Source organism: Rhipicephalus microplus, unplaced genomic scaffold (genome assembly GCF_043290135.1).
Source record: "Rhipicephalus microplus isolate Deutch F79 unplaced genomic scaffold, USDA_Rmic scaffold_138, whole genome shotgun sequence".
NCBI lineage: Eukaryota > Metazoa > Arthropoda > Arachnida > Ixodida > Ixodidae > Rhipicephalus > Rhipicephalus microplus.
The window spans coordinates 239,786-311,874 of NW_027464710.1; the positions used below are offsets into that span (position 1 = coordinate 239,786).

At 46.5% G+C, this 72,089-nt stretch overlaps 2 non-coding genes across 2 annotated transcripts; both read right to left on the reverse strand.

Moving 5' to 3' along the window:
* Positions 1 to 14,896: 14,896 nt before the first annotated feature.
* Positions 14,897 to 14,970, reverse strand: TRNAN-GUU (transfer RNA asparagine (anticodon GUU)). The gene has a single exon. It is a non-coding gene; the product is annotated as a tRNA-Asn (tRNA).
* Positions 14,971 to 19,024: 4,054 nt separating this feature from the next.
* On the reverse strand, positions 19,025 to 19,098 carry TRNAN-GUU (transfer RNA asparagine (anticodon GUU)). The gene has a single exon. It is a non-coding gene; the product is annotated as a tRNA-Asn (tRNA).
* Between the last annotated feature and the right edge of the window lie 52,991 nt (positions 19,099 to 72,089).

Consider the following 72,089-nt stretch of genomic DNA (forward strand, 5'->3'; position numbering starts at 1 on the left):
TCGCCCTAGCCAATTGCACCACGGAGATAGTCGTGCTCCACTCTCACCACCGTCAGAACATTTCTTCAGAGCTATCAGCCCAAAGAAAAAGAAAGCGCCGCTCCACCACCAGGTGGGCTCGAACCTCCAACCTTTCGGTTAACAGCCCATCGCGCTAGCCAATTGCGCCATGGAGACAGTCGTGCGCCACTCTCACCACCATCAGAACATATCTTCAAAGCTATCAGCGCAAAGAAAAAAGCAACACACCACTCCCGGGAGGGCTCAAACCTCCAATGTTTTGGTTAACAGCCGAACGTGCTAGCCAATTGCGCCACGGAGACAGTCGTGCTTCGCTCTCACCACCATCAGAACATTTCTCCAAAGCTATCAGCACAAAGAAAAGAGCATCACACCACTCCCGGGAGGGCTCGGAACTCCAACCTTTTGGTTAACAGCCGATCGCGCTAGCCAATTGCGCAGCGGAGACAGTCATGCGCAACTCTCACCACCGTGAAGACATTTCTCCAAAGCTATCAGCGCAAAGATAAAAAAAGTGACACACTGCTTCCGGGAGGGCTCGAACTTCCAAACTTTCGGTTAACAGCCGAACGCGCTAGCCAAATGCGCCACGGAGACAGTCGTGCTCCATTCTCACCACCATCAGAACATGTCTTCAAATCTATGAGCCCAAAGAAAAAAAAGCGCCGCACCACCACCGGGTGGGCTCGAACCTCCAACCTTTTGGTTAACAGCTGATCGTGCTAGCCAATTGCGCCACGGAGACAGTCCTGCTCCACACTCACCACCCTGAGAACATATCTTCAAAGCTATCAGCCCAAAGGAAAAAGCAACAAACCACTCCCGGGAGGGCTCGAACCTCCAACCTTTCAGTTAACAGCCGATCGCGCAAGCCAATTGCGCCACAGAAACAGTCGTGCTCCACTCTCAACACCATCAGAACATTTCTTCAGAGCTATCAGGCCAAAAGAAAAAAAGCGCCGCACCACCACCGGGTGGGCTCCAACCTCAAACCTTTCGGTTAACAGCCCATCGCGCTAGCCAATAGCGCCACGGAGACAGTCGTGCTCCTCTCTCACCACCGTCAGAACATTTCTTCAGACTATCAGCCCAAAGAAAACAAAGCGCCGCACCACCACCGGGTGGGCGCGAACCTCCAACCTTTCGGTTAACAGCCGTTCACGCTAACCGATTGCGCCACGGAGACAGTCGTGCTCCACTCTCACCACCACCAGAACATATCTTCAAAGCTATCAGCGCAAAGAAAGAGCAACACACCACTCCCGGGAGGGCTCGAACCTCCAAATTTTCGGTTAACAGCCGAACGTGCTAGCCAATTACGCCACGGAGACAGTCGTGCTCCAATCTCAACAACGTCAGAACATTTCTCCAAACCTATCAGCACAAAGAAAAGAGCATCACAGCACTCCCGGGAGGGCTCGAACCTCCAACCTTTCAGTTAACAGCCGATCGCGCTAGCCAATCGCGCCACGGAGACAGTCGTGCTTCACTCTCACCACCATCAGAACATACCTTCAATGCCATCAGCGCAAAGCAAAAAAAAGCGACACACCGTCCACAGGTGGGCTCGAAACTCCATTCTTTCGGTTAACAACCGATCGCGCTAGCCAATTGCGCCACGGAGACAGTCCTGATCCACTCTCACCACCATCAGAACATTTCTTCAGAGCTATCAGCCCAAAGAAAAAGAAAGCGCCGCTCCACCACCAGGTGGGCTCGAACCTCCAACCTTTCGGTTAACAGCCCATCGCGCTAGCCAATTGCGCCATGGAGACAGTCGTGCGCCACTCTCACCACCATCAGAAAATATCTTCAAAGCTATCAGCCCAAAGAAAAAAAGCAACAAACCACTCCCGGGAGGGCTCGAACCTCCAACCTTTCAGTTAACAGCCGATCGCGCAAGCCAATTGCACCACGGAGATAGTCGTGCTCCACTCTCACCACCGTCAGAACATTTCTTCATAGCCATCAGCCCAAAGAAGAAAAAGCGCCGCACCACCGCCAGCTGGGCTCGAACCTCCAACCGTTCAGCTAACAGCCAATCGCGCTAGCCAATTGGGCCACGGAGGCAGTCGTGCTCCACTCTCACCACTGTCAGAACATTTCTTCAGAGCTATCAGCCCAAAGAAAAAGAAACGCCGCACCACCACCGGGTGGGCTCGAACCTCCAACCTCTCGGTTAACAGCCAGTCGCGCTAGCCAATGGCGCCACGGAGACCGTCGTGCTGCGCTCTCACCACCGTCAGAACATTTCTTCAGAGCTATCAGCCCAAAGAAAAAAAAGTGCCACACCACCACCGTGTGGGCTCGAACCTCCAGCCTTTCGGTTAACGGCCGAACGCGCTAGCCAATTGCGCCACGGAGACAGTCGTGCGCCACTCTCACCACCGTCAGAACATATCTTCAAAGCTATCAGCGCAAAGAAAAAAGCAACACACCACTCCCGGGAGGGCTCGAAATTCCAACCTTTCGGTTAACAGCCGATCGCGCTAGCCAATTGCGCCACGGAGACAGTCGTGCTTCACTCTCACCACCATCAGAACATACCTTCAATGCCATCAGCGCAAAGCAAAAAAAAGCGACACACCGTCCACAGGTGGGCTCGAAACTCCATTCTTTCGGTTAACAACCGATCGCGCTAGCCAATTGCGCCACGGAGACAGTCCTGCTCCACTCTCACCACCATGAGAACATATCTTCAAAGCTATCAGCCCAAAGAAAAAGAAGCGCCGCACCACCACAAGGTTGGCTCGAACCTCCAACCTTTCGGTTAACAGCCGATCGCGCTAGCCAATTGCGCCCCGGAGACAGTCCTGCTCCACTCTCACCACCATCAGAACATTTCTTCAGAGCTATCAGCCCAAAGAAAAAGAAAGCGCCGCTCCACCACCAGGTGAGCTCGAACCTCCAGCCTTTCGGTTAACGGCCGAACGCGCTAGCCAATTGCGCCACGGAGACAGTCGTGCGCCACTCTCACCACCGTCAGAATATATCTTCAAAGCTATCAGCGCAAAGAAAAAAGCAACACACCACTCCCGGGAGGGCTCGAAATTCCAACCTTTCGGTTAACAGCCGATCGCGCTAGCCAATTGCGCCACGGAGACAGTCGTGCTTCACTCTCACCACCATCAGAACATACCTTCAATGCCATCAGCGCAAAGCAAAAAAAGCGACACACCGTCCACAGGTGGGCTCGAAACTCCATTCTTTCGGTTAACAACCGATCGCGCTAGCCAATTGCGCCATGGAGACAGTCGTGCGCCACTCTCACCACCATCAGAACATATCTTCAAAGCTATCAGCGCAAAGAAAAAAGCAACACACCACTCCCGGGAGGGCTCAAAGCTCCAATGTTTTGGTTAACAGCCGAACGTGCTAGCCAATTGCGCCACGGAGACAGTCGTGCTCCGCTCTCACCACCATCAGAATATATCTTCAAAGCTATCAGCGCAAAGAAAAAAGCAACGCACCACCACCGGGTGGGCTCGAACCTCCAGCCTTTCGGGTAACGGCCGAACGCGCTAGCCAATTGCGCCACGGAGACAGTCGTGCTTCACTCTCACCACCATCAGAACATATCTTCAAAGCTATCAGCGCAAAGAAAAAAGCAACACACCACTCCCGGGAGGGCTCGAAATTCCAACCTTTCGGTTAACAGCCGATCGCGCTAGGCGATTAGGCCACGGAGACAGTATAGTGCAGCACTCCCACCTCCGTCAGAACATTTCTTCAGAGCTATCAGCCCAAAGAAAAAAAAGCGCCGCACCTCCTCCGGGTGGGCTCGAACCTCCAGCCTTTCGGTTAACAGCCGATCGCGCTAGCCAATTGCGCCACGGAGACAGTCGTGCTCCACTCTTACCAAAATCAGAACATATCTCCAAAGCTATCAGCGCAAAGAAAAGAGCAACACACCACCCCGGGAAGGCTCGAAACTACACGCTTTCGGTTAACAGCCGATCGCGCTAGCCAATTGCGCCACGGAGACAGTAGTGCAGCACTCCCACCTCCGTCAGGATATTTCTTCAGAGCTATCAGCCCAAAGAAAAAAAAGCGCCGCACCACCACCGGGTGGGCTCGAACCTCCAAACTTTCGGTTAACAGCCGGATGCGCTAGGCCATTGCGCCACGGAGACAGTCGTGCTCCACTCTCACCGCCATGAGAACATATCTTCAAAGCTATCAGCGCAAAGAAAATGAAGCGCCGCACCACCACCGGGTGGGCTCGAACCTCCAACCTTTCGGTTAACAGCCGATCGCGCTAGCCAATTGCGCCCCGGAGACAGTCCTGCTCCACTCTCACCACCATCACAACATATCTTCAGAGCTATGAGCCCAAAGAAAAAAAAGCGCCGAACCACCACCGGGTGGGCTCGAACCTCCAACCTTTTGGTTAACAGCTGATCGCGCAAGCCAATTGCGCCACGGAGACAGTCCTGCTCCACTCTCACCACCTTCAGAACTTATCTTCAAAGCTTTCAGCCCATAGAAAAAAAAAGCAACAAACCACTCCCGGGAGGGCTCGAACCGCCAACCTTTCAGTTAACAGCCGATCGCGCTAGCCAATTGCACCACGGAGATAGTCGTGCTCCACTCTCACCACCGTCATAACATTTCTTCAGAGCTATCAGCCCAAAGAAAAAAAGCGCCGCTCCACCACCAGGTGGGCGCGAACCTCCAACCTTTCGGTTAACAGCCCATCGCGCTATCCAATTGCGCCACGGAGACAGTCGTGCGCCACTCTCACCACCATCAGAACATATCTTCAAAGCTATCAGCGCAAAGAAAAAAGCAACACACCACCACCGGGTGGGCTCGAACCTCCAGCCTTTCGGTTAACGGCCGAACGCGCTAGCCAATTGCGCCACGGAGACAGTCGTGCTTCACTCTCACCACCATCAGAACATATCTTCAAAGCTATCAGCGCAAAGAAAAAAGCAACACACCACTCCCGGGAGGGCTCGAAATTCCAACCTTCCGGTTAACAGCCGATCGCGCTTTGCGATTAGGCCACGGAGACAGTATAGTGCAGCACTCCCACCTCCGTCAGAACATTTCTTCAGAGTTATAAGCCCAAAGAAAAAAAAAGCGCCGCACCTCCTCCGGGTGGGCTCGAACCTCCAGCCTTTCGGTTAACAGCCGATCGCGCTAGCCAATTGCGCCACGGAGACAGTCGTGCTCCACTCTTACCACCATCAGAACATATCTCCAAAGCTATCAGCGCAAAGGGAAGAACAACACACCACTCCCGGGAAGGCTCAAAACTACAACCTTTCGGTTAACAGCCGATCGCGCTAGCCAATTGTGCCACAGAGACAGTAGTGCAGCACTCCCACCTCCGTCAGGATATTTCTTCAGAGCTATCAGCCCAAAGAAAAAAAAGCGCCGCACCACCACCGGGTGGGCACAAACCTCCAAACTTTCGGTTAACGGCCGGATGCGCTAGGCCATTGCGCCACGGAGACAGTCGTGCTCCACTCTCACCACCATGAGAACATAACTTCAAAGCTATCAGCCCAAAGAAAAAGAAGCGCCGCACCACCAGCGGGTGGGCTCGAACCTCCAACCTTTCGGTTAACAGCCGATCGCGCTAGCCAATTGCGCCCCGGAGACAGTCCTGCTCCACTCTCACCACCATCAGAACATATGTTCAGAGCTATGAGCCCAAAGAAAAAAAAGCGCCGAACCACCACCGGGTGGGCTCGAACCTCCAACCTTTTGGTTAACAGCTGATCGCGCTAGCCAATTGCGCCACGGAGACAGTCGTGCTTCACTCTCACCACCATCAGAACATATCTTCAAAGCTATCAGCGCAAAGAAAAAAGCAACACACCACTCTCGGGAGGGCTCGAAATTCCAACTATTCGGTTAACAGCCGATCGCGCTAGGCGATTAGGCCACGGAGACAGTATAGTGCAGCACTCCCACCTCCGTCAGAACATTTCTTCAGAGCTATCAGCCCAAAGAAAAAAAAGCGCCGCACCACCAACGGGTGGGCTCGAACCTCCAAACTTTCGGTTAACAGCCGGATGCGCTAGGCCATTGCGCCACGGAGACAGTCGTGCTACACTCTCACCACCGTCAGAACATTTCTTCGGAGCTGTCAGGCCAAAGGATAAAAAGCGCCGCACCACCACCGGGCGAGCTCGAACCTCCAACCTTTCGGTTAACAGCCGATTGCGCTAGCCAATAGCGCCACGGAGAGAGTCATGCTCCAATATCCCCACCATCAGAACATATCTTCAAAGCTATCAGCGCAAAGAAAAAAGCAACACACCACTCCCGGAAGGGATCGAACCTCCAACTTTTCGGTTAACAGCCGATCGCGCTAGCCAGTTGCGCCACGGAGACAGTCGTGCTCCACTCTCACCACCGTCAGAACATTTCCTCAGAGCTATCAGCCCAAAGGAAAAAAAGCGCCGCACCTCCACCGAGTGGGCTCGAACCTCCAACCTTTCGGTTAACAGCCCATCGCGCTACCCAATTGCGCCACGGAGACAATCGTGCTCCACTCTCACCACCGTCAGAACATTTCTTCAGACTATCAGCCCAAAGAAAAAATAGCGCCACACATCCACCTGGTGGGCTCGAACCTCCAACCTTTAGGTTAACAGCCGAACGCGCTAGCCAATTGCGCCTCGGAGACAGTCGTGCTCCACTCTCACCACCGTCAGAACATTTCTTCAGAGCTATCAGCTCAAAGAAGAAAAAGCGCCGCACTACCACCGGGTGGGCTCGAACCTCCAACCTTTCGGTTAACAGCCGATCGCGCTAGCCAATTGGGCCACGGAGGCAGTCGTGCTCCACTCTCACCACTGTCAGAACATTTCTTCAGAGCTATCAGCCCAAAGAAAAAAGCAACAAACCACTCGCGGGAGGGCTCGAACCTCCAACCTTTCAGTTAACACCCGATCGCGCTAGCCAATTGCGCCACGGAGACAGTCGTGCTCCACTCTCAACACCGTCAGAACATTTCTTCAGAGCTATTAGCCCAAAGGAAAAAAAGCGCCGCACCACCACCGGGTGCACTCGAACCTCCAACCTTAGGGTTAACAGCCCATCGCGCTAGCCAATGGCGCAACGGAGATAGTCGTGCTCCACTTTCACCACCGTCATAACATTTCTCCAAAGCTTTCAGCGCCAAGAAGAAAAAAGCGACACACCGCTCCTGGGAGGGCTCGAACCTCCAGTCTTTCGGTTAACAGTCGAACGCGCAAGCCAAATGTGCCACGAAGACAGTAGTGCAGCGCTCGCACCACCGTCTGTACATTTCTCCAAAGCTATCAGCGCAATAAAAAAAGCGACACACTGCTCTCGGAAGGGCTGGAACCTCCAACCTTTCGATTACCATACGAACGCGCTAGCCAATTGCGCCACGGAGACAGTCGTGCTCCACTCTCACCACCGTCAGAACATTTCTTGAAAGCTATCAGCGCAACGAAAAAAAAAGCGACACACCACTCCCGGGAGGGCTCGAACCTCCAACGTTTCGATTAACAGCCGATCGCGCTAGAATATTGCGCCACGGAGACTTTTTTTTTCTTAAATGAATGAAATTATCAACAGTAATGTACAAAGAGCATACTTCACCACAAGTCCGGAAAACACGCAAAAGCGTCAAGAACGAGAAGTGACTCCGGAACAGGGTCAAAAGTGTCGACAACACTGCGCACTTGAGCAGCTGCTTCTCGGAAGACAGATCTAGTCGACAATGGTGGCTCGGCATGTCCATCAATCATGCGACTTTTCCATAATGAATACAGTCCAACATAAACAAGTCGTAAGGAGTATTATCAGTCAGACTCTTTTTGAACGGAAGGAACCTAATAACATTACCTGTGATTGGAAGTTCGTGCTGCACTCTCACCACCATCAGAACATTTCTCCAAAGCCATCAGCGCAAAAAAAGCAACACACATCTACCGGGAGGGCTCGAATCTCCAAACTTTCGGTTAACAGCCGAACGCGCTAGCCAATTGCTTCACGGAGACATTTTTGCTGCACTCTCACCCCCGTTAGAACATTTCTTCAAAGCTATCAGCGCAAAGAAGAAAAAAGCGCCGCACCACCACCGGGTGGGCTCGAACCTCCAACCTTTCGGTTAACAGCCGATCGCGCTAGCCAATTGCGCCACGGAGAAAGTCGTGCTCTACTCTCACCACCGTCAGAACATTTCTTGAGAGCTATCAGCCCAAAGAAACAAAAGTGCCGCACCACCACCGGGTGGGCTCGAACCTCCAGTTTTTCTGTTAACGGCCGAATGCTCTAGGCAATAGCGCCACGGAGACTGTCGTTCTCCCCTCTCACCACCATTAGAAAATATCTTCAAAGCTATCAGCGCAAAGAAAAAAGCGACACACCGTCCCCTGGTGGGCTCAAACCTCCAACCTTTCGGTTAACAGCCAATCGCGCTAGCCAGTTGCGCAACAGAGACATTCCTGCACCACTCTCACCACCATCAAACATATCTTCAAAGCTATAAGCCCAAAGAAAAAAAAGCGCCGCACCACCCCCGGGTGGGCTCTAACCTCCAACCTTTCTGTTAACAGCCGATCGCGCTAGCCAATTGCACCACGGAGACAGTCATACTTCACTCTTACCACCATCAGAACATATCTTCAAATCTATGAGCCCAAAGAAAAGAAAGCGCCGCACCACCACCGGGTGGGCTCGAACCTCCAACCTTTCGGTTAACAGCCGAACGCGCTAGCCAATTGCTTCACGGAGACATTTTTGCAGCACTCTCACCCCTGTCAGAACATTTCTTCAAAGCTATCAGCGCAAAGAAGAAAAAGGCGCCGCACCACCACCGGGTGGGCTCGAACCTCCAACCTTTCGGTTAACAGCCGATCGCGCTAGCCAATTGCGCCACGGAGAAAGTCGTGCTCTACTCTCACCACCGTCAGAACATTTCTTCAGAGCTATCAGCCCAAAGAAACAAAAGCGCCGCACCACCACCGGGTGGGCTCGAACCTCCAGCTTTTCGGTTAACGGCCGAACGCGCTAGGCAATAGCGCCACGGAGACTGTCGTTCTCCCCTCTCACCACCATTAGAACATATCTTGAAAGCTATCAGCGCAAAGATAAAAGCGACACACCGTCCCCTGGTGGGCTCAAACCTCCAACCTTTGGATTAACAGCCAATCGCGCTAGCCAATTGCGCTTCGGAGACATTCCTGCACCACTCTCACCACCATCAAACATATCTTCAAAGCTATAAGCACAAAGAAAAAAAAAGCGCCGCACCACCCCCGGGTGGGCTCTTACCTCCAACCTTTCTGTTAACAGCCGATCGCGCTAGCCAATTGCACCACGGAGACAGTCATGCTTCACTCTTACCACCGTCAGAACATGTTTTCAAATCTATGAGCCCAAAGAAAAAAAAGCGCCGCACCACCACCGGGTGGGCTCGAACCTCCAACCTTTTGGTTAACAGCTGATCGCGCTAGCCAATTGCGCCACGGAGACAATCCTGCTCCACTCTCACCACCATGAGAACATATCTTCAAAGCTATCAGCCCAAAGAAAAAAGCAACAAACCACTCCCGGGAGGGCTCGAACCTCCAACCTTTCAGTTAACAGCCGATTGCGCTAGCCAATTGCGCCACAGAGACAGTCGTGCTCCACTCTCACCACCGTCAGAACATTTCTTCAGAGCTATCAGGCCAAAGGAAAAAAAGCGCCGCACCACCACCGTGTGGGCTCGAACCTCCAACCTTTCGGTTAAAAGCCCATCGCGCTAGCCAATGGCGCCACGGAGACAGTCTTTTCCACTCTCACCACCATGAGAACAGATCTTCAAAGCTATCAGGGCAAAGGAAAAAGCAACACACCACTCCCGGGAGGGCTCGAACTTCCAACCTCTCGGTCAACAGCCGATCGCGCTAGCCAATTGCGACAGCAACGGAGACAGTCGTTCTCCCCTCTCACCACCATCAAAACATATCTTCAAAGCTATGAGCGCAAAGAAAAAAAAGCGCCGCACCACCACCGGGTGGGCACGAACCTCCAATCTTTTGGTTAACAGCGGATCGCGCGAGTCAATTGCACCTCGGAGACAGTCCTGCTCCACTCTCACCACCATCAGAACATAGCTTCAAAGCTATCAGCCCAAACAAAAAAGCAACAAACCACTCCCGGGAGGGCTCGAACCTCCAACATTTCGGTTAACAGCCGTTCACGCTAGCCGATTGCACCACGGAGACAGTCGTGCTCCACTCTCAACACCGTCAGAACATTTCATCAGAGCTATTATTAGCCCAAAGGAAAAAAAGCGCCGCACCACCACCGGGTGGGCTCGAACCTCCAACCTTACGGTTAACAGCCCATCGCGCTAGCCAATGGCGCAACGGAGATAGTCGTGCTCCACTTTCACCACCGTCAGAACATTTCTCCAAAGCTTTCAGCGCCAAGAAGAAAAAAGCGACACACCGCTCCTGGGAGGGCTCGAACCTCCAGTCTTTCGGTTAACAGTCGAACGCGCTAGCCAAATGTGCCACGAAGACAGTAGTGCAGTGCTCTCACCACCGTCTGTACATTTCTCCAAAGCTACACACACAAGCGCAGACTAGCAACTGACAGTTTATTGAAAGAAAACACTTATATACCTAACGTTTCGTTGCTGAACGGGTGCCTGAAGGTGAAAGGGGAAGGTGCGTGGCCGAAGGAGCTGGTGTGGTGACTACGCTCAGTGGAAGCACTGGAAGGAAGTGCAAGTTGAATTCCTTGGTGGATTACATGGGTTCAAGCAGCATCAGGCCATTGGTTGCTGACAAGGAAGGGAGTTTCGTCCTCATGTATGAGAGGACTTTTTCTGAGAAGGGCATGCAAGCTGTTCACAAGAACCTCAAGCGGGTTGAAGAAAAACCAAAGGAGGTGAAGAAAAAGGCCGTCGCCTTACTGGAACAACTGAGGCTTGAAGGGTTGGCTGCGGCGGTGCGAGGTGCGAAAGGCAATTTGCTGAACCTTTTCTTCACCGTCAAAACACACAAGGATGGCCATCCCTTTAGGGTGGTTGTTTCAGAACGCGGAACTTGGCAATGTTTGGTATCAGCTTTTCTGCAAAAGCACCTATCATCTCTAAAGGTGCAGGATCCTTTTCGGGTGAAGAATTCCGAGGAAGTCGTTCAGTTCCTGAGGACGGTACCCCCCGGGCCTATGTCAGTGTTTAGCATAGATGTAGAGGACCTTTTTTACTCGTTGGAGCATGAAACCTTGATGAAAAGTGTGAGAGACTGCATACAGGACCACAACGACGCCCTACAGTTCCAAAATGAGTGCGGAGTTTCTGTTGCGTCCTTCCTGGAACTGTTGTCGATGTATCTTCGCTCGACTTTGGTAGAATGGAAAGGTGGTGTGTATAGGCAGAAATCGGGTGTGTGCATAGGTTCCCGGGTTGCCCCTAAACTGAGTGAGGTATACTTGGGGAGGATAGATCGAGACCTTGAGGGAGGCTTAGAAAGTTTAGCGCTTAAGACAATGAGATACGTTGATGACTATCTGGTGTTTGTTGAAATGGACAACTGTGTCAGGTCCAGGGTCGATGTGCTGAAAATGTTTAATGAGAAAGGACGGGGTTTGAAATTTACCTTTGAGGTCCCGAAAGATGGCTGCATTCAGTTTCTTGATTTGAAAATTAGGATTGGGCAGGAGCACACGTGCTGGCGGTATTCGCCGAGGTCGATTAAGCCCATTCTTGATTTTCATTCCTGTAACTCAAAGCTGGTCAAGAATGGTGTCGCCACTTCGTGTCTCGAATCTGCTTTGTGCAAATCGTGCCCGCATCAGATGTCGGAGGCTTTTCATGACCAGCTTACTAGGCTTAGGTTATCGAACTTCCCAGAAGGAAGGCTGGGTCTTCTAAGTGAAAGATTATTGGAGAAACTAAAACGGGAAGGTAATGACAGAGCGGGCATAGATAAACGTTTGCCTTACACGTGCATTCCTTATCTTCATGCCTTCTCCCACCGCATGAAAAAGGTGGGACATAGATTCGGTGTTAATGTCGTTTTTTCGTCCAGGAATAAGTTGGGCCGAGTGTGCGCAATGGTGGATAGGAAAGCTGAAGGAAAAGAAAAAAAGTGGTATGTTTGTGTGGTCAAACACCGGGAAACGTTTGTAGAGTGTGGAATTGGTGCGGTGTATCTTATCCCCTTATCATGTGGTAGGTGCTATATTGGGCAAACTGGAAGATGTTTGAACAACCGACTAATGGATCACAGGGCATCGCTGAAGGCCCACCCTTCGTCGAATCTGTGCCTACATTGCAGGGATTGCAAGTGTTCCCCTTTATTTCACGAAACAAGGGTGTTGTCACGGCACAGGGATAGGACAGCGAGAGAAGTTGCGGAGGCTTTTTATATACACAAGTATGGCGACACGTGTGTTGCGAGGCCTTCGGTGACTTTGCACCAACTAGAGATTGATTATCTCACTGCCAACTTCTAATCTTTCACGTCATAGTTTTTCTTTAGGTATATAAGTGTTTTCTTTCAATAAACTGTCAGTTGCTAGTCTGCGCTTGTGTGTGTGCCTTCTCTGTTTCTTGTCGATTTTTCGCGCAGTTTTGTAGTGATGATTTACCAACTCGCCCAGCGTTCAGTACTCTCCAAAGCTACCAGCGCAATAAAAAAAGCGACACACTGCTCCCGGAAGGGCTGGAACCTCCAACCTTTCGATTACCATACGAACGCGCTTGCCAATTGCGCCACGGAGACAGTCGTGCTCCACTCTCACCACCGTCAGAACATTTCTTGAAAGCTATCAGCGCAAAGAAAAAAAAAGCGACACACCACTCCCGGGAGGGCTCGAACCTCCAACGTTTCGATTAACAGCTGATCGCGCTAGAATATTGCGCCACGGAGACTTTTTTTTTCTTAAATGAATGAAATTATCAACAGTAATGTACAAAGAGCATACTTCACCAGAAGTCCGGAAAACACGCAAAAGCGTCAAGAACGAGAAGTGACTCCGGAACAGGGTCAAAAGTGTCGACAACACTGCGCACTTGAGCAGCTGCTTCTCGGAAGACAGATCTAGTCGACAATGGTGGCTCGGCATGTCCATCAATCACGCGACTTTTCCATAATGAATACAGTCCCAACAACATAAACAAGTCGTAAGGAGTATTATCAGTCAGACTCTTTTTGAACGGAAGGAACCTGATAACATTACCTGTGATTGGAAGTTCGTGCTGCACTCTCACCACCATCAGAACATTTCTCCAAAGCCATCAGCGCAAAAAAAAGCAACACACATCTACCGGGAGGGCTCGAATCTCCAAACTTTCGGTTAACAGCCGAACGCGCTAGCCAATTGCTTCACGGAGACATTTTTGCTGCACTCTCACCCCCGTCAGAACATTTCTTCAAAGCTATCAGCGCAAAGAAGAAAAAAGCGCCGCACCACCACCGGGTGGGCTCGAACCTCCAACATTTCGGTTAACAGCCGATCGCGCTAGCCGATTGCGCCACGGAGAAAGTCGTGCTCTACTCTCACCACCGTCAGAACATTTCTTCAGAGCTATCAGCCCAAAGAAACAAAAGTGCCGCACCACCACCGGGTGGGCTCGAACCTCCAGTTTTTCGGTTAACGGCCGAACGCGCTAGGCAATAGCGCCACGGAGGCTGTCGTTCTCCCCTCTCACCACCATTAGAAAATATCTTCAAAGCTATCAGCGCAAAGAAAAAAGCGACACACCGTCCCCTGGTGGGCTCAAACCTCCAAACTTTCAGTTAACAGCCAATCGCGCTAGCCAATTGCGCAACAGAGACATTCCTGCACCACTCTCACCACCATCAAACATATCTTCAAAGCTATAAGCCCAAAGAAAAAAAAGCGCCGCACCACCCCCGGGTGGGCTCTAACCTCCAACCTTTCTGTTAACAGCCGATCGCGCTAGCCAATTGCACCACGGAGACAGTCGTGCTCCATTCTTACCACCATCAGAACATATCTTGAAATCTATGAGCCCAAAGAAAAAAAAGCGCTGCACCACCACCGGGTGGGCTCGAACCTCCAACCTTTTGGTTAACAGCTGATCGCGCTAGCCAATTGCGCCACGGAGACAGTCCTGCTCCACTCTCACCACCATCAGAACATATCTTCAACGCCATCAGCACAAAGCAAAAAAAGCGACACACCGTCCATGGGTGGACTCGAAACTCCAACCTTTCGGTTAACAGCCGATCGCGCTAGCCAATTGCGCCACGGAGACAGTCGTGCTTCACTCTCACCACCATCAGAACATATTTTCAACGCCATCAGCGCAAAGCAAAAAAAGCGATACACCGTCCACGGGTGGGCTCTAACCTCCAACCTTTCGGTTAACAGCCCATCGCGCTAGCCAATAGCGCCACGGAGACAGTCCTTTTCCACTCTCACCACCATGAGAACATAACTTCAAAGCTATCAGCCCACAGAAAAAAAAAGCGCCGCAGCACCACCGGGTGGGCTCGAACCTCCAACCTTTCGGTTAACAGCCGATCACGCTAGCCGATTGCGCCACGGAGACAGTCGTGCTCCACTCTCACCACCATCAGAACATATCTTCAAAGCTATCAGTGCATAGAAAAAGCAACACACCACTCCCGGGAGGGCTCGAACCTCCAAATTTTCGGTTAAAAGCCGAACGTGGTAGCCAATTGCGCCACGGAGACAGTCGTGCTCCAATCTCACTAACGTCAGAACATTTCTCCAAAGCTATCAGCACAAAGAAAAGAGCATCACACCACTCCCGGGAGGGCTCGGAACTCCAACCTTTTGGTTAACAGCCGATCGCGCTAGCCAATTGCGCAGCGGAGACAGTCATGCGCAACTCTCACCACCGTGAAAACGTTTCTCCAAAGTTATCAGCGCAAATATAAAAAAAGTGACACACTGCTTCCGAGAGGGCTCGAACCTCCAAACTTTCGGTTAACAGCCGAACGCGCTAGCCAATTGCGCCACGGAGACAGTCGTGCTTCACTCTCACCACCATCAGAACATATCTTCAACGCCATCAGCGCAAAGCAAAAAAAGCGACACACCGTCCACGGGTGGACTCGAAACTCCAACCTTTCGGTTAACAGCCGATCGCGCTAGCCAATTGCGCCACGGAGACAGTCGTGCTTCACTCTCACCACCATCAGAACATATCTTCAACGCCATCAGCGCAAAGCAAAAAAAGCGACACACCGTCCACGGGTGGGCTCGAACCTCCAACCTTTCGGTTAACAGCCCATCGCGCTAGCCAATAGCGCCACGAAGACAGTCCTTTTCCACTCTTCCCACCATGAGAACATACTTCAAAGCTATCAGCCCACAGAAAAAAAAGCGCCGCAGCACCACCGGGTGGGCTCGAACCTCCAACCTTTCGGTTAACAGCCGATCACGCTAGCCGATTGCGCCACAGAGACAGTCGTGCTCCACTCTCACCACCATCAGAACATATCTTCAAAGCTATCAGCGCAAAGAAAAAGCAACACACCACTCCCGGGAGGGCTCGAACCTCCAACCTTTCGGTTAACAGCCGATTGCGCTAGCGAATTGCGCCACGGAGACAGTCCTTTTCCACTCTCACCACCATGAGAACATAACTTCAAAGCTATCAGCCCAAAGAAAAAAAAGCGCCGCAGCACGACCGGGTGGGCTCGAACCTCTAACCTTTCGGTTAACAGCCGGTCGCGCTAGCCAGTTGCGCCATGGAGACAGTCCTGCTCTACTCTCACCACCATCAGAACATATCTTCAAAGCTATCAGCCCAAAGAAAAAAGAGCAACACACCACTCTCGGGAGGGCTCGAACCTCCAACCTTTCGGTTAAAAGCCGATCGCGCTAGCCAATTGCGACACGGAGACAGTCGCGCTACACTTTCACCACCGTCAGAACATTTCCTCAGAGCTATCAGCCCAAAGGAATAAAAGCGCAGCACCACAACCGGGTGGGCGCGAACCTCCAACCTTTCGGTTAACAGCCCAACGCGCTAGCCAATTGCGACAGCCACGGAGACAGTCGTTCTCCGCTCTCACCACCATCAGAACATATCTTCAAAGCTATCAGCGCAAAGAAAAAAGCGACACACCGTCCCCTGGTGGGCTCAAACCTCCAACCTTTTGGTTAACAGCCAATCGCGCTAGCCAATTGCGCTACGGAGACAGTCCTGCACCACTCTCACCACCATCAAACATATCTTCAAAGCTATCAGCCCAAAGAAAAAAAAAGCGCCGCACCACCCCCGGGTGGGCTCGAACCTCCAAACTTTCGGTTAACAGCCGATCGCACTAGCCAATTGCGCTACGGAGACAGTCGTGCTTCACTCTCACCACCATCAGAACATATCTTCAACGCCATCAGCGCAAAGCAAAAAAAGCGACACACCGTCCACGGGTGGACTCGAAACTCCAACCTTTCGGTTAACAGCCGATCGCGCTAGCCAATTGCGCCCCGGAGACAGTCGTGCTTCACTCTCACCACCATCAGAACATATTTTCAACGCCATCAGCGCAAAGCAAAAAAAGCGATACACCGTCCACGGGTGGGCTGTAACCTCCAACCTTTCGGTTAACAGCCCATCGCGCTAGCCAATAGCGCCACGGAGACAGTCCTTTTCCTCTCTCACCACCATGAGAACATAACTTCAAAGCTATCAGCCCACAGAAAAAAAAAGCGCCGCAGCACCACCGGGTGGGCTCGAAACTCCAACCTTTCGGTTAAAAGCCGATCACGCTAGCCGATTGCGCCACGGAGACAGTCGTGCTCCACTCTCACCACCATCAGAACATATCTTCAAAGCTATCAGTGCAAAGAAAAAGCAACACACCACTCCCGGGAGGGCTCGAACCTCCAAATTTTCGGTTAACAGCCGAACGTGGAAGCCAATTGCGCCACGGAGACAGTCGTGCTCCAATCTCACCAACGTCAGAACATTTCTCCAAAGCTATCAGCACAAAGAAAAGAGCATCACACCACTCCCGGGAGGGCTCGGAACTCCAACCTTTTGGTTAACAGCCGATCGCGCTAGCCAATTGCGCAGCGGAGACAGTCATGCGCAACTCTCACCACCGTGAAAACATTTCTCCAAAGCTATCAGCGCAAAGATAAAAAAAGTGACACACTGCTTCCGAGAGGGCTCGAACCTCCAAACCTTCGGTTAATAGCCGAACGCGCTAGCCAATTGCGATACGGAGACAGTCGTGCTTCACTCTCACCACCATCAGAACATATCTTCAACGACATCAGCGCAAAGCAAAAAAAAGCGACACACCGTCCACGGGTGGACTCGAAACTCCAACCTTTCGGTTAACAGCCGATCGCGCTAGCCAATTGCGCCACGGAGACAGTCGTGCTTCACTCTCACCACCATCAGAACATATCTTCAACGCCATCAGCGCAAAGCAAAAAAAGCGACACACCGTCCACGGGTGGGCTCGAACCTCCAACCTTTCGGTTAACAGCCCATCGCGCTAGCCAATAGCGCCACGAAGACAGTCCTTTTCCACTCTCCCCACCATGAGAACATAACTTCAAAGCTATCAGCCCACAGAAAAAAAAGCGCCGCAGCTCCACCGGGTGGGCTCGAACCTCCAACCTTTAGGTTAACAGCCGATCACGCTAGCCGATTGCGCCACGGAGACAGTCGTGCTCCACTCTCACCACCATCAGAACATATCTTCAAAGCTATCAGTGCAAAGAAAAAGCAACACACCACTCCCGGGAGGGCTCGAAACTCCAATTTTTCGGTTAACAGCCGAACGTGGTAGCCAATTGCGCCATGGAGACAGTCGTGCTCCAATCTCACCAACGTCAGAACATTTCTCCAAAGCTATCAGCAAAAAAAAAAGAGCATCACACCACTCCCGGGAGGGCTCGGAACTCCAACCTTTTGGTTAACAGCCGATCACGCTATCCAATTGCGCAGCGGAGACAGTCATGCGCAACTCTCACCACCGTGAAAACCTTTCTCCAAAGCTATCAGCGCAAAGATAAAAAAAAGTGACACACTGCTTCCGGGAGGGCTCGAAGCTCCAAACTTTCGGGTAACAGCCGAACGCGCTAGCCAAATGCGCCACGGAGACAGTCGTGCTCCATTCTCACCACCATCAGAACATATCTTCAAATCTATGAGCCCAAAGACAAAGAAGCGCCGCACCACCATCGGGTGGGCTCGAACCTCCAACCTTTTAGTTAACAGCTGATCGCGCTAGCCAATTGCGCTACGGAGACAGCCCTGCTCCACTCTCACCACCCTGAGAACATATCTTCAAAGCTATCAGCCCAAAGAAAAAAAGCAACAAACCACTCCCGGGAGGGCTCGAACCTCCAACCTTTCAGTTAACAGCCGATCGCGCTAGCCAACTGCGCCACAGAGACAGTCGTGCTCCACTCTCAACACCATCAGAACATTTCTTCAGAGATATCAGGCCAAAAGAAAAAAAGCGCCGCACCACCACCGGGTGGGCTCGAAACTCCAACCTTTCGGTTAACAGCCCATCGCGCTAGCCAATAGCGCCACGGAGACAGTCGTGCTCCTCTCTCACCACCGTCAGAACATATTTCAGACTATCAGCCCAAAGAAAAAAAAGCGCCGCACCACCACCGGGTGGGCGCGAACCTCCAACCTTTCGGTTAACAGCCGTTCACGCTAGCCGATTGCGCCACGGAGACAGTCGTGCTCATCTCTCCACCATCAGAACATATCTTCAAAGCTATCAGCGCAAAGAAAGAGCAACACACCACTCCCGGGAGGGCTCGAACCTCCAAAGTTTCGGTTAACAACCGAACGTGCTAGCCAATTGCGCCACGGAGACAGTCGTGCTCCAATCTCACCAACGTTAGAACATTTCTCCAAATCTATCAGCACAAAGAAAAGAGCATCACACCACTCCCGGGAGGGCTCGGAACTCCAACCTTTTGGTTAACAGCCGATCGCGCTAGCCAATTGCGCAGCGGAGACAGTCATGCGCAACTCTCACCACCGTGAAAACATTTCTCCAAAGCTATCAGCGCAAAGATAAAAAAACTGACACACTGCTTCCGGGAGGGCTCGAACCTCCAAACTTTCGGTTAACAGCCGAACGCGCTAGCCAAATGCGCCACGGAGACAGTCGTGCTCCATTCTCACCACTGTCAGAACATTACTTTAAAGCTATCAGCGCAAAGAAAAAAGCAACACACCACTTCCGGGAGGGCACGAACCTCCAACCTTTCGGTTAACAGCCGATTGCGCTAACCAATTGCGCCACGGAGACAGTCCTTTTCCACTCTCACCACCATGAGAACATAACTTCAAAGCTATCAGCCCACAGAAAAAAAAGCGCCGCAGCACCACCGGGTGGGCTCGAACCTCCAACCTTTCGGTTAACAGCCGGTCGCGCTAGCCAGATGCGCCACGGAGACAGTCCTGCTATACTCTCACCACCATCAGAACATATCTTCAAAGCTATCAGCCCAAAGAAAAAAGAGCAACACACCACTCTCGGGAGGGCTCGAACCTCCAACCTTTCAGTTAAAAGCCGATCGCGCTAGCCAATTGCGACACGGAGACAGTCGCGCTACACTTTCACCACCGTCAGAACATTTCCTCAGAGCTATCAGCCCAAAGGAAAAAAAGCGCAGCACCACAACCGGGTGGGCTCGAACCTCCAACCTTTCGGTTAACAGCCCAACGCGCTAGCCAATTGCGCCGCGGAGACAGTCGTGGTCCACTCTCACCACCATCAGAACATATCTTCAAAGCTATCAGCGCAAAGAGAAAAGCAACACACCACTCCCGGGAAGGCTCGAACCTCCAACCTCTCGGTCAACAGCCGAACGCGCTAGCCAATTGCGACAGCCACGGAGACAGTCGTTCTCCGCTCTCACCACCATCAGAACATATCTTCAAAGCTATCAGCGCAAAGAAAAAAGCGACACACCGTCCGCTGGTGGGCTCAAACCTCCAACCTTTTGGTTAACAGCCAATTGCGCTAGCCAATTGCGCTACGGAGACAGTCCTGCACCACTCTCACCACCATCAAACATATCTTCAAAGCTATCAGCCCAAAGAAAAAAAAGCGCCGCACCATCCCCGGGTGGGCTCGAACCTCCAAACTTTTGGTTAACAGCCGATCGCGCTAGCCAATTGCGCCACGAAGACAGTCGTGCTTCACTCTCACCACCATCAGAACATATTTTCAACGCCATCAGCGCAAAGCAAAAAAAGCGACACACCATCCACGGGTGGGCTCGAAACTCCAACCTTTCGGTTAACAGCCGATCGCGCTAGCCAATTGCGCCACGGAGACAGTCGTGCTTCACTCTCACCACCATCAGAACATATCTTCAACGCCATCAGCGCAAAGCAAAAAAAGCGACACACCGTCCACGGGTGGGCACGAAACTCCAACCTTTCGGTTAACAGCCCATCGCGCTAGCCAATGGCGCAACGGAGATAGTCGTGCTCCACTTTCACCGCCGTCAGAACATTTCTCCAAAGCTATCAGCGCAATAAAAAAAGCGACACACTGCTCCCGGAAGGGCTGGAACCTCCAACCTTTCGATTACCATACGAACGCGCTAGCCAATTGCGCTACGGAGACAGTCGTGCTCCACTCTCACCACCGTCAGAACATTTCTTGAAAGCTATCAGCGCAAAGAAAAAAAAAGCGACACACCACTCCCGGGAGGGCTCGAACCTCCAACGTTTCGATTAACAGCCGATCGCGCTAGAATATTGCGCCACGGAGACTTTTTTTTCTTGAATGAATGAAATTATCAACAGTAATGTACACAGAGCATACTTCACCAGAAGTCCGGAAAACACGCAAAATCGTCAAGAAGGAGAAGTGACTCCGGAACAGGGTCAAAAGTGTCGGCAACACTGCGCACTTGAGCAGCTGCTTCTCGGAAGACAGATATAGTCGACCATGGTTGCTCGGCATGTCTATCAATCGTGCGACTTTTCCATAATGAATACAGTCCCAACAACATAAACAAGTCGTAAGGAGTATTATCAGTCAGACTCTTTTTGAACAGAAGGAACCTAATAACATTACCTGTGATTGGAAGTTCGTGCTGCACTCTCACCGCCATCTGAACATTTCTCCAAAGCCATCAGCGCAAAGAAAAAAAGCAACACACATCTACCGGGAGTGCTCGAATCTCCAAACTTTCGGTTAACAGCCGAACGCGCTAGCCAATTGCTTCACGGAGACATTTTTGCTGCACTCTCACCACCGTCAGAACATTTCTTCAAAGCTATCAGCGCAAAGAAGAAAAAAGCGCCGCACCACCACCGGGTGGGCTCCAACCTCCAACCTTTCGGTTTACAGCCCATCGCGCTAGCCAATTGCGCCACAGAGAAAGTCGTGCTCTACTCTCACCACCGTCAGAACATTTCTTCAAAGCTATCAGCCCAAAGAAACAAAAGCGCCGCACCACCACCGAGTGGGCTCGAACCTCCAGCCTTTCGTTTAACGGCCGAACGCGCTAGGCAATAGCGCCACGGAGACTGTCGTGCTCCACTCTCACCACCGTCAGAACATTTCTTCAGAGCTATCAGCCTAAAGAAAAAGAAACGCCGCACCACCACCGGGTGGGCTCGAACTTCCAACCTTTTGGTTAACAGCCGATCGCGCTAGCCAATTCCGACACGGAGACAGTCGTGCTCCACTCTCACGACCGTCAGAACATTTCTTCAGAGCTATCAGCCCAAAGAAAAAGAAACGCCGCACCACCACCGGGTGGGCTTGAACTTCCAACCTTTTGGTTAACAGCCGATCGCGCTAGCCAATGGCGCCACGGAGACAGTCGTGCTCCGCTCTCACCACCGTCAGAACATTTCTTCATAGCTATCAGCCCAAAGAAAAAAAAGCGCCACACCACCACCGGGTGGGCTCGAACCTCCAGCCTTTCGGTTAACGGCCGAACGCGCTAGCCAATTGCGCCACGGAGACAGTCATGCTCCACTCTCACCATCATCAGAACATGTCTTCAAAGCTATCAGCGCAAAGAAAAAGGCAACACACCACTCCCGGGAGGGCTCGAAATTCCAACCTTTCGGTTAACAGCCTATTGCGCTAGGAATTTGCGCCACGGAGACAGTACCCTATCGAAAAAAAACGTATGGTGGGCATGGTGGAAACAACCACCCACCATTATAGTGGATTAATGTAGTGGGTGAATGGTGGAAAACGCCCACCATGGTGCATGGTGCGTATGGTGGGTGCTGCAGTGCCGTCAACGCTTCAGCGCGAAATGACGTCAGAATCACCGTGACGAGCTGCCACAAAAAATAAAAAAGAATTCCATAGAAACGGTATAAAAAACACCTGTCCTGTAAAAAAAAAACAAGGCGCCCAGGGAGATCGAACGTGCAACCTGCGGATTTTGATTCGAAGACACTAACGACTGCGCCACACCAACATGACGTTGATGGTGTGCTGAATACTTAGTTGGCATACTAACGTACGGTTCAACTTATGTTTGTCGAGTACACAACATAGACAAGATATACACCTGCTACTAAAAATTGCACATTTAATAGACACAGGCAACTGCGGCCTGTAACGATTGCCATTGTGTTAATGGCACTAGTGCTATTTTTTTACAATTCACAACTTCAAGAAAAAAAACAAGTGGACTGGGGAGCAGCAACAGTTTACCGGCGGGGTCTGCCAAGTTTATTATCCGTTTCGCGCTCGTTCTAAAGGGCGACATCTGCTCACGCTTTATGACGCTTCTAGGCTCATTCCATAGATTCGCCCGCCTAGTTTATTTGATTGAGTATTGGGATGTTTTTCGCGCAATGTAGAGGGCGGTCGTGCCAGCGCAATGCTGTAGCTCTTTCGCTAAAGCAACAACTACATAACAGCTTGGCCAAAACGAATTCAGTGTGCCGGAAACATTACGCTATCATATTGGTTCACCAAGCATACGAATTGCCACTTCTGAGTTCCCGTACAAAAGCTAGAGAAGTGCCGGCGAGCGCGACCGGTGGCTTTCGGTGAGAAGACACTGACGTTCTCTGGGAGTGCTTTAATCGCGTCGCATCGATGTTTGTTGCTTCTTGAGCGGACACCATACACAATGAAAAATGCTTCATTTAGGTTAATTGATGCCATGGCTGCGCTGTATTGTCATACTTAATCGTCGAAATCGTGTATTCTGAAACCCGGAAGCACGGATAACACAATTGTACGGGCTCGGTCGGTAGGCCTAACATTTGGTGGAAATCATGGTGGTAGAACATGTAGTGTACAGATCCCAGCTTGGTACACTATATAAATTGCCCGCCATTATAAGCCCACCCATCATCTGCTTACTGCTTCCCAGCATTATCGCGATGGTGGGCAGAGCTTCTCAGCTTGGTACACCATGTAGCCCACCATAATAAGCACCACCCAACATATACTTAGGGCTTCCCAGCATTATCGCAATGGTGGGCCGAGTGTCCCATTATTGCCCACTATCTAGCCTCTGCTTTCCACCATCATTTCCACTTTACCCATCATCTGTACACCATACCACCCAGTATGTCCCGGCATATCCACCATATTTTCCACTACGTCTCACCATATCCATCATAATTTCCACCATGCCCACTATTATTTCCACTACGCCCACCATGTTTTCCAGTATCCACCATGGCAATTTTTCTGGTAGGGTAGTGCAGCACTCCCACCTCCGTCAGAACATTTCTTCAGAGCTATCAGCCCAAAGAAAAAAAAGCGCCGCACCTCCACCGGGTGGGCTCGAACCTCCAGCCTTTCGGTTAACAGCCGATCGTGCTACCCAATCGCGCCACGGAGACAGTCGTGCTCCACTCTCACCACCATCAGATCATATCTCCAAAGCTATCAGCGCAAAGAAAAGAGCAACACACCACTCCCGGGAAGGCTCAAAACTACAAACTTTCTGTTAACAGCCGATCGCGCTAGCCAATTGCGCCACAGAGACAGTAGTGCAGCACTCCCACCTCCGTCAGGACATTTCTTCAGAGCTATCAGCCCAAAGAAAAAAAGCGCCGCTACACCACCGGGTGGGCTCGAACCTCCAACCTTTCGGTTAACAGCCCATCGCGCTAGCTAATAGCGCCACGGAGACAGTCGTGCTCCACTCTCACCACCATCAGAACATATCTTCAAAGCTATCAGCGCAAAGAAAAAAGCAACACACCACTCCCGGGAGGGCTGAAACCTCCAATTTTTGGTTAACAGCCGAACGTGCTAGCCAGTAGCGCCACGGAGACAGTCGTGCTCCACTCTCACCACCATCAGAACATATCTTCAAAGCTATCAGCGCAAAGAAAAAAGAGCGCCGCACCACTCCCGGGAGGGCTCGAACCTCCAACCTTTCGGTTAACAGCCTATCGCGCTAGGCAATTGCGCCACGGAGACAGTCGTGCTACCCTCTCACCACCAGCAGAACATATCTTCTAAGCTATCAGCCCAAAGAAAAAAAAAGCGCCCCACCACCACCGGGTGGGCTCGAACCTCCAACCATTCGGTTAACAGCCGATCGCGCTAGCCAATTGGGACACGGAGGCAGTCGTGGTCCACTCTCATCACTGTCAGAACATTTCTTCAGAGCTTTCAGCCCAAAGAAAAAGAAACGCCGCACCACCCCCGGGTGGGCTCGAACCTCCAACTTCTCGGTCAACAGCCGATCGCGCTAGCCAATTGCGCCAGCCACGGAGACAGTCGTTCTCCCCTCTCACCACCATCAGAACATATCTTCAAAGCTATCAGCGCAAAGAAAAAAGCGACACACCGTCCCTTGGTGAGCTCGAACCTCCAACTTTTCGGTTAACAGCCAATCGCGCTAGCCAACTGCGCCACGGAGACAGTCCTGCACCACTCTCACCACCATCAAACATATCTTCAAAGCTATCAGCCCAAAGAAAAAAAAAGCGCCGCACCACCCCCGGGTGGGCTCGAACCTCCAACCTTTCGGTTAACAGCCGATCGCTCTAGCCAATTGCGCCACGGAGACAGTCGTGCTTCACTCTCACCACCATGAGAACATATCTTCAACGCCATCAGCGCAAAGCAAAAAAAGCGACACACCGTCCACGGGTGGGCTCGAAACTCCAACCTTTCGGTTAACAGATGATCGCGCTAGCCAATTGCGCCACGGAGACAGTCCTGCTCCACTTTCACCATCATCAGAACATATCTTGAAAACTATCAGCCCAAAGGAAAAAAAGCGCCGCACCACCACCGGGTGGGCTCGAACCTCCAACCTTTCGGTTAACAGCCGATCGCGCTAGCCAATTGTGCCCCGGAGACAGTCCTGCTCCACTCTCACCACCATCAGAACATATTTTCAAAGCTATTAGCCCAAAGAAAAAAAAGCAACAAACCACTCCCGGGAGGGCTCGAACCTCCAACCTTTCAGGTAACAGCCGATCGCGCTAGCAAATTTCGCCACGGAGACAGTAGTGCAGCACTCCCACCTCCGTAAGAACATTTCTTCAGAGCTATCAGCCCAAAGAAAAAAAGCGCCGCACCACTCCCGGGAGGGCTCGAAGCTCCAACCTTTCGGTTAACAGCCTATCGCGCTAGCCAATTGCACCACGGAGACAGTCGTGCTCCCCTCTCACCACCATCAGAACATTTCTCCAGAGCTATCAGCCCAAAGAAAAACAGTCATGCCCTTTTGGTCTCTGTAATGCGCCGGCCACATTCGAAAGAATGATGGACTCATTTCTCCAAGGGTTTAAACGGTCAACCTGCTTATGTTATTAAGACGACGTTATCGTTTCCTCGCCCACATTCGACTCCCGTCTCAAGCGTTTATCGGCGATTCTTGAAGTTTTTCATCGAGCCGGACTTCAACTGAACTCGTCTAAATGCCACTTTGCTCGTCGTCAAATAACCGTACTTGGCCACATCGTCGATGCCGCAAAAGTCCGCCCAGAACCCGAGAAAATTCGCGCCGTCACGGACTTTCCTGTTCCGAAGTCAACAAAGGACGTTCGCAGTTTTGTGGGCTTGTGCTCCTACTTTCGACGGTTTGTTAAGGACTTCGCCATCATTGCACGCCCACTCACAAACCTCCTGAAGAAGGACACCCCGTTTTTCTGGGGCGTTGATCAAGCTTCATCTTTTTCCCAGCTCACGATGCTCCTTAAAACACCGCCGATTTTAGCCCATTTCAATCCATCAGCTCCAACCGAGGTTCGCACTGACGCTAGTGGGCATGGCATCGGGGCAATGCTAATGCAACATCAACGCGGACAAGACCGTGTTATAGCGTATGCAAGCCGCCTGCTATCTACAGCCAAGCGCAACTATTCAATCACACAACGTGAGTGTCTCGCTCTTGTGTGGGCAGTCGCCAAGTTTCTCCCATACTTATACGGGCGTTCATTCCGGGTAGTCACCGACCACCACGCGCTCTGCTGGCTGGCCTCGCTCAAGAATCCCTCAGGACGCCTCCCTCGTTGGTCCCTACAATTACAAGAATACACGTTCACCGTAACGTACAAAACAGGGCGGTCACATCAAGATGCGGATTCTTTATCACGCTACCCTGTGGAAGAGGCTGCCCATACTGACACCTTTCCAGACCTTTTGCCTGTGACGCAGCTACTCAACCTTGGCCACGAACAACGCCTGGATGCTTCCCTGCGAACCATCATTGACAAGCTTGAGTCAATGCCTCGCGAGGCATCTCTACAAAGGTTCCTGGTAAAAGACGGCATCCTGTATCGCCATAACCTCGATCCATATGGCCATGACTTGCTCCCCATCATACCAGCACATCTTCGTGCGACTGTTCTCAACCAGCTTCATGACGCTCCTTTGGCGGGACACTTGCGCGTCTCTCGGCAATACGACCGTGTACGTCGTCGTTTCCTTTGGCCTGGTCTTGCCCGCTCTGTTCGACGCTACGTCGCCGCTTGTGAGCCCTGCCAGCGCCGCAAAAAGCCATCTTCCCTACCAGCTGGATTCCTTCAGCCAATCGACATTCCCATTGAACCTTCTTTCGAATTGGCCTCGACCTGCTTGGCCCATTCTCGATCTCCAGCTCAGGCAACAATTGGATCACTGTCGCCACTGACTATGCGACACGGTACGCTATCACACGAGCACTTCCAACGAGTTGCGCAACCGATGTGGCGAACTTTCTGGTATATGATATTATTTTAGTACACGGAGCTGCACGTCAATTTCTCACTGACCGGGGCCGGACCTTCCTATCAGCTGTCGTTGATGAAATCCTGCGCTCTTGCTCTGCAAAGCACAAGTTTGCCACTTCGTACCATCCGCAAACGAACGGTCTTACGGAGCGCCTCGACCACACCATAACCGACATGCTTTCTAAATACGTAGCGGCCGACCACCAGGACTGGGACGTTCATTTGCCATTTGTGACGTTCGCATATAATTCGTCACGTCACGACACTGCCGGCTATTCACCATTCTATCTTCTATATTTTGAGCATTGCCAGTGGGATGATGCAATAAGTGCGCGTCGCCAGATCACGATGCTGTGGCGCGTGCTCTCGTCTTTCACGCGTACTTTGCCCTGCGAAAGGGGGAATGGACGCTCATGCGTGCGCGCGCTTATCTTACGGTGGTGAGAATCGTATGCCTTGGTCTTCCACTTGAAATATTTTGTTGTATTTATTGGGTGCACAAAGGTCACTACACTCGCTGCACAGTCTCTACGAAAGCGCCATGCTTTTCAGACACTGGGAAGTAACAATTGAGGTGCTTATTTGCGTTCATCTGTACCTGCGCATACGTTTCGTGCGTCATTTGTATGTGAGCAACGTGGAACAGCTTTCGATGTGCTTGCCTAGCGCCTTTTTCCAATGCCTGGGCGAAGGAGCAGATTTCAATGGGAAGCGGCCGTCGGTGTTAGTGTGGCATTTTGCTGCCAGGCACCACTACCAGAGTAGGCATATCACCGCGTCGTCTCTCGCGCAAACAACGCCGGGGGTGCGTTCGAAGCTGTATACGGTTCGGCCTTCGGCTGTATTGGCATTGTTTGAGGTATAATTGTTGAGATGTGAAACACTTGTTGTTCTAGACACCTAGCTCGTTTCCTAGGCATGTGTCGTTTTCGACTTCTTCATTGAGGCAATCGCTTGTCCTCTGCTAAGCCGATACCAGATAGCTCATGCCAGGCCAGCGATGCGCCGAAAATAATTTTTTCATTGTTTTGTTTGCTCTTCTGAGAGTTGCTTTTTTGACTTACTGAAAGTTGATTTTTGAGAGTATTAGCTTCTGTGCAAGACGCCAATTCTAAAGCCTTGGGTGCTTTATGTTCTCTGATGCTTGCTACTGTACAGTGGTGTAGCACATTATATGCAAGCACGGAGTTCATGCGCTAAATGGCATGAATTGCCACTGAACTGCTTCCAGGAATATAAGTGATCATCCATTTCCTTCGTAACGCTTTTGAGTATTACATGTGTTTACACTGAGAGAAAGCAAGTGCGAGAAAATGAGAAAAGATGCCATTTGAATTCACCATTTGACAGAAAGGTGTTGGTACGAAAAACAAACAAAAACAGCTCCATGTACGGCACGATTCCTGCAACCGTGGCCGATGTTTTGAACAGGCGCGGTCGTTAGTGTAAAGTCTGATGCCGATCCACATCTTGAGCCAAGGTGACAGGCGAGAAAAATGCTGGCTGTTGTCAATTCCTGGATTTCGTCTGTGTATTCCTGGACAGATTTATTTGGCTGCTCGGTTCTGTTTCTTTTTTCTTTTCTTCGGCCGTTCTATTCGGTAGCGAGCACAGTAGAGGTTGAATGGCTGTAGACACGGACGCTTTCACCACGGGAGGCACCCTGTTCAGCCTTAGAAGGACGCATTCATTACGACACAGTACATGATAACTGTCGCGTGTTTCGCGTGTAACTCATGTTTTGCCCTAGGGCTCCCATTCAGCTTCGGGGCGTAATGTAAGCGTTGCACTCTGGAGTGATCGCCGGGCAGTGTAGCTACTGATAAGACTCATTCGTTGACTGTTCGGACGTAGCGCAGTGCCGCTTAGTCATACCGATTGCCATGCTTCCAAATGTGAAGTGTAGTCTTGCGCCACCACTTCTTATAATCTGCAAAATATTTGAGTTGTGAGTCACGGCTACATATTTGAGTGTAGCACAAATATTGTATTACAAGATCACTTACCTTGCCTGATTACTGCAAGCACCCTCCCTCGTACACCAGTGGAGCTGCAATTTCGCGGAATGACAGCCATACATTGTATTAAGGCAGAAGCATAAATAACAATAGTATATCCTTTATTTTTCACCAAGACAATGATCGAGGGTGAGATAAAAAGCTGACAAGCAGCTTGATAAGCTCCGCCCTCCCTCTAATTGTACACTTTGGAGCGTTTGCAGTTGCGCTGCACTTATGAAGGAGCAAGAAAAAAAAACTCGCAGCGATATAACATGAGGAGGCAATAATTAACAATGTGAATAAACGGGGCAAATAAACAGCATAAAAAATCCTCACCAAAACAGATGCGAATGCAACAAATTCCTCATGAAAAGCGAAAATGGATCGTTGGCGGCATCCGGCATCTTCTCAAGCCAGCTGCGTTTACACGATATGATGCACCAAATCATCGTTACATGAAGAAGACGTCATCTTATGACATCACAAATCATAATGTTTTGTGATGAACCCTCCTTTCGCATTCATTTCATTGGCAACACCTGTCTTTGAACGTTAAATTCTTTTAACATTCAGAAAGTTAAATGTTAGCAAGCACACATCGCATGCTTTCATTCTCAGACACACAAAGCTGCATGCTTAACATGTTTTGTGCTAGTGGAGCTCTTGAAAAAGGTCGTTATAGTTATAGTGCGGTACCACTTATAGTGGGGATATTCTTCACTCCCGCGACTTATCTTATAAGCGGTCTATACTGTACCTCCCTTTCTGTTACAATTATTTCTAAGTGGTTGGAGCTGGGATAATAAAAAGACAGAGTCACACATGTGGCGAAGACCATATTGCATCGTTTTGTTGCCACTACAGTCAGAGCCCAGTAGAAACAGCGCGCTGCTATGTTTGTGTTACTTTTCTTCCTCGCTGTACCCGGCGAGTAGCACAAATGCAAAGCCGGTGAGAAGCACAAATGCAAATTAACTCGCTCAAAAACACGAATCCAGGAGCTTCCTTGTACTCGTGGTTGTTCAGCGCCAGCTTCGCGTAGTCTCAGGGAGCTTTTATGCACACACACCTCCCGCCCAGTTTCAGGGTGATGAAATCTGCAACAGTGCAAGCACAAGTAGCCACCGAATTTGACGGGCAACCTAGTTACCATCCATAGCCGGCGCTAAATTGGGCAGGCCGCCATCTTTATTCTCACTTGCGGGTCGGCACCCGTGATATGCCAATAAAAATTTTGGCTAGCATGCAACGCTAGTGTACAGCACTATCGAAAACATGAAGGCTGGAATTTTCAGCATCGTGAGTACAGTGCTGTGAGCCTTTGCGGTCTTTTCTCTGGTGATTTATTGCGTATACGTTGGTTATGCATTCGCACATGATGCAGTCGTGTTCTTCGTAAGCTGCTCGCCTTTGCTTTCATGCACGTACTGCCCAAAAGGTTTGCAGATTTCTGGCTCACAACCATTCTGGGGGATTTATTAGGAAATGGGTAGCTCAGAAAAAAAATTTATATATTTAAAGGTCAGCGAATAGAATAATTTCTCGTTTTGTACAATAAAAATATTGCTTTTTTTGTAAATTATGCTTGAGAAAAGGTTAGATGAATTTGTTCATACTGAAATAGAAATAAATGAGTAATATTGAAATTTTTTTTTCTGTAGTCTATGCACAAGTTAGCTAAGAACTTTTAGAATTGGGGTTATTGTGTTTGTCTTTTTGGTTGTTCAATGAAATTTTTTTCGTCAGCGTGCATCCACGTTACATGCATGATATCATCGCAGAACGCTTCAGTTCTTCTAAGTGCTGCTATTTGACTGGTCGTGTAAGGAAATATTGCTTCTGTGAAATGCTCAGGATTCTATAGAGCAAAAAGTTTTGGGTAAGGGTTTCTCAATAAAAACCGTGGCTTTCGTTCTGCACAATCCAACTTCACAGATAATTTCAATGCATTGTTTCCACTTGCACAAGACATTTCCGCACGTGCCAGCCGGTGGCCAAATAGGCCAGAGTGTACACAGCCTTGATTACTATACATTATTTTCAACATTACATGTAAACTAAGCGAATGAACGGACTTGGAAATCTAAAGGCAAGTCATTTAATTCAAAAGTAATGAATGGATACATAAACATACATGACATCTCTGAAATAGCATATTTACAATAGTTGAATTCATTTGTGATGCTTTTATGAAGATTAAGCTTACAAGAGTCATGCCTCATGCATAGGCGTATCTCCTGGGGGGGCAAGGAGAGTGCTGCCCCCTCCCACTAAGGAAAGTAAGGGAGGCTGAGCTCCCCCCCCCCACTTTCGGCAGTGGCCGCTGTCGACTGCACACTGAGAAACGAACTCAGACGAAATTTTCGTTCAGCGCAGCTATCACATAAATATATATAATGATATTTAAAGATACTTTTCGTAGAGTTTTGCTCATAGGGGTTCTTTCCGTGTCTTAATTGTGACCGTGCAATGTAAGCTTTTTGCATTGCAGGCCGCTTATGCAATACTTTCGTGCCTTACGCTCGAACATTGCAAGGGAAGCCACGGCTCAGTCGGAGCTCTGGCTCTTTGAACCACTCTGACGTGCCTTTATTGGAGTTTGTCTGACCTGAAGTTTACATCGAAGGTGACGTAGGTTCAGGTGGAAAGCAAATAGGAAACGCTGTATGGACTTCCTCCCGCCTGAAAACAACATCATGTGTCTTAGAAAATGAATTCAATCGCTGCTGCTCTATATCGCAGCTGCTGTGAGTCGAAGAGGGCGTATAGAAGTGTGTTTGAAGGGGGCCGAGTCGGAAGAACTAAAAACTGTTCGTATTGTTGTCTCCAGTTTACCAGCCTCACCTATATAACATATTGCCACGTTCCATTTCCCAAGTTTTTGTTATCATCCCAAAACACCACACGATTCTCAGCGCAAACCGCGCCTGCAGTTTTCTAGAAGGTTCCGGACTGTAGTAGATCATTTCGATAAGATCACGCCCACTGTGCGAACGGTACAGATTGTTCTGGAACCTACGCCACCGCCAGCGATAACGCTAGAACATTCGACGGCAAGAGTATAAATGTCAACGCGCTTCGCCGCCTGTCAGTTGTTGATCGAAGGCCGACGCTGCGTTCGCCGCTATCAGTCCGAGACTGCTATGTGTACAAGACTGGTGCTGTAATTAGACTTTCCCTTTACCGGGCACAGGTTCGCCCAAATAAACAGTTAAATCACAACACGAAGTTTCCTGTCTTCGGCCACGTCACGACCTCGTGACATCTGGTGGAGGTGCTGCTTCGTTCATGTACCGGACGCCCCCGTCAAGCAGTGAATCTAGCCCCCGTCGCGGAGAAGACACCGACGCCAACCAAGAGCAGCGAACAAGCCGCCGGCAGCAAGGTCTCCCACCGGAGTACGGCCTTCTACAAGACAAGGCACGGAAGACCAAGACCATGACCTCGACTGCAGCGACAATGACAACCGGAGCGTCCCAGCCCGCGATCGTCATTCATCAACCTAGGGAACCACCAACGTTCCATGGCTCATCGTTTGAAGATTGATTGATTTGTGGGGTTTAACGTCCCAAAACCACTCTATGATTATGAGAGATCGTTTGAAGACCCGGAAACCTGGCTAATAACATACGACCGCGTGGCCACCCTCAACCACTGAGACAACGAAGAAAAGCTCCGTCGTGTGTACTTCTACCTGGAAGACACCGCAAAGACCTGGCTAGAGAACCGGGAGTCCACGCTCCGATCGTGGGAGGTCTTCTGCGGCGCATTTCTGCAAACGTTCGCGAGCGTCGCTCGCAAAGAGAGGGCCGCTGCTCTACTCGAGACCCGGGTTCAGCTACCAAATGAAAAGGTTGGAATTTTCACAGAGGAGATGACCCGCCTATTCCGTCACGCTGACCCAGACATGCCTGAGGAAAAGAAAGTTCGGTTCCTCATGCGAGGGGTCAAACAGGAGCTCTTCGCAGAACTAATGAGGAATCCACCGAACACCGTTCAAGAATTTGTACCCGAAGCGACCACCATCGAAAAAACCCTGGACATGCGAACCAGACAGTATAATCGTCACCTGTCTCCAGAATGCGCTTCTGCTCGAGCCAGTGACTCCGACGACCTGCGTGAAACGATCCGAGCGATCGTGCTGGAAGAGCTGCGCAAACTGTTGCCTTCGGCGCAGCCTCAAGTGGATTCGATCGCAGACATTGTGCGAGAAGAAGTCCGGCAATCGCTTCAAATTCCCCACGCACCGCTGCCCGAGCCGGAACCTATGAGCTACGCCGCTGCACTGCGCCACAACGCTCCTCCCCGTCCACGCCAAGACGCCGCCCCATCGCACTTCCGTCGACAGACGCCACCGCCGCCACTACCCCCACCGACGTCATACCGTACGCCAGCAGCCCAGCGCAGTGCACCGAGGAAGACTGACGTCTGGCGCACCCCTGACCATCGCCCACTCTGCTACCACTGCAGCGAGGCCGGACACACATACCGCCGCTGCCAGTACCGACAGATGGGACTGCGTGGCTTCGCCGTCAATGCACCGCGTCCACAGCCAGGAGAACAACCACGTTACATCGCCGACTACCTGACAGGAACTCGGTGGACACCACGATGCCCTTCGCGTTCGCCGTCGCCCAGCCGCCGCACGTCACCGCACCACCGGCAGTACTCTGGCCCAACGCGGGGCCGGTCTCCTAGCCCGTATCCGGGAAACTAAGGGCAGCAACCGGTGGAGGGGCGGTTGCTGTGCGACGAACTACCGAAGATCCTCCGACGACGACGACGCCGCGACGGAGCTTTCCGAACACAACGCCAAACAGGCAAAGCCCTGACGGCGAAAGCTCACTTACCGAAGATGGCCTGACGACGCAACATGGAAGCAGCGGAACAAGCCGACGCAGCCGTGACCCGACGCCACGCCCTAACTGTAATGCGAGACGGCGAACTAGCGACCTCGACGTTCTTATCGACGGCCACAGTGTGACCGCTCTCGTCAATACCTGAGCCGACTATTCTGTCATCAGTGGGTCGTTCGCCGCGAAGTTAAAGAAAGTTAGGGCAGCTTGGAAAGGCCCTGAAATCCGCACAGCCGGAGGCCATCTCGTAACGCCTGCAGGAATCTGCACAGCGAGAGTCACCATTAACGGCCGTATTTATCCTACATACTTCGTAGTCCTACAGCGTTGCTCAAGAGATGTCATCCTTGGCATGGACTTCTTATGCCTCCATGGTGCTGTCATCAACCTAAAAACAAAGTCGATAACGTTATCCACAGAAGAAGCACTACCGCCGCGCACGCCGTCAGAACACCATGCCTTGAATGTGCTGGAAGAACAAGTCACCATTCCGCCTCGCTCAAGCGTCATTATTTCAGTCGGCGCTCCTAAATCACCTGACTTGGAAGGCGTCGTTGAAGGCAGTCGGCATCTGTTGGTCACCCGAAATATTTGCGTCGCAAGAGGGATTGCAGAGCTGCTGGGAGGCAAAGCAACGGTTATGCTCACGAATTTCAGCAATGAGTACAAACATGTGAACAAAGGAACAACGGTCGCATACATCGAAGACATTGTCGAAGCCACAAGTGCTTTCGCCCTCGCCGATTCTGCGGAACCTGCTCTCAGGAACCAAGCCCCTCCCATAGCTTTCGACGTCAATCCCAGACTTCCGAACGATAAGCAAGAACAGCTCAAGGCCCTGCTCCTGCAATACGAAGATTGCTTTTCATCGTCATCGAAAATTCGGCAGACCCCAATCACGAAACATCGCATCATAACCGAAGAAAATGCCAGACCACTCCGCCAGAGTCCGTACAGGGTTTCGACGTGAGAACGTGAGGCCATGAAGAGACAAGTTGATGAAATGCTGCGGGATGACATTATCCAGCCGCCCAAGAGTCCATGGGCATCCCCCGTGGTGTTAGTGAAGAAAAAGGATGGGACCCTACGTTTCTGTGTCGATTATCGCCGCCTGAACAAAATCTTAAGAAAGGACGTGTATCCTCTCCCACGAATAGACGGCGCACTTGATCGGCTCCATAACGCCAAGTACTTTTCGTCAATGGACCTCAAGACTGGCTATTGGCAAATCGAAGTCGACGAAAGAGACCAAGAGAAGACGGCGTTTATAACACCAGATGGCCTCTTCGAGTTTAAGGTGATGCCCTTCGGCCTTTGCTCAGCGCCTGCAACTTTTCAACGCGTTATGGATACAGTACTGGCAGGATTGAAGTGGCAGACTTGCCTTGTTTACTTGGACGACGTCGTCGTATTTTCCTCGAGTTTCGACGAGCATCTTCGGCGCCTTGAAGTTGTACTTCAAGCCATCAAGACTTCGGGACTCACACTGAAGCCAGAAAAGTGCAGATTTGCGTATGAGGAGCTCTTGTTTCTGGGGCACGTTATCAGCAAGTCTGGAGTTCGTCCCGATCCACGGAAAACAGCCGCCATCGCCAACTTCCCGCTGCCCACTGACAAGAAAGCCGTGCGCCGATTTCTGGGCCTGTGTGCCTATTATAGGCGGTTCGTGAAAAACTTCGCCCGCATCGCCCATCCTCTCACTAACCTTACCAAGGCCGACGTGGAGTTTAAGTGGGAAACGCCGCAGGAACACGCTTTCCAGGAGCTTAAACATCGCCCCCAGACGCCTCCGTTACTTGCCCATTTCGACGAATTCGCCGAGAAAGAAATACATACTGACGCAAGCAGCGTAGGTCTTGGCGCCGTTCTTGTGCAGAGGACTGACGGACTTGAAAGGGTTGTTAGTTACGCCAGCCGATCGCTATCCAAAGCAGAAGCAAATTATTCCACAACAGAAAAGGAGTGCCTCGCCATCATCTCGGCTACGTCGAAATTTCGCCCCTACCTCTACGGCAGACCCTTCAAAGTTGTGAGCGACCACCATGCATTGTGTTGGCTAGCCACCTTGAAGGACTCTTCAGGTCGCCTCGCACGATGGAGCCTGAGACTTCAAGAATATGACATTACTGTCATTTACAAGTCCGGCAAAAAACACTCCGACGCCGACTGTCTCTCTCGTGCGCCTGTCGACCAACCGCTACCCGACGACCCGGATGACGACTACTTGTTAGGAACGATAACTACCGACGACTTCGCTGAACGACAGAGGGCCGACCCGGAACTTAAGACCCTAATAGAATACCTCGAAGGCAGGACCGCCGAAGTCCCGAAGGTATTCAAGCGCGCACTTGCGTCGTTCTCTCTACGAAACGGTCTTCTACAAAAGAAAAACTTTTCTTCGAGCTAAGTACCTCCTTGTGGTGCCTTCAGCTCTGCGACCAGAACTCCTGCAGGCCCTGCACGACGATCCGACGGCAGGGCACCTCGGTGTTTCTCGCACGCTCGCGAGGATACAAGAAAGGTACTACTGGCCACGTCTTACCACCGACGTCACTTTTTATGTGAGAATATGCCGGGACTGTCAGCGACGCAAGACACCGCCGACAAGGCCAGCGGGACTTCCACAACTTTAAACTCCACAACTCAAAACTCCACAACTGGAAACTCCACAACTGGAAACTCCACAACTATAAACTCCGCAACTAGAAACTCCGCAACAGGAGACTCTACAACTAGAAACTCCACAACTAGAAACTCCAAAACTAGAAACTCCACAACTAGAAACTTCACAACTAGAAACTCCGCCACTAGAGACTCCACCACTGAAATTCCACAACTAGAAACTCCACAACCAGAAACTCCACAACTAGAAACTCCACAACTAGAAACTCCACAACTAGAGACTCACCAACTAGAAACTCCACAACTAGAAACTCCACAACTACAAGCTCCACAAATACAGACTCGGCAACCAGAAATTTCATATCTAGAAACTCCACAACTAAAACTGCAAAACTAGAGACTTCTCATTTAGAAACTCAACAACTAGAATCTCCACAGCTAAAAACTCGACAACTGAAAACTCCACAACTTGAGACTCCGCAACTTGAAACTTCACAACTAGAAACTCCGCTATTAACAACTCCGCAACTAGAAACTCCACAACTAGAAACTCCACAAGTTAAAACTCCACAACTAGATACTCCACAACTTTAAACTCCACAACTTGAGACTCCACAACTAGAAACTCCACAACTAGAAACTCTGCAACTAGAGACTCCACAACTAGAAACTCCACAACTACAAACTCCACAAATAGAGACTCGGCTACAAGACAATTCATGTCTAGAAAGTCCACAACTAAAAACTTCACAACTGGAAACTCCAAAACTAGAAACTCCACAACTAGAGTCTCCGCAACTAGACTCCACAACTTGAAGCTCCACAACTAGAGACTCCGCAAGTAGAAACTCCACAACTAGAAACTCCACAACTGGAAACTCCACAACTAGATACTCCGCAACTAGAAACTCCACAACTAGAGACTCCACAACTTGAAACGTCACAACTTTAAACTCCACAACTTGAGACTCCACAACTAGAAACTCCACAACTCAAAACTCCACAACTGGAAACTCCACAATTAGAAACTCCACAACCAGAAACTCCACAACTAGAAACTCCACAACTAAAAACTCCACAACTTGAAACTCCACAACTAGAAACTCCACAAGTAAAACTCTGCAACTAGAGGCTCCTCTACTAGAGAATTCGCAACTAGAAACTCCAAAACTAGAGACTCTGCACCTAGAAACTCCGCAGCTAGAAACTCCACAACTAGAAACTCCACAACTCGAAACTCCACAACTAGAAACACCACAACTTGAAACTCCACAACTCAAAACTCCACAACTAAAAACTGCAAAACTAGAGACTTCTCAACTAGAAACTCAACAACTAGAAACTCCACAACTAAAAACTCCACAACTGAAAACTCCACAACTTGAGACTCCGCAACTTGAAACTTCACAACTAGAAACTCCGCTATTAAAAACTCCGCAACTAGAAACTCCGCAACTAGAAACTCCACAACTTAAAACTCCACAACTAGATACTCCACAACTGGAAACTTTACAACTAGATACTTCACAACTGGAAACTCCACAACTAGATACTTCACAGCTGGAAACTCCACAACTCGAAACTCCACAACTAGAGACTCCACAACTCGAATCTCCACAACTAGAAACTCCAGTACTAGAAACTCCACAACCAGAGACTCCCCAAATTCACAACTAGAAACTTCACAACATGAAACTCCAACTAGATACTCCAAAACTAGAAACTCCACAAATAGAGACTCCACAACTGGAAACTCCACAACTAGAGACTCTGCAACTAGAAACTTCACAACTAGAGACTCCGCAACTCCACAACTAGAAACTCCACAACTGGAAACTCCACAACTAGAAACTCCGCAACTAGAAACTCCGCAACAGGAGACTCTACAACTAGAAACTCCACAACTAGAAACTCCAAGACTAGAAACTCCACAACTAGAAACTTCACAACTAGAAACTCCGCCACTAGAGACTCCACCACTAGAAATTCCACAACTAGAAACTCCACAACCAGAAACTCCACAACTAGAAACTCCACAACTAGAGACTCACCAACTAGAAACTCCACAACTAGAAACTCCACAACTACAAACTCCCCAAATACAGACTCGGCAACTAGAAATTCCATATCTAGAAACTCCACAACTAAAATTGCAAATCTAGAGACTTCTCAACTAGAAACTCAACAACTAGAAACTCCACAACAAAAAAACTCGACAACTGAAAACTCCACAACTTGAGACTCCGCAACTTGAAACTTCACAACTAGAAACTCCGCAACTAGAAACTCCACAACTAGAAACTCCACAACTTAAAACTCCACAACTAGATACTCCACAACTTTAAACTCCACAACTTGAGACTCCACAACTAGAAACTCCACAACTAGAAACTCTGCAACTAGAGACTCCACAACTAGAAACTTCACAACTAGAAACTCCACAACTGCAAACTCCACAAATAGAGACCTGCCTACAAGAAATTTCATGTCTAGAAAGTCCACAACTAAAAACTTCACAACTGGAAACTCCAAAACTAGAAACTCCACAACTAGAGACTCCGCAACTAGACTCCACAACTTGAAACTCCACAATTAGAGACTCCGCAACTAGAAACTCCACAACTAGAAACTCCACAACTGGAAACTCCACAACTAGAAACTCTGCAACTAGAGACTCCACAACTAGAAACTCCACAACTAGAAACTCCACAACTAGAGACTCCACAACTAGAAACTCCACAACTACAAACTCCACAAATAGAGACTCGGCTACAAAAAATTTCATGTCTAGAAAGTCCACAACTAAAAACTTCACAACTGCAAACTCCAAAACTAGAAACTCCACAACTAGAGACTCCGCAACTAGACTCCACAACTTGAAACTCCACAACTAGAGACTCCGCAACTAGAAACTCCACAACTAGAAACTCCACAACTGGAAACTCCACAACTAGATACTCCGCAACTAGAAACTCCACAACTAGAGACTCCACAACTTGAAACGTCACAACTTTAAACTCCACAACTTGAGACTCCACAACTAGAAACTCCACAACTCAAAACTCCACAACTGGAAACTCCACAATTAGAAACTCCACAACCAGAAACTCCACAACTAGAAACTCCACAACTAAAAACTCCACAACTGGAAACTCCACAACTAGAAACTCCACAACTAGAGACTCCGCAACTAGAAACTCCACAACCAGAGACTCTGCAACTAGAAACTCCGCAACTAGAAACTCCGCAGCTAGAAACTACACAACTAGAGACTCCACAACTAGAAACTCCACAACTAGAAACTCCACAACTAGAAACTCCACAACTAAAAACTCCACAACTGGAAACTCCACAACTAGAAACTCCACAACTAGAAACGCCACAACTAGAGACTCCGCAACCAGAAACTCCACAACCAGAGACTCTGCAACTAGAAACTCCGCAGCTAGAAACTCCGCATTAAAAAACTCCACAACTTGAGACGCCGCAACTAGAAACTCCACAACTAGAAACTCCACAACTAGAAACTCCACAAGTAAAACTCTGCAACTAGAGGCTCCTCTACTAGAGAATTCGCAACTAGAAACTCCAAAACTAGAGACTCTGCACCTAGAAACTCCGCAGCTAGAAACTCCACAACTAGAAACTCCACAACTCGAAACTCCACAACTAGAAACACCTCAACTTGAAACTCCACAACTCAAAACTCCACAACTAAAAACTGCAAAACTAGAGACTTCTCAACTAGAAACTCAACAACTAGAAACTCCACAACTAAAAACTCCACAACTGAAAACTCCACAACTTGAGACTCCGCAACTTGAAACTTCACAACTAGAAACTCCGCTATTAAAAACTCCGCAACTAGAAACTCCACAACTTAAAACTCCACAACTAGATACTCCACAACTGGAAACTTTACAACTAGATACTTCACAACTGGAAACTCCACAACTAGATACTCCACAGCTGGAAACTCCACAACTCGAAACTCCACAACTAGAGACTCCACAACTCGAATCTCCACAACTAGAAACTCCAGTACTAGAAACTCCACAACCAGAGACTCCCCAACTTCACAACTAGAAACTTCACAACATGAAACTCCAACTAAATACTCCAAAACTAGAAACTCCACAAATAGAGACTCCACAACTGGAAACTCCACAACTAGAGACTCTGCAACTAGAAACTTCACAACTAGATACTCCGCAACTCCACAACTAGAAACTCCACAACTAGAAACTCCACAACTAGAAACTCCACAACTAGAAACTCCGCAACTAGAAACTCCGCAACAGGAGACTCTACAACTAGAAACTCCACAACTAGAAACTCCAAGACTAGAAACTCCACAACTAGAAACTTCACAACTAGAAACTCCGCCACTAGAGACTCCACCACTAGAAATTCCACAACTAGAAACTCCACAACCAGAAACTCCACAACTAGAAACTCCACAACTAGAGACTCACCAACTAGAAACTCCACAACTACAAACTCCACAACTACAAACTCCCCAAATACAGACTCGGCAACTAGAAATTCCATATCTAGAAACTCCACAACTAAAACTGCAAATCTAGAGACTTCTCAACTAGAAACTCAACAACTAGAAACTCCACAACAAAAAAAACTCGACAACTGAAAACTCCACAACTTGAGACTCCGCAACTTGAAACTTCACAACTAGAAACTCCGCTATTAAAAACTCCGCAACTAGAAACTCCACAACTAGAAACTCCACAACTTAAAACTCCACAACTAGATACTCCACAACTTTAAACTCCACAACTTGAGACTCCACAACTAGAAACTCCACAACTAGAAACTCTGCAACTAGAGACTCCACAACTAGAAACTCCACAACTAGAAACTCCACAACTACAAACTCCACAAATAGAGACCTGCCTACAAGAAATTTCATGTCTAGAAAGTCCACAACTAAAAACTTCACAACTGGAAACTCCAAAACTAGAAACTCCACAACTAGAGACTCCGCAACTAGACTCCACAACTTGAAACTCCACAACTAGAGACTCCGCAACTAGAAACTCCACAACTAGAAACTCCACAACCGGAAACTCCACAACTAGAAACTCTGCAACTAGAGACTCCACAACTAGAAACTCCACAACTAGAAACTCCACAACTAGAGACTCCACAACTAGAAACTCCACAACTACAAACTCCAAAAATAAAGACTCGGCTACAAAAAATTTCATGTCTAGAAAGTCCACAACTAAAAACTTCACAACTGGAAACTCCAAAACTAGAAACTCCACAACTAGAGACTCCGCAACTAGACTCCACAACTTGAAACTCCACAACTAGAGACTCCGCAACTAGAAACTCCACAACTAGAAACTCCACAACTGGAAACTCCACAACTAGATACTCCGCAACTAGAAACTCCACAACTAGAGACTCCACAACTTGAAACGTCACAACTTTAAACTCCACAACTTGAGACTCCACAACTAGAAACTCCACAACTCAAAACTCCACAACTGGAAACTCCACAATTAGAAACTCCACAACCAGAAACTCCACAACTAGAAACTCCACAATAAAAACTCCACAACTGGAAACTCCACAACTAGAAACTCCACAACTAGAGACTCCGCAACTAGAAACTCCACAACCAGAGACTCTGCAACTAGAAACTCCGCAACTAGAAACTCCGCAACAGGAGACTCTACAACTAGAAACTCCACAACTAGAAACTCCAAGACTAGAAACTCCACAACTAGAAACTTCACAACTAGAAACTCCGCCACTAGAGACTCCACCACTAGAAATTCCACAACTAGAAACTCCACAACCAGAAACTCCACAACTAGAAACTCCACAACTAGAGACTCACCAACTAGAAACTCCACAACTACAAACTCCACAACTACAAACTCCCCAAATACAGACTCGGCAACTAGAAATTCCATATCTAGAAACTCCACAACTAAAACTGCAAATCTAGAGACTTCTCAACAAGAAACTCAACAACTAGAAACTCCACAACAAAAAAAACTCGACAACTGAAAACTCCAGAACTTGAGACTCCGCAACTTGAAACTTCACAACTAGAAACTCCGCTATTAAAAACTCCGCAACTAGAAACTCCACAACTAGAAACTCCACAACTTAAAACTCCACAACTAGATACTCCACAACTTTAAACTCCACAACTTGAGACTCCACAACCAGAAACTCCACAACTAGAAACTCTGCAACTAGAGACTCCACAACTAGAAACTCCACAACTAGAAACTCCACAACTACAAACTCCACAAATAGAGACCTGCCTACAAGAAATTTCATGTCTAGAAAGTCCACAACTAAAAACTTCACAACTGGAAACTCCAAAACTAGAAACTCCACAACTAGAGACTCCGCAACTAGACTCCACAACTTGAAACTCCACAACTAGAGACTCCGCAACTAGAAACTCCACAACTAGAAACTCCACAACTGGAAACTCCACAACTAGAAACTCTGCAACTAGAGACTCCACAACTAGAAACTCCACAACTTGAAACGTCACAACTTTAAACTCCACAACTTGAGACTCCACAACTAGAAACTCCACAACTCAAAACTCCACAACTGGAAACTCCACAATTAGAAACTCCACAACCAGAAACTCCACAACTAGAAACTCCACAATAAAAACTCCACAACTGGAAACTCCACAACTAGAAACTCCACAACTAGAAACTCCACAACTAGAAACTCCACAACTACAAACTCCCCAAATACAGACTCGGCAACTAGAAATTCCATATCTAGAAACTCCACAACTAAAACTGCAAATCTAGAGACTTCTCAACTAGAAACTCAACAACTAGAAACTCCACAACAAAAAAAACTCGACAACTGAAAACTCCACAACTTGAGACTCCGCAACTTGAAACTTCACAACTAGAAACTCCGCTATTAAAAACTCCGCAACTAGAAACTCCACAACTAGAAACTCCACAACTTAAAACTCCACAACTAGATACTCCACAACTTTAAACTCCACAACTTGAGACTCCACAACTAGAAACTCCACAACTAGAAACTCTGCAACTAGAGACTCCACAACTAGAAACTCCACAACTAGAAACTCCACAACTACAAACTCCACAACTAGAAACTCCACAACTGGAAACTCCACAACTAGAAACTCTGCAACTAGAGACTCCACAACTAGAAACTCCACAACTAGAAACTCCACAACTAGAGACTCCACAACTAGAAACTCCACAACTACAAACTCCACAAATAGAGACTCGGCTACAAAAAATTTCATGTCTAGAAAGTCCACAACTAAAAACTTCACAACTGGAAACTCCAAAACTAGAAACTCCACAACTAGAGACTCCGCAACTAGACTCCACAACTTGAAACTCCACAACTAGAGACTCCGCAACTAGAAACTCCACAACTAGAAACTCCACAACTGGAAACTCCACAACTAGATACTCCGCAACTAGAAACTCCACAACTAGAGACTCCACAACTTGAAACGTCACAACTTTAAACTCCACAACTTGAGACTCCACAACTAGAAACTCCACAACTCAAAACTCCACAACTGGAAACTCCACAATTAGAAACTCCACAACCAGAAACTCCACAACTAGAAACTCCACAATAAAAACTCCACAACTGGAAACTCCACAACTAGAAACTCCACAACTAGAGACTCCGCAACTAGAAACTCCACAACCAGAGACTCTGCAACTAGAAACTCCGCAACTAGAAACTCCGCAGCTTGAAACTACACAACTAGAGACTCCACAACTAGAAACTCCACAACTAGAAACTCCACAACTAGAAACTCCACAACTAAAAACTCCACAACTGGAAACTCCACAACTAGAAACTCCACAACTAGAAACTCCACAACTAAAGACTCCGCAACTAGAAACTCCACAACCAGAGACTCTGCAACTAGAAACTCCGCAGCTAGAAACTCCGCATTTAAAAACTCCACAACTTGAGACGCCGCAACTAGAAACTCCACAACTTGAAACTCCACAACTAGAAACTCCACAACTAAAAACTCTGCAACTAGAGGCTCCTCAACTAGAGAATTCGCAACTAGAAACTCCAAAACTAGAGACTCTGCACCTAGAAACTCCGCAGCTAGAAACTCCACAACTAGAAACTCCACAACTCGAAACTCCACAACTAGAAACACCACAACTTGAAACTCCACAACTCAAAACTCCACAACTAAAAACTGCAAAACTAGAGACTTCTCAACTAGAAACTCAACAACTAGAAACTCCACAACTAAAAACTCCACAACTGAAAACTCCACAACTTGAGACTCCGCAACTTGAAACTTCACAACTAGAAACTCCGCTATTAAAAACTCCGCAACTAGAAACTCCGCAACTAGAAACTCCACAACTTAAAACTCCACAACTAGATACTCCACAACTGGAAACTTTACAACTAGATACTTTACAACTGGAAACTCCACAACTAGATATTCCACAGCTGGAAACTCCACAACTCGAAACTCTACAACTAGAGACTCCACAACTCGAATCTCCACAACTAGAAACTCCAGTACTAGAAACTCCACAACCAGAGACTCCCCAACTTCACAACTAGAAACTTCACAACATGAAACTCCAACTAGATACTCCAAAACTAGAAACTCCACAAATAGAGACTCCACAACTGGAAACTCCACAACTAGAGACTCTGCAACTAGAAACTTCACAACTAGAGACTCCGCAACTCCACAACTAGAAACTCCACAACTGGAAACTCCACAACTAGAAACTCCGCAACTAGAAACTCCGCAACAGGAGACTCTACAACTAGAAACTCCACAACTAGAAACTCCAAGACTAGAAACTCCACAACTAGAAACTTCACAACTAGAAACTCCGCCACTAGAGACTCCACCACTAGAAATTCCACAACTAGAAACTCCACAACCAGAAACTCCACAACTAGAAACTCCACAACTAGAAACTTCACAGCTAGAGACTCCGCAACTAGAGACTCCACAACTAGAAACTCCACAACCAGAGACTCTGCAATTCCATAACTAGAAACTCCACAACTGCAAACTCCACAACTAGATACTCTGCAACTAGAAACTCCGCAACTAGAAACTCCACAACCAGAGACTCTGCAACTAGAAACTCCGCAACTAGAAACTCCGCAGCTAGAAACTACACAAACTCGAGACTCCACAACTAGAAACTTCACGACTAGAAACTCCACAACTAGACACTCCACAACTAAAAACTCTTCAACTAGAAACTCCTAAACTAGAGACTCCACAACTAGAGAATCTACAACTAGAGACTTCAAACTAGAAACTCAACAACTGGAAACTCCACAACTAGAAACTCCACAACTAGATACTCCACAACTGGAAACTTTGCAACTAGATACTTCACAACTGGAAACTCCACAACTAGATACTTCACAACTGGAAACTCCACAACTAGAAACTCCACAACTAGAGACTCCACAACTCGAATCTCAACAACTAGAAACTCCAGTACTAGAAACTCCACAACCACAGACGCCCCAACTCCACAACTAGAAACTCCACAACATTAAACTCCAACAAGATACTCCACAACTAGGAACTCCACAACTGGAGACTCCACAAGTGGAAACTCCACAACTAGAGACTCTGCAACTAGAAACTTCACAACTAGAGACTCCGCAACTCCACAACTAGGAACTCCACAACTGAAAAATCCACAACTAGATACTCCACAACTAGAAAATCCACAACTAGAAACTCCACAACTATAGACTCAACAACTTGAAACTCCGAAAGTTTAAACTCCACAACTTAAGACTCCACAACTGGAAACTCCAAAACTAGAAACTCCACAAGTAGAGACTCCGCAACTAGAAACTCCGCAACAGAAGACTATACAACTAGAAACTCCACAACTAGAAACTCCAAAACAAGAAACTCCACAACTAGAAACTCCACAACTAGAAACTTCACAACTAGAGACTCCGCAACTAGAGACTCCACAACTATAAACTCCACAACTAGAAACTCCACAACCAGAGACTCTGCAATTCCACAACTAGAAACTCCACAACTGCAAACTCCACAACTAGATACTCCGCAACTAGAAACTCCGCAACTAGAAACTCCACAACCAGAGACTCTGCAACTAGAAACTCCGCAACTAGAAACTCTGCAGCTAGAAACTACACAACTAGAGACTCCACAACTAGAAACTCCGCAACTAGAAACTCCACAACTAGAAACTCTACAACTCAATACTCCACAACTAGAAACTCCACAACTGGAAACTCCACAACTAGAAACTCTGCTATTAAAAACTCCGCAACTAGAAACTCCGCAACTAGATACTCCACAACTGGAAACTTTACAACTAGATACTTCACAACTGGAAACTCCACAACTAGATACTCCACAACTGGAAACTCCACAACTAGAAACTCCACAACTAGAGACTCCACAACTCAAATCTCCACAACTAGAAACTCCAGTACTAGAAACTCCACAACTAGAAACTCGGCAGCTAGAAACTACACAACTAGAGACTCCACAACTAGAAACTCCACAACTAGAAACTCCACAACTAGAAACTCCACAACTGAAAACTCCACAACTAGAAACTCCACAACTGAAAACTTCACAACTGGAAACTCCACAACTAGAGACTCCGCAACTAGAAACTCCACAGCCAGAAACTCCACAACTAGAGACTCCGTAACTAGAAACTCCACAACTAGAAATTCCACAACTATAAACTCTGCAACTAGAGACTCCACAACTAGAAACTCCACAACTACAAACTCCACAAATAGAGACTCGGCTACAAGACATTTCATGTCTAGAAAGTCCACAACTAAAAACTTCACAACTGGAAACTCCAAAACTAGAAACTCCACAACTAGAGTCTCCGCAACTAGACTCCACAACTTGAAGCTCCACAACTAGAGACTCCGCAAGTAGAAACTCCACAACTAGGAACTCCACAACTGGAAACTCCACAACTAGATACTCCGCAACTAGAAACTCCACAACTAGGGACTCCACAACTTGAAACTCCACAACTTTAAACTCCACAACTCAAAACTCCACAACTGGAAACTCCACAACTGGAAACTCCACAACTAGAAACTCCGCAACTAGAAACTCCGCAACAGGAGACTCTACAACTAGAAACTCCACAACTAGAAACTCCAAAACTAGAAACTCCAAAACTAGAAACTTCACAACTAGAAACTCCGCCACTAGAGACTCCACCACTAGAAATTCCACAACTAGAAACTCCACAACCAGAAACTCCACAACTAGAAGCTCCACAACTAGAAACTCCACAACTAGAGACTCACCAACTAGAAACTCCACAACTAGAAACTCCACAACTACAAGCTCCACAAATACAGACTCGGCAACCAGAAATTTCATATCTAGAAACTCCACAACTAAAACTGCAAAACTAGAGACTTCTCAACTAGAAACTCAACAACTAGAATCTCCACAGCTAAAAACTCGACAACTGAAAACTCCACAACTTGAGACTCCGCAACTTGAAACTTCACAACTAGAAACTCCGCTATTAAAAACTCCGCAACTAGAAACTCCACAACTAGAAACTCCACAAGTTAAAACAAAACTCCACAACTAGATACTCCACAACTTTAAACTCCACAACTTGAGACTCCACAACTAGAAACTCCACAACTAGAAACTCTGCAACTAGAGACTCCACAACTAGAAACTCCACAACTACAAACTCCACAAATAGAGACTCGGCTACGACATTTCATGTCTAGAAAGTCCACAACTAAAAACTTCACAACTGGAAACTCCAAAACTAGAAACTCCACAACTAGAGTCTCCGCAACTAGACTCCACAACTTGAAGCTCCACAACTAGAGACTCCGCAAGTAGAAACTCCACAACTAGAAACTCCACAACTGGAAACTCCACAACTAGATACTCCGCAACTAGAAACTCCACAACTAGAGACTCCACAACTTGAAACGTCACAACTTTAAACTCCACAACTTGAGACTCCACAACTAGAAACTCCACAACTCAAAACTCCACAACTGGAAACTCCACAATTAGAAACTCCACAACCAGAAACTCCACAACTAGAAACTCCACAACTAAAAACTCCACAACTGGAAACTCCACAACTAGAAACTCCACAACTAGAGACTCCGCAACTAGAAACTCCACAACCAGAGACTCTGCAACTAGAAACTCCGCAACTAGAAACTCCGCAGCTAGAAACTACACAACTAGAGACTCCACAACTAGAAACTCCACAACTAGAAACTCCACAACTAGAAACTCCACAACTAAAAACTCCACAACTGGAAACTCCACAACTAGAAACTCCACAACTAGAAACGCCACAACTAGAGACTCCGCAACTAGAAACTCCACAACCAGAGACTCTGCAACTAGAAACTCCGCAGCTAGAAACTCCGCATTAAAAAACTCCACAACTTGAGACGCCGCAACTAGAAACTCCACAACTTGAAACTCCACAACTAGAAACTCCACAAGTAAAACTCTGCAACTAGAGGCTCCTCTACTAGAGAATTCGCAACTAGAAACTCCAAAACTAGAGACTCTGCACCTAGAAACTCCGCAGCTAGAAACTCCACAACTAGAAACTCCACAACTCGAAACTCCACAACTAGAAACACCACAACTTGAAACTCCACAACTCAAAACTCCACAACTAAAAACTGCAAAACTAGAGACTTCTCAACTAGAAACTCAACAACTAGAAACTCCACAACTAAAAACTCCACAACTGAAAACCACAACTTGAGACTCCGCAACTTGAAACTTCACAACTAGAAACTCCGCTATTAAAAACTCCGCAACTAGAAACTCCGCAACTAGAAACTCCACAACTTAAAACTCCACAACTAGATACTCCACAACTGGAAACTTTACAACTAGATACTTCACAACTGGAAACTCCACAACTAGATACTCCACAGCTGGAAACTCCACAACTCGAAACTCCACAACTAGAGACTCCACAACTCGAATCTCCACAACTAGAAACTCCCGTACTAGAAACTCCACAACCAGAGACTCCCCAACTTCACAACTAGAAACTTCACAACATGAAACTCCAACTAGATACTCCAAAACTAGAAACTCCACAAATAGAGACTCCACAACTGGAAACTCCACAACTAGAGACTCTGCAACTAGAAACTTCACAACTAGAGACTCCGCAACTCCACAACTAGAAACTCCACAACTAGAAACTCCACAACTAGAAACTCCACAACTAGAAACTCCGCAACTAGAAACTCCGCAACAGGAGACTCTACAACTAGAAACTCCACAACTAGAAACTCCAAGACTAGAAACTCCACAACTAGAAACTTCACAACTAGAAACTCCGCCACTAGAGACTCCACCACTAGAAATTCCACAACTAGAAACTCCACAACCAGAAACTCCACAACTAGAAACTCCACAACTAGAGACTCACCAACTAGAAACTCCACAACTACAAACTCCACAACTACAAACTCCCCAAATACAGACTCGACAACTAGAAATTCCATATCTAGAAACTCCACAACTAAAACTGCAAATCTAGAGACTTCTCAACTAGAAACTCAACAACTAGAAACTCCACAACAAAAAAAACTCGACAACTGAAAACTCCACAACTTGAGACTCCGCAACTTGAAACTTCACAACTAGAAACTCCGCTATTAAAAACTCCGCAACTAGAAACTCCACAACTAGAAACTCCACAACTTAAAACTCCACAACTAGATACTCCACAACTTTAAACTCCACAACTTGAGACTCCACAACTAGAAACTCCACAACAAGAAACTCTGCAACTAGAGACTCCACAACTAGAAACTCCACAACTAGAAACTCCACAACTACAAACTCCACAAATAGAGACCTGCCTACAAGAAATTTCATGTCTAGAAAGTCCACAACTAAAAACTTCACAACTGGAAACTCCAAAACTAGAAACTCCACAACTAGAGACTCCGCAACTAGACTCCACAACTTGAAACTCCACAACTAGAGACTCCGCAACTAGAAACTCCACAACTAGAAACTCCACAACTGGAAACTCCACAACTGGAAACTCTGCAACTAGAGACTCCACAACTAGAAACTCCACAACTAGAAACTCCACAACTAGAGACTCCACAACTAGAAACTCCACAACTACAAACTCCACAAATAGAGACTCGGCTACAAAAAATGTCATGTCTACAAAGTCCACAACTAAAAACTTCACAACTGGAAACTCCAAAACTAGAAACTCCACAACTAGAGACTCCGCAACTAGACTCCACAACTTGAAACTCCACAACTAGAGACTCCGCAACTAGAAACTCCACAACTAGAAACTCCACAACTGGAAACTCCACAACTAGATACTCCGCAACTAGAAACTCCACAACTAGAGACTCCACAACTTGAAACGTCACAACTTTAAACTCCACAACTTGAGACTCCACAACTAGAAACTCCACAACTCAAAACTCCACAACTGGAAACTCCACAATTAGAAACTCCACAACCAGAAACTCCACAACTAGAAACTCCACAATTAAAAATCCACAACTGGAAACTCCACAACTAGAAACTCCACAACTAGAGACTCCGCAACTAGAAACTCCACAACCAGAGACTCTGCAACTAGAAACTCCGCAACTAGAAACTCCTCAGCTAGAAACTACACAACTAGAGACTCCACAACTAAAAACTCCACAACTCTAAACTCCACAACTAGAAACACCACAACTTGAAACTCCACAACTCAAAACTCCACAACTAAAAACTGCAAAACTAGAGACTTCTCAACTAGAAACTCAACAACTAGAAACTCCACAACTAAAAACTCCACAACTGAAAACTCCACAACTTGAGACTCCGCAACTTGAAACTTCACAACTAGAAACTCCGCTATTAAAAACTCCGCAACTAGAAACTCCGCAACTAGAAACTCCACAACTTAAAACTCCACAACTAGATACTCCACAACTGGAAACTTTACAAGTAGATACTTTACAACTGGAAACTCCACAACTAGATACTCCACAGCTGGAAACTCCACAACTCGAAACTCCACAACTAGAGACTCCACAACTCGAATCTCCACAACTAGAAACTCCAGTACTAGAAACTCCACAACCAGAGACTCCCCAACTTCACAACTAGAAACTTCACAACATGAAACTCCAACTAGATACTCCAAAACTAGAAACTCCACAAATAGAGACTCCACAACTGGAAACTCCACAACTAGAGACTCTGCAACTAGAAACTTCACAACTAGAGACTCCAAAACTCCACAACTAGAAACTCCACAACTGGAAACTCCACAACTAGAAACTCCGCAACTAGAAACTCCGCAACAGGAGACTCTACAACTAGAAACTCCACAACTAGAAACTCCAAGACTAGAAACTCCACAACTAGAAACTTCACAACTAGAAACTCCACCACTAGAGACTCCACCACTAGAAATTCCACAACTAGAAACTCCACAACCAGAAACTCCACAACTAGAAACTCCACAACTAGAGACTCACCAACTAGAAACTCCACAACTAGAAACTCCACAACTACAAACTCCCGAAATACAGACTCGGCAACTAGAGATTCCATATCTAGAAACTCCACAACTAAAACTGCAAATCTAGAGACTTCTCAACTAGAAACTCAACAACTAGAAACTCCACAACAAAAAAAACTCGACAACTGAAAACTCCACAACTTGAGACTCCACAACTAGAAACTCCACAACTAGAAACTCTGCAACTAGAGACTCCACAACTAGAAACTCCACAACTAGAAACTCCACAACTACAAACTCCACAAATAGAGACTCGGCTACAAGAAATTTCATGTCTAGAAAGTCCACAACTAAAAACTTCACAACTGGAAACTCCAAAACTAGAAACTCCACAACTAGAGACTCCGCAACTAGACTCCACAACTTGAAACTCCACAACTAGAGACTCCGCAACTAGAAACTCCACAACTAGAAACTCCACAACTGGAAACTCCACAACTAGATACTCCGCAACTAGAAACTCCACAACTAGAGACTCCACAACTTGAAACTCCACAACTTTAAACTCCACAACTTGAGACTCCACAACTAGAAACTCCACAACTCAAAACTCCACAACTGGAAACTCCACAATTAGAAACTCCACAACCAGAAACTCCACAACTAGAAACTCCACAACTAAAAACTCCACAACTGGAAACTCCACAACTAGAAACTCCACAACTAGAAACTCCACAACTAGAGACTCCGCAACTAGAAACTCCACATCCAGAGACTCTGCAACTAGAAACTCCGCAACTAGAAACTCCGCAGCTAGAAACTACACAACTAGAGACTCCACAACTAGAAAATCCACAACTAGAAACTCCACAACTAGAAACTCCACAACTAAAAACTCCAGAACTGGAAACTCCACAACTAGAAACTCCACAACTAGAAACTCCACAACTAGAGACTCCGCAACTAGAAACTCCTAAAATAGAGACTCTGCAACTAGAAACTCCGCAACTAGAAACTCCGCAGCTAGAAACTACACAACTAAAGACTCCACAACTAGAAACTCCGCGACTAGAAACTCCACAACTAGAAACTCCACAACTCAAACTCCACAACTACAAACTCCAAAACTCGAAACTCCACAACTCGAAACTCCACAACTGGAAACTCCACTACTAGACACTCCACAACTAAAAACTCTTCAACTAGAAACTCCAAAACTAGAGACTCCACAACTAGAGAGACTACAACTAGAGACCTAAAAACTCAACAACTAGAAACTTCAAAATTCGAAAATCTACTAGAAACTACACAACTGGAAACTCCACAACTAGACACTCCACAACTAGAAACTCCACAACTAGAGACTCTGCAACTATGGAACTCCGCAACTAGAAACTCCGCAACAAGAAATTCCAGAGCTAGAAACATCACAACTAGACACTCCGCTACTAGAAACTCCACAACTTGAGACGCCGCAACTAGAAACTCCACAACTTGAAACTTCACAACGAGAAACTCGACAACTAGAAACTCCCCAAATACAGACTCGGCAACTAGAAATTCCATATCTAGAAACTCCACAACTAAAACTGCAAATCTAGAGACTTCTCAACTAGAAACTCAACAACTAGAAACTCCACAACAAAAAAAACTCGACAACTGAAAACTCCACAACTTGAGACTCCGCAACTTGAAACTTCACAACTAGAAACTCCGCTATTAAAAACTCCGCAACTAGAAACTCCACAACTAGAAACTCCACAACTTAAAACTCCACAACTAGACACTCCACAACTTTAAACTCCACAACTTGAGACTCCACAACCAGAAACTCCACAACTAGAAACTCTGCAACTAGAGACTCCACAACTAGAAACTCCACAACTAGAAACTCCACAACTACAAACTCCACAAATAGAGACCTGCCTACAAGAAATTTCATGTCTAGAAAGTCCACAACTAAAAACTTCACAACTGGAAACTCCAAAACTAGAAACTCCACAACTAGAGACTCCGCAACTAGACTCCACAACTTGAAACTCCACAACTAGAGACTCCGCAACTAGAAACTCCACAACTAGAAACTCCACAACTGGAAACTCCACAACTAGAAACTCTGCAACTAGAGACTCCACAACTAGAAACTCCACAACTTGAAACGTCACAACTTTAAACTCCACAACTTGAGACTCCACAACTAGAAACTCCACAACTCAAAACTCCACAACTGGAAACTCCACAATTAGAAACTCCACAACCAGAAACTCCACAACTAGAAACTCCACAATAAAAACTCCACAACTGGAAACTCCACAACTAGAAACTCCACAACTAGAAACTCCACAACTAGAAACTCCACAACTACAAACTCCCCAAATACAGACTCGGCAACTAGAAATTCCATATCTAGAAACTCCACAACTAAAACTGCAAATCTAGAGACTTCTCAACTAGAAACTCAACAACTAGAAACTCCACAACAAAAAAAACTCGACAACTGAAAACTCCACAACTTGAGACTCCGCAACTTGAAACTTCACAACTAGAAACTCCGCTATAAAAAACTCCGCAACTAGAAACTCCGCAACTAGAAACTCCACAACTTAAAACTCCACAACTAGATACTCCACAACTGGAAACTTTACAACTAGATACTTCACAACTGGAAACTCCACAACTAGATACTCCACAGCTGGAAACTCCACAACTCGAAACTCCACAACTAGAGACTCCACAACTCGAATCTCCACAACTAGAAACTCCCGTACTAGAAACTCCACAACCAGAGACTCCCCAACTTCACAACTAGAAACTTCACAACATGAAACTCCAACTAGATACTCCAAAACTAGAAACTCCACAAATAGAGACTCCACAACTGGAAACTCCACAACTAGAGACTCTGCAACTAGAAACTTCACAACTAGAGACTCCGCAACTCCACAACTAGAAACTCCACAACTAGAAACTCCACAACTAGAAACTCCACAACTAGAAACTCCGCAACTAGAAACTCCGCAACAGGAGACTCTACAACTAGAAACTCCACAACTAGAAACTCCAAGACTAGAAACTCCACAACTAGAAACTTCACAACTAGAAACTCCGCCACTAGAGACTCCACCACTAGAAATTCCACAACTAGAAACTCCACAACCAGAAACTCCACAACTAGAAACTCCACAACTAGAGACTCACCAACTAGAAACTCCACAACTACAAACTCCACAACTACAAACTCCCCAAATACAGACTCGACAACTAGAAATTCCATATCTAGAAACTCCACAACTAAAACTGCAAATCTAGAGACTTCTCAACTAGAAACTCAACAACTAGAAACTCCACAACAAAAAAAACTCGACAACTGAAAACTCCACAACTTGAGACTCCGCAACTTGAAACTTCACAACTAGAAACTCCGCTATTAAAAACTCCGCAACTAGAAACTCCACAACTAGAAACTCCACAACTTAAAACTCCACAACTAGATACTCCACAACTTTAAACTCCACAACTTGAGACTCCACAACTAGAAACTCCACAACAAGAAACTCTGCAACTAGAGACTCCACAACTAGAAACTCCACAACTAGAAACTCCACAACTACAAACTCCACAAATAGAGACCTGCCTACAAGAAATTTCATGTCTAGAAAGTCCACAACTAAAAACTTCACAACTGGAAACTCCAAAACTAGAAACTCCACAACTAGAGACTCCGCAACTAGACTCCACAACTTGAAACTCCACAACTAGAGACTCCGCAACTAGAAACTCCACAACTAGAAACTCCACAACTGGAAACTCCACAACTGGAAACTCTGCAACTAGAGACTCCACAACTAGAAACTCCACAACTAGAAACTCCACAACTAGAGACTCCACAACTAGAAACTCCACAACTACAAACTCCACAAATAGAGACTCGGCTACAAAAAATGTCATGTCTACAAAGTCCACAACTAAAAACTTCACAACTGGAAACTCCAAAACTAGAAACTCCACAACTAGAGACTCCGCAACTAGACTCCACAACTTGAAACTCCACAACTAGAGACTCCGCAACTAGAAACTCCACAACTAGAAACTCCACAACTGGAAACTCCACAACTAGATACTCCGCAACTAGAAACTCCACAACTAGAGACTCCACAACTTGAAACGTCACAACTTTAAACTCCACAACTTGAGACTCCACAACTAGAAACTCCACAACTCAAAACTCCACAACTGGAAACTCCACAATTAGAAACTCCACAACCAGAAACTCCACAACTAGAAACTCCACAATTAAAAATCCACAACTGGAAACTCCACAACTAGAAACTCCACAACTAGAGACTCCGCAACTAGAAACTCCACAACCAGAGACTCTGCAACTAGAAACTCCGCAACTAGAAACTCCTCAGCTAGAAACTACACAACTAGAGACTCCACAACTAAAAACTCCACAACTCTAAACTCCACAACTAGAAACACCACAACTTGAAACTCCACAACTCAAAACTCCACAACTAAAAACTGCAAAACTAGAGACTTCTCAACTAGAAACTCAACAACTAGAAACTCCACAACTAAAAACTCCACAACTGAAAACTCCACAACTTGAGACTCCGCAACTTGAAACTTCACAACTAGAAACTCCGCTATTAAAAACTCCGCAACTAGAAACTCCGCAACTAGAAACTCCACAACTTAAAACTCCACAACTAGATACTCCACAACTGGAAACTTTACAAGTAGATACTTTACAACTGGAAACTCCACAACTAGATACTCCACAGCTGGAAACTCCACAACTCGAAACTCCACAACTAGAGACTCCACAACTCGAATCTCCACAACTAGAAACTCCAGTACTAGAAACTCCACAACCAGAGACTCCCCAACTTCACAACTAGAAACTTCACAACATGAAACTCCAACTAGATACTCCAAAACTAGAAACTCCACAAATAGAGACTCCACAACTGGAAACTCCACAACTAGAGACTCTGCAACTAGAAACTTCACAACTAGAGACTCCAAAACTCCACAACTAGAAACTCCACAACTGGAAACTCCACAACTAGAAACTCCGCAACTAGAAACTCCGCAACAGGAGACTCTACAACTAGAAACTCCACAACTAGAAACTCCAAGACTAGAAACTCCACAACTAGAAACTTCACAACTAGAAACTCCACCACTAGAGACTCCACCACTAGAAATTCCACAACTAGAAACTCCACAACCAGAAACTCCACAACTAGAAACTCCACAACTAGAGACTCACCAACTAGAAACTCCACAACTAGAAACTCCACAACTACAAACTCCCGAAATACAGACTCGGCAACTAGAGATTCCATATCTAGAAACTCCACAACTAAAACTGCAAATCTAGAGACTTCTCAACTAGAAACTCAACAACTAGAAACTCCACAACAAAAAAAACTCGACAACTGAAAACTCCACAACTTGAGACTCCACAACTAGAAACTCCACAACTAGAAACTCTGCAACTAGAGACTCCACAACTAGAAACTCCACAACTAGAAACTCCACAACTACAAACTCCACAAATAGAGACTCGGCTACAAGAAATTTCATGTCTAGAAAGTCCACAACTAAAAACTTCACAACTGGAAACTCCAAAACTAGAAACTCCACAACTAGAGACTCCGCAACTAGACTCCACAACTTGAAACTCCACAACTAGAGACTCCGCAACTAGAAACTCCACAACTAGAAACTCCACAACTGGAAACTCCACAACTAGATACTCCGCAACTAGAAACTCCACAACTAGAGACTCCACAACTTGAAACTCCACAACTTTAAACTCCACAACTTGAGACTCCACAACTAGAAACTCCACAACTCAAAACTCCACAACTGGAAACTCCACAATTAGAAACTCCACAACCAGAAACTCCACAACTAGAAACTCCACAACTAAAAACTCCACAACTGGAAACTCCACAACTAGAAACTCCACAACTAGAAACTCCACAACTAGAGACTCCGCAACTAGAAACTCCACATCCAGAGACTCTGCAACTAGAAACTCCGCAACTAGAAACTCCGCAGCTAGAAACTACACAACTAGAGACTCCACAACTAGAAAATCCACAACTAGAAACTCCACAACTAGAAACTCCACAACTAAAAACTCCAGAACTGGAAACTCCACAACTAGAAACTCCACAACTAGAAACTCCACAACTAGAGACTCCGCAACTAGAAACTCCTAAAATAGAGACTCTGCAACTAGAAACTCCGCAACTAGAAACTCCGCAGCTAGAAACTACACAACTAAAGACTCCACAACTAGAAACTCCGCGACTAGAAACTCCACAACTAGAAACTCCACAACTCAAACTCCACAACTACAAACTCCAAAACTCGAAACTCCACAACTCGAAACTCCACAACTGGAAACTCCACTACTAGACACTCCACAACTAAAAACTCTTCAACTAGAAACTCCAAAACTAGAGACTCCACAACTAGAGAGACTACAACTAGAGACCTAAAAACTCAACAACTAGAAACTTCAAAATTCGAAAATCTACTAGAAACTACACAACTGGAAACTCCACAACTAGACACTCCACAACTAGAAACTCCACAACTAGAGACTCTGCAACTATGGAACTCCGCAACTAGAAACTCCGCAACAAGAAATTCCAGAGCTAGAAACATCACAACTAGACACTCCGCTACTAGAAACTCCACAACTTGAGACGCCGCAACTAGAAACTCCACAACTTGAAACTTCACAACGAGAAACTCGACAACTAGAAACTCCCCAAATACAGACTCGGCAACTAGAAATTCCATATCTAGAAACTCCACAACTAAAACTGCAAATCTAGAGACTTCTCAACTAGAAACTCAACAACTAGAAACTCCACAACAAAAAAAACTCGACAACTGAAAACTCCACAACTTGAGACTCCGCAACTTGAAACTTCACAACTAGAAACTCCGCTATTAAAAACTCCGCAACTAGAAACTCCACAACTAGAAACTCCACAACTTAAAACTCCACAACTAGACACTCCACAACTTTAAACTCCACAACTTGAGACTCCACAACCAGAAACTCCACAACTAGAAACTCTGCAACTAGAGACTCCACAACTAGAAACTCCACAACTAGAAACTCCACAACTACAAACTCCACAAATAGAGACCTGCCTACAAGAAATTTCATGTCTAGAAAGTCCACAACTAAAAACTTCACAACTGGAAACTCCAAAACTAGAAACTCCACAACTAGAGACTCCGCAACTAGACTCCACAACTTGAAACTCCACAACTAGAGACTCCGCAACTAGAAACTCCACAACTAGAAACTCCACAACTGGAAACTCCACAACTAGAAACTCTGCAACTAGAGACTCCACAACTAGAAACTCCACAACTTGAAACGTCACAACTTTAAACTCCACAACTTGAGACTCCACAACTAGAAACTCCACAACTCAAAACTCCACAACTGGAAACTCCACAATTAGAAACTCCACAACCAGAAACTCCACAACTAGAAACTCCACAATAAAAACTCCACAACTGGAAACTCCACAACTAGAAACTCCACAACTAGAAACTCCACAACTAGAAACTCCACAACTACAAACTCCCCAAATACAGACTCGGCAACTAGAAATTCCATATCTAGAAACTCCACAACTAAAACTGCAAATCTAGAGACTTCTCAACTAGAAACTCAACAACTAGAAACTCCACAACAAAAAAAACTCGACAACTGAAAACTCCACAACTTGAGACTCCGCAACTTGAAACTTCACAACTAGAAACTCCGCTATAAAAAACTCCGCAACTAGAAACTCCACAACTAGAAACTCCACAACTTAAAACTCCACAACTAGATACTCCACAACTTTAAACTCCACAACTTGAGACTCCACAACTAGAAACTCCACAACTAGAAACTCTGCAACTAGAGACTCCACAACTAGAAACTCCACAACTAGAAACTCCACAACTACAAACTCCACAAATAGAGACCTGCCTACAAGAAATTTCATGTCTAGAAAGTCCACAACTAAAAACTTCACAACTGGAAACTCCAAAACTAGAAACTTCACAACTAGAGACTCCGCAACTAGGCTCCACAACTTGAAACTCCACAACTAGAGACTCCGCAACTAGAAACTCCACAACTAGAAACTCCACAACTGGAAACTCCACAACTAGAAACTCTGCAACTAGAGACTCCACAACTAGAAACTCCACAACTAGAAACTCCACAACTAGAGACTCCACAACTAGAAACTCCACAACTACAAACTCCACAAATAGAGACTCGGCTACAAAAAATTTCATGTCTAGAAAGTCCACAACTAAAAACTTCACAACTGGAAACTCCAAAACTAGAAACTCCACAACTAGAGACTCCGCAACTAGACTCCACAACTTGAAACTCCACAACTAGAGACTCCGCAACTAGAAACTCCACAACTAGAAACTCCACAACTGGAAACTCCACAACTAGATACTCCGCAACTAGAAACTCCACAACTAGAGACTCCACAACTTGAAACGTCACAACTTTAAACTCCACAACTTGAGACTCCACAACTAGAAACTCCACAACTCAAAACTCCACAACTGGAAACTCCACAATTAGAAACTCCACAACCAGAAACTCCACAACTAGAAACTCCACAATAAAAACTCCACAACTGGAAACTCCACAACTAGAAACTCCACAACTAGAGACTCCGCAACTAGAAACTCCACAACCAGAGACTCTGCAACTAGAAACTCCGCAACTAGAAACTCCGCAGCTAGAAACTACACAACTAGAGACTCCACAACTAGAAACTCCACAACTAGAAACTCCACAACTAGAAACTCCACAACTAAAAACTCCACAACTGGAAACTCCACAACTAGAAACTCCACAACTAGAAACTCCACAACTAAAGACTCCGCAACTAGAAACTCCACAACCAGAGACCCTGCAACTAGAAACTCTGCAGCTAGAAACTCCGCATTTAAAAACTCCACAACTTGAGACGCCGCAACTAGAAACTCCACAACTTGAAACTCCACAACTAGAAACTCCACAACTAAAAACTCTGCAACTAGAGGCTCCTCAACTAGAGAATTCGCAACTAGAAACTCCAAAACTAGAGACTCTGCACCTAGAAACTCCGCAGCTAGAAACTCCACAACTAGAAACTCCACAACTCGAAACTCCACAACTAGAAACACCACAACTTGAAACTCCACAACTCAAAACTCCACAACTAAAAACTGCAAAACTAGAGACTTCTCAACTAGAAACTCAACAACTAGAAACTCCACAACTAAAAACTCCACAACTGAAAACTCCACAACTTGAGACTCCGCAACTTGAAACTTCACAACTAGAAACTCCGCTATTAAAAACTCCGCAACTAGAAACTCCGCAACTAGAAACTCCACAACTTAAAACTCCACAACTAGATACTCCACAACTGGAAACTTTACAACTAGATACTTTACAACTGGAAACTCCACAACTAGATATTCCACAGCTGGAAACTCCACAACTCGAAACTCTACAACTAGAGACTCCACAACTCGAATCTCCACAACTAGAAACTCCAGTACTAGAAACTCCACAACCAGAGACTCCCCAACTTCACAACTAGAAACTTCACAACATGAAACTCCAACTAGATACTCCAAAACTAGAAACTCCACAAATAGAGACTCCACAACTGGAAACTCCACAACTAGAGACTCTGCAACTAGAAACTTCACAACTAGAGACTCCGCAACTCCACAACTAGAAACTCCACAACTGGAAACTCCACAACTAGAAACTCCGCAACTAGAAACTCCGCAACAGGAGACTCTACAACTAGAAACTCCACAACTAGAAACTCCAAGACTAGAAACTCCACAACTAGAAACTTCACAACTAGAAACTCCGCCACTAGAGACTCCACCACTAGAAATTCCACAACTAGAAACTCCACAACCAGAAACTCCACAACTAGAAACTCCACAACTAGAAACTTCACAGCTAGAGACTCCGCAACTAGAGACTCCACAACTATAAACTCCACAACTAGAAACTCCACAACCAGAGACTCTGCAATTCCATAACTAGAAACTCCACAACTGCAAACTCCACAACTAGATACTCTGCAACTAGAAACTCCACAACTAGAAACTCCACAACCAGAGACTCTGCAACTAGAAACTCCGCAACTAGAAACTCCGCAGCTAGAAACTACACAACTCGAGACTCCACAACTAGAAACTTCACGACTAGAAACTCCACAACTAGACACTCCACAACTAAAAACTCTTCAACTAGAAACTCCTAAACTAGAGACTCCACAACTAGAGAATCTACAACTAGAGACTTCAAACTAGAAACTCAACAACTGGAAACTCCACAACTAGAAACTCCACAACTAGATACTCCACAACTGGAAACTTTGCAACTAGATACTTCACAACTGGAAACTCCACAACTAGATACTTCACAACTGGAAACTGCACAACTAGAAACTCCAAAACTAGAGACTCCACAACTCGAATCTCAACAACTAGAAACTCCAGTACTAGAAACTCCACAACCACAGACGCCCCAACTCCACAACTAGAAACTCCACAACATTAAACTCCAACAAGATACTCCACAACTAGGAACTCCACAACTGGAGACTCCACAAGTGGAAACTCCACAACTAGAGACTCTGCAACTAGAAACTTCACAACTAGAGACTCCGCAACTCCACAACTAGGAACTCCACAACTGAAAAATCCACAACTAGATACTCCACAACTAGAAAATCCACAACTAGAAACTCCACAACTATAGACTCAACAACTTGAAACTCCGAAAGTTTAAACTCCACAACTTAAGACTCCACAACTGGAAACTCCAAAACTAGAAACTCCACAAGTAGAGACTCCGCAACTAGAAACTCCGCAACAGAAGACTATACAACTAGAAACTCCACAACTAGAAACTCCAAAACAAGAAACTCCACAACTAGAAACTCCACAACTAGAAACTTCACAACTAGAGACTCCGCAACTAGAGACTCCACAACTATAAACTCCACAACTAGAAACTCCACAACCAGAGACTCTGCAATTCCACAACTAGAAACTCCACAACTGCAAACTCCACAACTAGATACTCCGCAACTAGAAACTCCGCAACTAGAAACTCCACAACCAGAGACTCTGCAACTAGAAACTCCGCAACTAGAAACTCTGCAGCTAGAAACTACACAACTAGAGACTCCACAACTAGAAACTCCGCAACTAGAAACTCCACAACTAGAAACTCTACAACTCAATACTCCACAACTAGAAACTCCAAAACTCGAAACTCCACAACTCGAAACTCCACAACTGGAAACTCCACAACTAGAAACTCTGCTATTAAAAACTCCGCAACTAGAAACTCCGCAACTAGATACTCCACAACTGGAAACTTTACAACTAGATACTTCACAACTGGAAACTCCACAACTAGATACTCCACAACTGGAAACTCCACAACTAGAAACTCCACAACTAGAGACTCCACAACTCAAATCTCCACAACTAGAAACTCCAGTACTAGAAACTCCACAACTAGAAACTCGGCAGCTAGAAACTACACAACTAGAGACTCCACAACTAGAAACTCCACAACTAGAAACTCCACAACTAGAAACTCCACAACTGAAAACTCCACAACTAGAAACTCCACAACTGAAAACTTCACAACTGGAAACTCCACAACTAGAGACTCCGCAACTAGAAACTCCACAGCCAGAAACTCCACAACTAGAGACTCCGTAACTAGAAACTCCACAACTAGAAATTCCACAACTATAAACTCTGCAACTAGAGACTCCACAACTAGAAACTCCACAACTACAAACTCCACAAATAGAGACTCGGCTACAAGACATTTCATGTCTAGAAAGTCCACAACTAAAAACTTCACAACTGGAAACTCCAAAACTAGAAACTCCACAACTAGAGTCTCCGCAACTAGACTCCACAACTTGAAGCTCCACAACTAGAGACTCCGCAAGTAGAAACTCCACAACTAGGAACTCCACAACTGGAAACTCCACAACTAGATACTCCGCAACTAGAAACTCCACAACTAGGGACTCCACAACTTGAAACTCCACAACTTTAAACTCCACAACTCAAAACTCCACAACTGGAAACTCCACAACTGGAAACTCCACAACTAGAAACTCCGCAACTAGAAACTCCGCAACAGGAGACTCTACAACTAGAAACTCCACAACTAGAAACTACAAAACTAGAAACTCCACAACTAGACAAGAGAAGGCACATAGACACAACACAGCGCTAACTTTCAACAACAGTTTATTACACGCAGATCTCCGTGGTGTATGCGATCCACCACGCCAACGTCGCACGTGCGTAGCTCTAAAAACCATCAAATATAACCAACGCGCGTGTTCCAATACTTTACAATTTTATATTTTTCAATCTTTTTTTACTTTTTCTTTCTTCCTTTTATCCCATGTTACCACAAACCCTATCGCGAATACATGTAATCAAGTTCCTTATCTGTCAACACCACTGATGGGCTGCTCACACACGTGTCACCTAGCTCTGCAATTCTGCCGGCCTCCAATACCAACCGCGTCATCTCGTGCCTACTTCTATTGATTATAACCGTTTCCTTGAATTTCGGTGTGCACTTACATCTCTGGCAATGAAGGGAAAGAAAACCATCAGGAACAACACTATTTACTTTGTTATTGTGCTCGCGCAAGCGATCGTTTATGCATCTACCGGTCTGACCGATATAACACTTTCCACAAGTAAGTGGAATGAGGTATACAACACACATGATGCACTCCACAAATAGGTTTCTATGTTTCTTTTGGCATACATTTGATTTTCCCTTGTCTGGTCTTGTGCTTCTGCAAAGACTCACCAACTTATTGGGTGCCGAGAAAACTACGTTAGTGCCACATTTTTCCGCAATCTTTTTTATCCTGTGAGAAACCTTATGCATGTATGGAATCACGGCAAAACTTTCCTTTCTTGAGCTCACCCTATCCATCCCTTCACATCTTTTCTCCAGCACTTTTCTGTGCAATCCTTCAGCAACGGACACGACGAGGCTCTTGGGGTACCCGGCATTGCTTAGCCTCGAGACCTGTTGTCTGAAGCTTTCATTCATGAGGCACCGGCAGGACTTCTTTAGTGCCTCACTCAAGCACATCTTCGCAATGCCTCGTTTTACCAGTTTAGTATGCGCTGAGTGAAACTGTAGTAAAGGCTTACTTGCTCTGGGCTCGTAACACCAGCATGTCTTTTCATCTGAGAATTGAAAGTTAATGTCAAGAAATCTGAGCCTTCCGTCACATGGCATTTCAAAAGTCACTTCAAGTGGGTTAAGCCCCTCACGAAAAACGCTACACACGCTATTACATTGAGTAGCAAAATCTGCAGTTCTGTCATTGATAAACACTAAAAAGTCATCGACGTACCTAAATACGTGCACAACATTGTATTCATTTAGGCGTCCTGATAGCCTCCTGTTCATTTTAGCCAAAAACAAATTACTTAAAACTGGTGCTAAGCACGAGCCAATGCATACTCCTTGTTTTTGCAGATACAGGGTACCATTGTTTTCAATAAACGTTGACGACAAGTAAAACCTAAGTAATTCTAAGAAATTGTCGACGGACGTACCTGCTTGTGAGCTAAATCTAACGGCACCGTACTCATCGATGCATTCGCCAACACTTGTTAATACTGCTGATTGTGGCAGAGAATAGTACAGATCTTTTATGTCAGCCGAAAACGCTTTTAACCCTATGTTTTTTCGTTCCCTGACGAAACTTATCACTTGTTCCGAATTTTTTGTCAGGAAGGGGTCATTTATGTCAAGCAAGTTTAATGTTCTTTGCAGATACACAGCTACAGCTTTTTGCCACGTGTCCTTCTCCGACACTATCACTCTGAACGGTACTCCTTCCTTATGCGTTTTAGCACTAAAGAACACATCCAGACTGTCATTTTTACTTTTTCTGATACCGCTAAGCACACCTTCTAGATTCATCCTCTTACAAAGTTCTATTGCTTTTCCCCTCACTTTTTCAATCGAAATACTTTTCTTTTCGCTGAACACTGCCGTAATAGCACTTTTAGCCTTTTCTTTAAATTCATCATGCGAGAAAACCGCAAACCCTCCTTCTTTATCGACTGGAAGTACACTCAGAGCATGCTGTGTCAAGTAAGTTTCCACGCGTTTGAGAGGCAAACTGCGGCATGGAGGCCTACACAATTTTAAAGCGTCCACACCTTCGTTGATGATCCTGGTGGCTTGATCCTCGGGAACCCGCTTCGACACTTGACGTACAATTGATACGAGTTCCGGCTTGTTCTTTTGAGGTTGCACGGCAAACTTTGGCCCAAGTCCCAATACTTCTAGTACAAAGTCCGGTAGGCAGATGCCTTCTGCCACATGAACGTTGGAGGTTGCACTCACGCGCACTTTGTCCACCAAATCACGTAACAGTCGTAATTGAAGCTTCCAGTGGAATTCTATCATTTGGTCTGCCAGACGTAGATGCTTTCGAAAGTGAATCTCCGCTGCATATGACTCGTAAGTTCGATGCATCTGCGCCCGTAGGTAGGCTCTGAAAAGGCGTACCTGTCGAAGCCATTCTGAGCGCTGAATTTTCATGATCCTCGTTCTGTGCCCATCTGAAGGGGTACACCCTCCGAAGAGCGCTCGAACATCCTCTGGTAGAATCTTGTTCCTTATGGAAAAACTGAGCGTTCTTGCCTTGCACACGGCGTTGACGATGAGGGCTACAACACCCGAAGGATCTCGCAGTACATGAACGAAAGAGCCCGTTGAACGAGAAATGAAGTCAATGAGGGTGGCGATTTGGGCTTGTTGGTATGGTTGCATGATGATGGATGGTAGCGCAGACAACGAACACGGACAAGAGAAGGCACATAGACACAACACAGCGCTAACTTTCAACAACAGTTTATTACACGCAGATCTCCGTGGTGTATGCGATCCACCACGCCAACGTCGCACGTGCGTAGCTCTAAAAACCATCAAATATAACCAACGCGCGTGTTCCAATACTTTACAATTTTATATTTTTCAATCTTTTTTTACTTTTTCTTTCTTCCTTTTATCCCATGTTACCACAAACCCTATCGCGAATACATGTAATCAAGTTCCTTATCTGTCAACACCACTGATGGGCTGCTCACACACGTGTCACCTAGCTCTGCAATTCTGCCGGCCTCCAATACCAACCGCGTCATCTCGTGCCTACTTCTATTGATTATAACCGTTTCCTTGAATTTCGGTGTGCACTTACATCTCTGGCAATGAAGGGAAAGAAAACCATCAGGAACAACACTATTTACTTTGTTATTGTGCTCGCGCAAGCGATCGTTTATGCATCTACCGGTCTGACCGATATAACACTTTCCACAAGTAAGTGGAATGAGGTATACAACACACATGATGCACTCCACAAATAGGTTTCTATGTTTCTTTTGGCATACATTTGATTTTCCCTTGTCTGGTCTTGTGCTTCTGCAAAGACTCACCAACTTATTGGGTGCCGAGAAAACTACGTTAGTGCCACATTTTTCCGCAATCTTTTTTATCCTGTGAGAAACCTTATGCATGTATGGAATCACGGCAAAACTTTCCTTTCTTGAGCTCACCCTATCCATCCCTTCACATCTTTTCTCCAGCACTTTTCTGTGCAATCCTTCAGCAACGGACAGTGCTAAAACGCATAAGGAAGGAGTACCGTTCAGAGTGATAGTGTCGGAGAAGGACACGTGGCAAAAAGCTGTAGCTGTGTATCTGCAAAGAACATTAAACTTGCTTGACATAAATGACCCCTTCCTGACAAAAAATTCGGAACAAGTGATAAGTTTCGTCAGGGAACGAAAAAACATAGGGTTAAAAGCGTTTTCGGCTGACATAAAAGATCTGTACTATTCTCTGCCACAATCAGCAGTATTAACAAGTGTTGGCGAATGCATCGATGAGTACGGTGCCGTTAGATTTAGCTCACAAGCAGGTACGTCCGTCGACAATTTCTTAGAATTACTTAGGTTTTACTTGTCGTCAACGTTTATTGAAAACAATGGTACCCTGTATCTGCAAAAACAAGGAGTATGCATTGGCTCGTGCTTAGCACCAGTTTTAAGTAATTTGTTTTTGGCTAAAATGAACAGGAGGCTATCAGGACGCCTAAATGAATACAATGTTGTGCACGTATTTAGGTACGTCGATGACTTTTTAGTGTTTATCAATGACAGAACTGCAGATTTTGCTACTCAATGTAATAGCGTGTGTAGCGTTTTTCGTGAGGGGCTTAACCCACTTGAAGTGACTTTTGAAATGCCATGTGACGGAAGGCTCAGATTTCTTGACATTAACTTTCAATTCTCAGATGAAAAGACATGCTGGTGTTACGAGCCCAGAGCAAGTAAGCCTTTACTACAGTTTCACTCAGCGCATACTAAACTGGTAAAACGAGGCATTGCGAAGATGTGCTTGAGTGAGGCACTAAAGAAGTCCTGCCGGTGCCTCATGAATGAAAGCTTCAGACAACAGGTCTCGAGGCTAAGCAATGCCGGGTACCCCAAGAGCCTCGTCGTGTCCGTTGCTGAAGGATTGCACAGAAAAGTGCTGGAGAAAAGATGTGAAGGGATGGATAGGGTGAGCTCAAGAAAGGAAAGTTTTGCCGTGATTCCATACATGCATAAGGTTTCTCACAGGATAAAAAAGATTGCGGAAAAATGTGGCACTAACGTAGTTTTCTCGGCACCCAATAAGTTGGTGAGTCTTTGCAGAAGCACAAGACCAGACAAGGGAAAATCAAATGTATGCCAAAAGAAACATAGAAACCTATTTGTGGAGTGCATCATGTGTGTTGTATACCTCATTCCACTTACTTGTGGAAAGTGTTATATCGGTCAGACCGGTAGATGCATAAACGATCGCTTGCGCGAGCACAATAACAAAGTAAATAGTGTTGTTCCTGATGGTTTTCTTTCCCTTCATTGCCAGAGATGTAAGTGCACACCGAAATTCAAGGAAACGGTTATAATCAATAGAAGTAGGCACGAGATGACGCGGTTGGTATTGGAGGCCGGCAGAATTGCAGAGCTAGGTGACACGTGTGTGAGCAGCCCATCAGTGGTGTTGACAGATAAGGAACTTGATTACATGTATTCGCGATAGGGTTTGTGGTAACATGGGATAAAAGGAAGAAAGAAAAAGTAAAAAAAGATTGAAAAATATAAAATTGTAAAGTATTGGAACACCCGCGTTGGTTATATTTGATGGTTTTTAGAGCTACGCACGTGCGACGTTGGCGTGGTGGATCGCATACACCACGGAGATCTGCGTGTAATAAACTGTTGTTGAAAGTTAGCGCTGTGTTGTGTCTATGTGCCTTCTCTTGTCCGTGTTCGTTGTCTGCGCTACCATCCATCATCATGCAACCATACCAACAAGCCCAAATCGCCACCCTCATTGAGTCCACAACTAGAAACTTCACAACTAGAAACTCCGCCACTAGAGACTCCACCACTAGAAATTCCACAAATAGAAACTCCACAACCAGAAACTCCACAACTAGAAGCTCCACAACTAGAAACTCCACAACTAGAGACTCACCAACTAGAAACTCCACAACTAGAAACTCCACAACTACAAGCTCCACAAATACAGACTCGGCAACCAGAAATTTCGTATCTAGAAACTCCACAACTAAAACTGCAATACTAGAGACTTCTCAACTAGAAACTCAACAACTAGAATCTCCACAGCTAAAAACTCGACAACTGAAAACTCCACAACTTGAGACTCCGCAACTTGAAACTTCACAACTAGAAACTCCGCTATTAAAAACTCCGCAACTAGAAACTCCACAACTAGAAACTCCACAAGTTAAAACTCCACAACTAGATACTCCACAACTTTAAACTCCACAACTTGAGACTCCACAACTAGAAACTCCACAACTAGAAACTCTGCAACTAGAGACTCCACAACTAGAAACTCCACAACTACAAACTCCACAAATAGAGACTCGGCTACGACATTTCATGTCTAGAAAGTCCACAACTAAAAACTTCACAACTGGAAACTCCAAAACTAGAAACTCCACAACTAGAGTCTCCGCAACTAGACTCCACAACTTGAAGCTCCACAACTAGAGACTCCGCAAGTAGAAACTCCACAACTAGAAACTCCACAACTGGAAACTCCACAACTAGATACTCCACAACTAGAAACTCCACAACTAGAGACTCCACAACTTGAAACGTCACAACTTTAAACTCCACAACTTGAGACTCCACAACTAGAAACTCCACAACTCAAAACTCCACAACTGGAAACTCCACAATTAGAAACTCCACAACCAGAAACTCCACAACTAGAAACTCCACAACTAAAAACTCCACAACTGGAAACTCCACAACTAGAAACTCCACAACTAGAGACTCCGCAACTAGAAACTCCACAACCAGAGACTCTGCAACTAGAAACTCCGCAACTAGAAACTCCGCAGCTAGAAACTACACAACTAGAGACTCCACAACTAGAAACTCCACAACTAGAAACTCCACAACTAGAAACTCCACAACTAAAAACTCCACAACTGGAAACTCCACAACTAGAAACTCCACAACTAGAAACGCCACAACTAGAGACTCCGCAACTAGAAACTCCACAACCAGAGACTCTGCAACTAGAAACTCCGCAGCTAGAAACTCCGCATTAAAAAACTCCACAACTTGAGACGCCGCAACTAGAAACTCCACAACTTGAAACTCCACAACTAGAAACTCCACAAGTAAAACTCTGCAACTAGAGGCTCCTCTACTAGAGAATTCGCAACTAGAAACTCCAAAACTAGAGACTCTGCACCTAGAAACTCCGCAGCTAGAAACTCCACAACTAGAAACTCCACAACTCGAAACTCCACAACTAGAAACACCACAACTTGAAACTCCACAACTCAAAACTCCACAACTAAAAACTGCAAAACTAGAGACTTCTCAACTAGAAACTCAACAACTAGAAACTCCACAACTAAAAACTCCACAACTGAAAACCACAACTTGAGACTCCGCAACTTGAAACTTCACAACTAGAAACTCCGCTATTAAAAACTCCGCAACTAGAAACTCCGCAACTAGAAACTCCACAACTTAAAACTCCACAACTAGATACTCCACAACTGGAAACTTTACAACTAGATACTTCACAACTGGAAACTCCACAACTAGATACTCCACAGCTGGAAACTCCACAACTCGAAACTCCACAACTAGAGACTCCACAACTCGAATCTCCACAACTAGAAACTCCAGTACTAGAAACTCCACAACCAGAGACTCCCCAACTTCACAACTAGAAACTTCACAACATGAAACTCCAACTAGATACTCCAAAACTAGAAACTCCACAAATAGAGACTCCACAACTGGAAACTCCACAACTAGAGACTCTGCAACTAGAAACTTCACAACTAGAGACTCCGCAACTAGAAACTCCGCAACAGGAGACTCTACAACTAGAAACTCCACAACAAGAAACTCCAAGACTAGAAACTCCACAACTAGAAACTTCACAACTAGAAACTCCGCCACTAGAGACTCCACCACTAGAAATTCCACAACTAGAAACTCCACAACCAGAAACTCCACAACTAGAAACTCCACAACTAGAGACTCACCAACTAGAAACTCCACAACTACAAACTCCACAACTACAAACTCCCCAAATACAGACTCGGCAACTAGAAATTCCATATCTAGAAACTCCACAACTAAAACTGCAAATCTAGAGACTTCTCAACTAGAAACTCAACAACTAGAAACTCCACAACAAAAAAAACTCGACAACTGAAAACTCCAC